The sequence below is a fragment of the Arvicola amphibius genome, chromosome 15 (genome assembly GCF_903992535.2).
Source record: "Arvicola amphibius chromosome 15, mArvAmp1.2, whole genome shotgun sequence".
In the NCBI taxonomy this organism is placed as follows: domain Eukaryota; kingdom Metazoa; phylum Chordata; class Mammalia; order Rodentia; family Cricetidae; genus Arvicola; species Arvicola amphibius.
Genome location: NC_052061.1, coordinates 6,605,221 through 6,658,185, shown reverse-complemented (window position 1 = coordinate 6,658,185; position 52,965 = coordinate 6,605,221). Strand labels below are relative to the sequence as shown.

General features: G+C 48.0%; 1 protein-coding gene across 1 annotated transcript; it reads left to right on the top strand.

Annotated features, from left to right (window-relative positions):
• Positions 1-5,404: 5,404 nt before the first annotated feature.
• Slc6a2 (solute carrier family 6 member 2) lies at positions 5,405-41,785 on the top strand. The gene is made up of 14 exons (XM_038313003.1): positions 5,405-5,678; positions 14,982-15,113; positions 16,518-16,755; positions 25,633-25,771; positions 32,591-32,725; positions 33,852-33,955; positions 35,093-35,217; positions 36,779-36,891; positions 38,042-38,170; positions 38,579-38,678; positions 39,813-39,913; positions 40,333-40,500; positions 41,163-41,234; positions 41,762-41,785. Exons 1-14 carry the CDS (start codon positions 5,405-5,407, stop codon positions 41,783-41,785), a joined length of 1,854 nt encoding a protein of 617 aa, XP_038168931.1.
• Positions 41,786-52,965: the final 11,180 nt, after the last annotated feature.

The following is a 52,965-nucleotide window of genomic DNA, read 5'->3' as shown; positions in this document are numbered from 1 at the left end:
AAGCAGGGAGGTCACCTGGAGACTGTCATAGACATCCGTCATGAGATGATATGACTTGGGACTGGGAAGTTACCTCCGAGGTGCAGAGATGTCACATGATCTAGAGTTCCCAGGCGCTGTGCAGGGTTAGAGATGAGAGCAAGAAGAGCTAAGGCCGACTCCAAGCTCAGTGGTTCAGGAGCCAGAAAGAGGGAGCCCTTGTAACTGAGACTGAGGGCAACTGTGGAGGGGGCAGCTTATGTGTTAAGTCAGGGAGGCAGTATCAGGGCATCTGATTTGCTCATGACCAGTTCCACGCTTCTGGTTTTCCAGGTAGGAGCTGCATAGACTGTAGTTGAACCCAGAGTGTTAGAACCCAGAGCAGAGGCCTAGGCAGAGGGTATAAATGTGGAGGTCAACAGGGGTCAGTTGCTCTCTGATGGCAGTAACTATAGGGGGTCAGCTGGGCTTACTACCTGACAGAGAAGACACCAAAAACTGAGACATAACTTTCTAGATAAGAAGCTTCAGAAACCTCAAGGGGTTTTTAGTGGGAAGTACCCTGGTGGAGATGGATTTCAGCTCCTGTGGGTTTTGTATTGAGGGGACTTGTTATGCTATTTATATTTAGAACAGAACTTAGACCAATGACCAATAACCTTGGGCAGACCAGCTTCAGTGAGAGGGATTTAATATCCTAATGGGAGAAAGGGGAGAGGGGAGAGATGGGTGAGGGAGGGAAAGGGAAAAAAGTGGGGAGGGAGGGAAAGACGTAGAGGCAGAGAAGCAGGAAGGGAGGAAGGGAGCAAGGAGAGAAAACAGACAGGTAGACTTCCCTTTCTCTTTTGCCTTAATTACCCATATGGAGCCTTGGAGGTAAAGACTGTGAAAGAGCCCTCAGGACTCAGCTTCTTGGATTCTAGATACACTCCAGCCCAACCTCTGTTTGTCAAGGCCTGGTGTCTGCAGGGAGATGACCAAAGATGGACTAACAGCACCAGCCATCATTTTCCTTCCCATGGCCTGTGTCACCAAGTGCCATGGTAAGTGGAAGTGACGCCTCCCCTGAGACCATGCTAGCTCTGATAATATTCCAGCCTCCTACCCACCACTTGCCCTCAGGCCAACTGGTGGGGCAGGATGCAGAGCGAGAGAGAAGCCACATGGCCCCAATGGCCCTTAGAACCATAAGCAGAGAGTCTGGGCCGGAGATGAGGGAGACGCCTTCTCCTTCAGGCCAGCTGTGTCCCCCAGATGTCTTGGAAGCCACAGGGGGAACTCTGAGAACTCGCCAATTAGCCTTCTGATAATGTCTGTGTAGTCAGGGGAATGCTTCTCTCCACCCTGGCGACAGACACCTCCAGGGTCCTGCCTATCCTCTTCGTCATTCATTGTGTTCTCAGTGCAGACCCCGCCCCGATGCTCTCTGTTGCCAGGACCTGGGGCTCTGCTGAGACCCTTCTTTGGCAGCAGAGACATGCTTGTCTTAGGCTAGACTGGAAGCACTGGAGGAGTCAATACTTGGGAGCAGTTTCCATGGGTAAACCTAGCTTTCTTCTTGCGGGGACAGCTCCAAGGCACAGTAGTGCCTCTGAAGTCCCAGCAGGATGACACCAGCAGTCAGTCCATGCCTTGAGCTACTCTTTAACCCACCTTCTCTTGGCCTTACATCCTTTCCTGTCTTGCTTGCTCAATTCTCTAAAGTGTTCCCAGAAGTTCCCTCCCTCACTTATTCTGACCTTTGTTTCAAATTCGGCTTCTGGATGACTCCAACATAAATTAATCCCAAACCAAGGAACAAATTAGTTCTCTTCCACTTCTGTCGGTATGAGTTTTTCCAGTGCTAGCTAGCTATGTAGCAGGTTATGTTAGATACCGTTCTCAGCCTGGATAGGGGAGTTACACAAATAACTAGACCAGACAAATGTGGAAAGCCCTATAAAAAGGAGATCTGACTTTCGTGAGCACTGCTTGTCAGGGAAGGTATCGATCCGTTGGCCTTGGAGGTTTTGGAGGGTGAACAGGAATTCCTCCAATAGACAAAAAGGATAGAAAGAGCATATTAAAAATTTGGCAGGCAGGACATAAAACCATAATATTAGTTCTTGAGTATCACCTGTGTTGCTAGAGAAGAAAATATATTTTGAAGATTTTTTTATTTTTACTGTTTGTGTATGAGTGTTTTGCCTGCATGTATGTCTAAACATCATATACACACCCAGTTTCTGTGGAGCCTGGAAGGCGGTTGCAGATAGTTGTGAGCTGTCTTGTGGGTGCTGGGAACTGAATCTTGGTTCCCTCCAGGAATGGCAAGTACTTATAACTACCGAGCAACCTCTCCTGGTCCCGCAAGGATGTCTTGAAGGAGGGAGAAAGGCTTAGGGAAAAAGAGGAGAGGATTAATGGCAGAAAGCACGGTTAAATGGACAAGTGGGATTTTGTTTGCACCGCTGATGGTGTTTATGCATTATCTTGGAGAGAAAGGAAGATCTTTGGAAATTGTGAGTTATCTTTTTCCGATTGTCCAAGTATCAGATACTCACTGTAGAAAAGTGGGCAGATAGATACCAAGTGGCGTAAAAGGAGAAAATGAGATTAATTTAAATCTATGGTTCATTCAGTCGTTCTGGTATGTCTCCGTGGGATTTCAGGTGAGGTGCTGGGCTTGAGTTTCAAGGATTTATCTGGGAGCTGGGTATGATTATGTGACTAGAAAGACAGGGGCTTAAGGTGAGCGGGAGGGGGTGATGAGAATCCCCCCCCCCCCGGCTGCAGGAGGATTGGCAGGGCTTCATTGGCAGTCAGAGAGGAGAGTATCAGGGCTTGATGAGCAGCTGGACAGGCATGGAGCAGAAGGGAGCATGACAGGCCAGCTAGAGGGATTCAGGTGTCGTCATCCACCATAGGTGAAGAAACCAGAAATGAGGACCGGGAGACCTGGGTTTCCCTTCCAGCTCTGACACCTCTGACATGTGGGACCTCAGACCGGTCTCTTGAACCTTGGAGTATGTGCATTCTCCATGACTCTCCATACATGCATGACTGGCTTGTCACAGAGGACCTTCAATGACTCTTGATGACAGGGAACCTGTACTCTCCGGTTTTCATTCTGAAGCCTCAGGTCCACCCTTTGCCTAATCTCCTGCTTCCTGTCTTCAGTCCCCAAGGGATCAAAGTGAACCTAGCACCCTCTGGGCAGCTCTTCCTCTCCTCGCTGCATCCTCTCCACAGGATACCTGCATTGCTGGCCCTGTGTGTGAAAATTATCTGAAAAGTCCCGTGTATCGGCAGTACATTTACTTACTCGTTCACTCATGGTATGTGCCATGGGGTGCTTAGTGAGTTACAGGTGCCAGAGACACAGAGGTGGGCAGGGCAGACGATGCCTCTGCTCTTCTGGAGCTCAACTGCCATTCAAAGGGAGATGAAATTAATTTTTTAGTTAAGTCAGTGATCTGATGGAGAATGGGGGGCGAATTTTTAGATGCAAGAGTTTAATAAGGAATTTCTGCGCTTGGACCTGAATAACTCAGATGGAAGCAAGAGCAATTGCAAAGGCCCTGGGGTAGCTTTAAGCCTGGAATGTTGGGAGTATGGAAGGATAGGTGTGACTAAGCTTATCTAAATTTCTTCCGGTGTTGTTTAAGTGTCATCTCTACATTCCTGCCAGCTGCCCTTACTGATTTGGCTTCACCAAATTCCTGTTCTCCAATGACCACAGCCAGTCCCGGACTCTTTACACATTCGACTGGGAACTCCTGGGTATCAGTGACTGTCTCCATGACTCTCTTAGCTGGGTCTATTTAGACGCAGGCAGAAGTTGGATAAATAAACTCTGCGGTCCAAGTTACCCACGCTTAATCGCGACAGAAGATGCTGTTGAAATCGCAGCCCTGCTCTTTCCACCCACCCCCTTCCTTTGCTTTACCCGCACCAGCCCCTACCACACCAGTCTTCTCCCTCATCTTATGTGTTTATTTATTGTGTTTCCTGTTTTCCTCTTGCCTCTGGGACTGAACAAACAGCTCTTTGAAGGTGTTGTCCACTTGTGGGAGACTAAAAAGGCTCGCTTGGGCACTTGGGAGGAGGCATTTATAAGGACGAGTATCAGGGCTCAGCCTTACAGAACAGGGTCGCAGACTCCAAGGAGAACAGGGTCACAACCTCCAAAGCCTGCTAGCCTGCTGGTCACAAAGACAGTCAAGAGTAAAATTCTGGGCCATGACCTTTCAACAAGCTGAGCTGGCCAAAGAAAACTGCCCAAGGGCCGGGCCCTGCCCAGCCTGTGAGCCACCAGTCACAGCACTCATCTTGGAGCCCCAAGTTCCAATTTTGCTGGTAGAGAAAACTCTCACCGAGTAGATGAAGTGGGTCTGGGTGAATGACTGCGCTGGTGTCGCTGGGGTGGTGGCTGCTCTCCCTATTCTTTCCAGCCCCCCATTTGAAGACATAGATTCCAGTTCTGGGAGTTTGTTGCCCTCTTCCTTTGCTCACAGGCCAGAGCCAGGTGTCTTTGGGAACCGCGTGCACTACTCCTGCTGAAGAGAGACACACGGAAAGAGTGTGAAGCCAGGTCCCCACAAGTCCTCTAGAGTCCGGCTCCCGCCACCCCGGAGCCCGTGGGAGCTGCGCCCCCGCCTCTGCCAGTCCGGGCCACGCTGTCAGTCTGCATTAGTGCTAACAGGCTCCAGACCGAGCGGGCTGGGCGCGGGACTAATGCAATAGGCGCGTTACCTGGGGCACAAGCTACATTACCAGGTCGGCCTCCTCCGGGCACGGCCAGAGCCAGCCAGCCCGCGTCCTGCCGGCTGCCCCGCGCCCGCAGCGCTCCCGGGGCCCCGCCTGAGTGCCACGCGGCGGAGCTCAGCCTGGGCTGGCGCCTGGGATCCCCGTGCCGCCCACCACGTGAGTGCGCCCTGAGCGCGAGACCGGTAAGTGTGGAGCCATCTCCGAAGCACCTCGCGAGCGGCTGCACCCACCACTGTCCCGAAGGCTCCCAGGGCTGTTGGGTTCCGCCTCCCCGGAGCAGGACGGGACCACGAGTAGACACCAGCCCTGCCTGCAGGGCCCGCAAGAAACTTGCCATTTAGGGATTGGGGTGGGGGTGGGGAGCGGGTAGAGGCGGAGAGTGACCCAGGTAGAGTCGACAGGGTCTTTAGCCCGACCCACAGGGCGGCCCGAGAAGGTTCCCACCTATGAGTTCTGTCCCAGTCGGACGCGCGTCACAACCTCTGTCTCCAAATTTTTCCAACACATGTGCTCCCTTTTCTAGAGGAAGCCGGAGTCCGATCAGCCTACGTTCTGGGTTCCCCTGGGTGGTCTCAGTTGGAGCAAACAGACTGCAAGCCCTGGTGACCACTTTTTTCCCCTTTTATACAAGCAGAACTTTGGTGTGCCTCCGAAGTCCCTCTCTACAGCCGCACCCATGCTTCTGGCGCGAATGAACCCGCAGGTGCAGCCGGAGCTCGGCGGGGCGGACCCGCTGCCTGAGCAGCCCCTACGCCCCTGCAAAACCGCGGATCTGCTGGTGGTGAAGGAGCGTAACGGCGTCCAGTGCCTCCTGGCGTCCCGGGACGGTGACGCGCAGCCCCGGGAGACTTGGGGCAAGAAGATCGATTTCCTGCTGTCTGTGGTCGGCTTCGCAGTGGACCTGGCCAACGTGTGGCGCTTCCCCTATCTCTGCTACAAGAATGGTGGTGGTGAGCGCAGGGTTGACTGAGGCTTTGGAGTTGGGAGGCTGCTTGCTCTTGTAGCGGAGGGAGGGGAGCAGGGATACCCATGGAGAAGAGGAGATGCACGCACGAACAAATTTAGCGTTTGGGAAAGAACTCTTTAGGGCGCCGGGAAATAGGATCAGAATACTCTCCATTGGGGAAATTGAGGCAGGATCTTGGAGAGTGGTAGGCACAGAGGCTCAAGGATAGACTCGGGGCACCTGGTCGGGTGAGGAACACGAGTCAAAGCTGACCCCGCAGGAAAAGGGGTATAGATCTTGAAAGGAATCCCCAAGAGTTTGGGATGTTCCAGCCAGACACAAGATGATAAAACCTCAAGCACTCTTAGCTTTGGGGCTGGAACACTAGGCCGGGTAAAATTAGAGCCCTTGGATCACGGGAGGGCTACAGAGGTAAGTGCACATAGCTTTTTGTGAGATTAGGCCACTCGATGCCAGTGATTGAGCTGGGCCTTGAGACGGGAGGCCTGGGAGCCTGGAGTGTCCTCTTCAGCTTTGTAGACTCTGACTACATTATGGAGTGGGGGTACAGGTGAACCTGGAGAAGACACCCAGCAGCTGAGCTCTTTTGCCCTCTTCTTGATTAGCTGTCATTTTCCCATCTGCCCTGGAATGAGAGCACAGAGGTAACATACAATCCTGTGAAAGCGGCCTTGAGCTCCTTCCTGAAGGGCTTGGAGCCTAAGATGCCCACGTTACCCTGGTCCCCATCATCTTTACTGAGATGGAAGTTCAGGAGGTCTGTGCCCTGCACAGAACCCAGGGACACCAGCGTCTAGAAGAAGACATTGGGCCATCCCTGGTACTGCAAGACAAGGCCACACCTTGCCTTGTAGTAGTTCCGACTTGGAATTTAAGGGAAGTCAGTTGGAGGCAGGCTGACAATTTACAGGGTTTGGGAGGAGTGTGTGACTCCCAGAGTCCAAGATGCACAGCTCTATGTTTCTGTGTGCTCTCTGGACACTTGCTTTGGGATAAGCAATACCCAGTATTTGTAAAAAGGGTGTGGTCACCAAAACAAGCAGGTGGCTCTGAGTTGATCCTGTTGCACATAGAAGCATCAACTCTCACTGAGAAAGCAGATCAAAGCTAGAACCAATTTGGAGAGCAGCCACGTGTTCCCTTCCTGACATGGGTCTGTCATCACTAGATACTCCAGATAAGGAAGCTGGGACAAAAGTCCCAAGTGTCAGGAGATGCTTCCTGGTCTCTGGTGGCCCTTGTTACTCTTCTGGCTCAGTACTCTGACCCATAGATGCTGGGCAGAGAGGGAAAGCTAAGGAAGAGAAATACAACCTGAAGGTGAAACTTTTCCACACTTTGTGGCTGACGACCTTCCAGGGACTCTCAGCAGATTTGAGCATTTGAGAATTCTGGCCCTTGGGGGGGGGGGGGCAATGGTAGCAACAACATAAAAAGGTAGATTTTCTATATTTGTAGCAAACAGAGAGATGATGAATAAATGACAAATTGGAAGCCCTTAGGACAGTTGCATGTCCTTCGTGACCGTCTGAGACGGCCTGTCCCCTAGACACCAGACACCCTGTCATTAATCAACAATATTTCTCTGGGTTAGCTCAGTGTAAGGCATAATGCTAGTCTCTGCAGGGGTCACCCGGATGTGTAAGCCACCACTCTGCCTGCTGGGAGCATTGATTTCCGGAAGTCCTCATTGACATGCTGTGATACATCCTTTCTATTGCTATATGCCATTGCAACTAAAGCAGCACAGATGGCCAACTTGACACATGTGCCGAATAGATAGATATTCCAGAGCTCTCGCTGACGCTGTGTCCACATGGCCACTGCCATGTTGCAGGGCGAGAGAGAGCGAGTGAGCGAGCGAGCGAGAGAGAGAGAGACAGACAGAGAGAGAGAGAGAGAGAGAGAGAGAGAGAGAGAGATAGAGAGAGCAAAGTATAGCAAATTTATCACAGATACAAAGTTTTCATTGAAATTGACTAAATTTTCCTTTCTCCGGTATCCTGGTCCTGGAGTGGCCTATCCTGAGTTGTTCCATAATCTGTCTTTTGTGGCCCTGTTTCCAACACAGACTGAAGAAAACTGAGGGAACAGGCTTAGTTCAGAATCTCCAATAAGGGTTCAAATCCTAGGAATGTGGTTGAGGCTTCCTACACACTTGCAATTGAACAAATATATTAATAAAATAGCCCAAGCTCTCAGAGACTCATTGCTAGTTTCACAAACCATGGCAGTAACATGGCAGGAACTAACATAGTGATGTGTTAGAGATGATGATGATGATGATGATGATGGTGGTGGTGTGTGTGTATGCATGCGTGCATGTGTGTGTGTGTGTGTGTGTGTGTGTGTGTGTGTGGTGCAGCTTAGACATTAGGATGTGAAGTTATAGATTCCAGTTTCTACCATGTATGACTCTGGGCAACTCTCTAGGCCTTCGTTTCCTTACTTGTCCAATAATGTTGCTCAGCTAAGGGGAGGGCCAGGGACCAAATGCCCCCTCCCCGTGCGTATGGAGAGTTAGCGCGGCATAGGCCTTAGCATGCCTGCCTGCTACTCTTTATCGTTATCACTAGGATCCCTTAGGAAAGGGATGGGAGAATGACTGGTGCTGTAGAGGTTTCAGGAGGAGCTGTTGAGCAGTGACTCAGGGCAAATGAGTTCTGCTTGGAACTCAGCTTCGTTGGGCAGGGAGGGCTCAGCAAAACAGTATTTTAGCATCCACCTGGGACAGGCTTCGCAGAAGAGGAACTTAGGCTGGCTGGAGGGCAAGCCAGCAGAGATAAGGGTAAGATGCAAGTCGGGGCTGGGCTGGGGAAGTCTTGGGTGCTAGGCTGAGCGGGAAGAGCTACACCAGTGAATTTTCATGGCTGGTGAGGAGGTTGGCAATTGGTCCGGAGAAGGTATAACCCTTCATCCAGGAGAGCAGAGCCGTCTGATTTTCAGTACGCCCATCCCTGCTCCAAGGGATGCTCAGCTGCCCCCCTGCAGGCCTTGATCTCCCCGGAGACCTTATACTGTTTTTTTTTTTTTTTGTTTTTTTTTTTTTTTGTTTTTTTTTTTTTTTTTTTTTTTTTTTTTTTTTTTTTTTTGTGAGTCCCTTCTCCTTCAGTAATTCTGAATTCAGCTCCAGAAAAGGTCGAGCATACAGGTATTTCTTGAATCCCAGAAGAAGCCAAAGAGCTGAGTTTGAATTCCAACCCTGCCACTCATTGCAACCGCAGACATCAAAATTCCTGCTATAAAGTGACCCGATCTTAGATGATCTCCACAGTTCCTTGTTCCCCAAGAACCCTGACTACAGCTGGACACAAGCCAGGCTTCATCATCCTGCCCTTTAGCAGCCTGGCCCTGGGTCTTTGTGTTCTTCGGTGCCAGTGTTAACATAGAACTCTCCAAGTCTGAGTGTTTATACTGGCCCAGACGGGAGAATGTTTTGAACTGACGAAAGTGCCAATAGTTTATGCCCTTGGCTAATATTTTATGAATGAATTACTGTCAAAATCAGCCTGCCTGAACACCTTCCTGAAGACCAGCTGCTGGGATGACAGGCTGTAAGTTCCAGAGGGTTCCCTTGGAACCCAAGATTGGGTCTGTGCTGGCCTCTGGGAAGGAACAAATACGTAGGTGACTGAGTACTTCTTCCTGGAGGTGGTGCCTGTGGATTGTCCTCTGTGCATGACGCTCTGCATTGGATCCTGTGGCGACTGTGTATTTTTGGGTTTGAGCATACCTAGCTCTGAATCAGAGTCTGATATTTGCTTAGAGAAGTGGCCTTGGACAAGCCATATGGTGTCTCTAACCCTCAGTTTTCTTGTGCAGAAAATAAAGTGTTTAATTTTTAGCCCTTTCTATAGGGCCAGATAACATCAGACAATATAAAGTACTTGGGATAATGTCATATACTATGGGCTCAATAGAAATGCTACCATTTTGATGTGTTTGATGACACTGGTTATGTGCTGAACATAGGAGTAAGATGAGGTCCTGATTCTGAAACAAGCAGACTTTATTCTGGAAAGAAATTGACGGAGGAGATAAGGTGAAAGAGAGCTCCTTAAGCCTGGGTCCATAGCATAGCAGCTTTAGGAGGCAAAAGCTGAGCTTTGCCCATGTCCAGACAGTCTGTAGTACACCACTGTAGATGCATGAGATGCTATGGTTCTGAGTTTCCAGTATATTTCCCTCACCACCCAAATGCGTGGGATCTGCAACACCACTAATAAGGGTAGTGCTTATATAGATACCAGGGGTTTCTCAGCTTGATACTTTCATGTCTAGCTAGGACACAGGGACATCCACATATGGATCTTGTTTGGCTGACATTATTTAGCTCAGATGTACAAGGAGCCAAGCAGCATGGTGCTCAAGCTATGGAGTAAGAACCATAGCTATTGGCACCCCATCTCCCAATTGGAGGTACTGCTCTGGGCTTGTTATCATCTAGTGGCCCAGTACTGTGAGCTAGCCAAAAGGAGCTGAAGGGCTGCTCCCAAACAAGAGGGCCCTAATGGAGAAAAAAATGCCATATCTTGCCCTGCAGTCTCAAGTCCCATTGCCTACATGAGGATTAAATTCTAGGACCAGTGGAGAAGGCCCAGGGCTTCCATGGTGGCACCCTCCATGTGAGTCACTACAGAGACCCGTTTATTTAACAGAAACTCATTGGCTAATGCCAACCCCTAGTACAGAAATGTGTGGAAGAAAATCCCTACCTCTAGAGAGTTGTAGTCCACTGTAGATATTCTAAAAGTTCATGATGTATTATACTATATTTCAAATGGGGAAGGTGAGGTCCTACTCGGTTCTTTGTGGGTCACATTTCTTGTAATGATATCATTCTGAGCATCCCAAACACTTTCAGGTTTATTTCTCTCGAGGAGACTAGAATGGGGGAGATGGGAACCAGATTCCACAAGGACAAGTCAAATTCGGGCGTGACAGTGCAAGGAGAGGGACTACAGAAGGAGACGTAGCCCCCAAACTCACTTTCCCAAATTCTACCCCCGCTGACCTCTGAAAGGGGAAGACCCATTGGGCCAGAGCGGTGTCAGTCTTGTCAGAAGCTGTCCCTGGGTACCAAAGCTCAGGCAAAAGGTCATCTTAAGTCAAAATGAAAGTGAGGGAGGGATTGTCCCTCCACCCAGCCATGCCCCAGATACCTGGCTCTGGGTTTTCCTAGGGAAATTATCCCAAAGGACCTGTTAAATAATGTGCAAGGCCTTGTTGCTCGTAGGGGCCAGGGAACAGAACTTAGACACAGGACAGAAGAACCCACCGGTATATGCCAGAGGCCCCTTATGTGGCCGATGGAGCCGAGGATGAACAGAGCTCAAGGCCTTGGCCAGCAGGGTTCAGTCTAGAGCTCTAAGAGCGGAGAATTCCAAACTGGAGTTTTTCACAGAACTATTGCAAAGGTTTCCTGTCAAAGAAAAAAGGAGGTGTGTTTTAATTAATGGTGTGGCTAGAGTTGTTAGTTTGAACTATGTCTACAAGAGGACTGTGGCCCAGCCCTGTAAGAGTTTGGGTAGCTTGTTGAACTTAGATATTAGCCCCTGAGATGTCACAGGGGGCCAAGGCTGGCTATTTTAGGTATTGACCTAGGTATCGCTGGCCTGCTGGGAGCCTCAGGCAGTGACAGCCCACAGCCAAGCTGCAGGCCCAGAAAGCTGCTCTGTGCATTTTCACCTCTTCAACACAGCAGAGCTGGGCAAGAATGCTGAAGGAAGTCTGTCCTCGGGAGACTGGTCTAGATTTCCGGCTGTAGGTTCCAGTGACCACACCCCTCCACCTCATCCCAGTCCCTCAGCCTTGGGCCATCATATTCCTCTAGGTGCCCCTTCCTACCCTACCCCCAATCACCTTTCCTCAGACCCCCTCCCCTTCCTAGGTGGGTGTCTAGTGATCTCAGTGGCTGCTGGCTTCTCTTCCTGATGACCCAGCATTTACATGGAAAATTCTCCAGACCCTCCTGTGCCAATGGAGCTCCACTATAATGATGGGCTATCTGGCAGTTTAAATCTATCCAAAGACCTTTGGCCAGAGTCTCTTTCTCAATAGATACTTCTTGTAAGGTGATGTGAACACGTGAGTGTGTGTGTGTGTGTGTGTGTGTGTGTGTGTGTGTGATATGTTTTGGGGGGGGGCTTCCTCAGGGAGGTACATACACCTATGGTTTTTCCAGGTCTCTTTGCATGAGCCCTGCACTTTTACAACAAGGGCATTCCAGAGATGTGACAGGATTTTGGACGTTCAAGGACTGTGTGAGGCTTGTGGCAATGCATGGCCACATGAGAGACATATAGGGACACAAGGACAGACATTACAGTGATGGCCCTTGCAGACTAGTGCATTTACAAGCAAGCAGCTTTTAACTCCACGATGCTGCCACAGGGCTGCTTAGGGAGTGATGTCCTTGGCCCACCACCCCTACCTTGACCTCTTCCTAACCCTTCAGCCACACTGCCATCTTTTTTCTTTTCTAAGAGAGTTCACGCCAGTGTGCTACCTAATGTCTGTTCTCTTTTTAGCAGAGACAGTGGACCATTGGATGTTTCCCATTTTTCCTTCATACTCTTCATATAACCGTTAAGACTTTTTAAATTAAAATATAATTGCATCATACACACCTCTATTCTCCCCCCACACACACACTGTCCATGTCCCCTGTGTCACCATTCTCGAGTCCGCTGGCATTTGCGGTCCATGAAACTTCTGAGTCACCCACCGTGGAGAGCTGCGGCTCGCGCAGACCCATGGGTGTTTGTGCTTCCTCACTCTGTTGGGACCGTCCATCAGCAGCAGGGGAGATGGGCTTCACAATGAGTGAGTTTCTGGGTTGGAGGTACCATCTAGAAGTTCAGAGTTAAAGCACTGCCTAAAATAGACCTGTGATGGGTTGGCTGGGTCCTCTACCTTGGCCCAGGTGGCAGAGAATGCGGACTCTCTGATGGCGAAGCTTTAGAACCAACATCCAAGCACTGATACCTGGCTCTTCCCTTCCCCCTTCCCACTTTGGGTGCTAACTTCAGTCTTCAGGTCTACTCAACTGTTTAGGACCTGACCTCCTACTCCGGTCCAAGCTCCAGGTGCCCCTGGGATGTAGCAAGTGACAGCCGAGTGGGCCCCCAGGCACACCAAGCTTTGAACCTAGGTTGTAAATATTCACTAGCGTGGATAAGCTACTTGATTTTTCTAAGCCTCAATGTCCTTGCCTGTAAAGCAGGAGTAGTGCTGATTATCTCTGGGGTGGTTCTAAATGAATACTGTGTACAGCCTGTGTGGCCTGGCACAGACTGGATCCCCATTGAAAGGCACATGTTATTTCCACTAACCTATGGCCTCACCCACATCAGCACCATCCTTATCCACACTACCCCTGTCAGCTATGTGAGCAAATGCCAGAAGGGCCCTTCCTGGGAAAGATGGGATTAGGCAGAAGTTCAATGGAAGAAAGGAGACCTTGACACGTGACATTTCAAAGAATTCCAGCCTGGAGCAGACTTTGGAATACTGGGTTAGCCTGTGATACACAGACTAGATAGCTTGGCGTGTTCCAGATCCACAAACACTCCCCTTCCCACATTTTATTCAGACTCATACCCCTTATCTGTACTAGAACATTCTAGAATCTGCAGGGTAACAAGCCTAGAACTCAGAAGCCAGGCACAACTTACCAGATACATAAGCCTGAGATGCTCGCTTGATTTGACTCTAAGTCCCAGTCCCCTCCTCTGGAGAGCAGTCATAGCACTTGTTTCTCCCAGAGGGTTCTGGGTAGTATCTGAACTGGGATACTTAGTGCTTGCATGATATGCATGATGCGGATATGCAGTAGTTGTTGCTACTCTCCACCCTGGCCCTGGGTCTTGCTGCACACGATCCAGGTCTTATAACAACAGGACTGGCACTACGTGCTTTATCCTTAAAAGCCCCAGGTTTTCCATGCGGGAGGCAGACACTGAGTCACTGGGTGAGCGTGACCGTAGCTACCATGCACCTGCCTCTGCTCCAGCTCTTTTGTAGCGAGGAGCTTTAGTTTGCACCCGTCAAATGGAGTTAGCAATGATCTTAGCTCGGTAGCAAGTCCGTAAGGCTATAATGAGGTTGCATGGAAAGCACCTGTACCACACTAGGAGCTTGGCCAGAGCGAGCTACTGAGCTATGTGTTAAAATCATCAGCATTGCCATCATCTTCATGCACCCCCAACTTGGCTCATGTTCCTGGTGTGGATGGGTCAGAGATTGCCACGGTTAGAGCATCTTGGTCAGATGTCTAGGGGGAGTTTGGTTTTGCACTGGCTGTGCCAGGAAAGGAGTGACTGTTTTGGTTTGATCTTGCTGACATGTCATACATACATACATACATACATACATACATACATACATACATATACATACATACATCCCTGAGTCATGGCACCAGAGCTTAGTCCCAGTAGTTCACCCATGCTGTCAGGTCACACAGAGACTTGGCCCTGGCACTGAGACTTGCCTCATTCTACCAGGAATGTCTCCTGCGGCCTAGGACCTACTTCAGGTTCTGCTCTGCCTCAGTAGATGGGCTTCTTATGGCCTCTTTGTAGCAGCTTTTCCTTTAGCAGCCTGCAGCAGGATGAGCCCCATGGACAGGAAGGAAGTCTGAAGGAGAATCCTTCTGCCACTTATCAACAGTGCCATCAGGAAGCGCTGACTTCTCTCTCTGCCTAGCAATGTCCCCCAGGGGTCACAATAACCCTGATTACATCATTTTCTCATGGGTTGCTGTGGCACTCACAGGGAATGCAATAAAATCAGGTTTGGGGAAGCCTGGTGAGACCTCCGATGATATCAGTCACGCCATCTCTCCCTGCCTGGTCTCGTTCATCTTGCTTGTGGAAGGAAAGGCTGGCCTCACCAGGGAGGGTCCAGAGTGTGGCTTCATGAAGGGAAAGGTTCTGCATTTAGACATGTTTGGTAGAGGCTGGGTCTTGTAGCGCTTCGTGGCAGGCACCGTGCACCGAGGGCTCTGAGAAGCTGTGGAAACACAGTTCTTTAGCTTCGTTTCGCTTGGCTTTTATTTGTGTGACTGCAGACTGCATTTTTATGGTTATGAACACTATGGCCATCTTGCTTGCTGATGTATACATTTCAAGTATTCTTTGTAAATCTATTGACAGAAGACACCCCCAGGAAAGTGCCAGGTGAAGCAGATGAACAAGACCCTCACGGCTATTGCAGAGGCTTGACTGTAGCCCTTTAAGGGGCAGCTGTCCTGTAGGTCTAATGCTGTGTTCATGGTTTGCAGGTGCCTTTCTGATCCCATACACGCTGTTCCTCATCATAGCTGGGATGCCATTGTTCTACATGGAGCTGGCTCTGGGGCAGTACAACCGGGAAGGGGCAGCCACGGTGTGGAAGATCTGTCCTTTCTTCAAAGGTAGGAGTGATCTGAGGGAAGTCAAATATTTTCTCCAAAGTCTTACTTAGTGTCTTATGAAGAATCTGCTCCCAAGGTGAGACTTAATGTCTCACATGGGGCTCACAGGCATGGACAAGGTCAAGATCGTCCACTATTCAAATTTACACAAAGAAACTAGGTTACATCAAGTGTAGCCTTAAACTTGGACTCCAGGCTGTGCCCCACTAGTTGCGTGAATGACTAGAGAGTATTTTCATAGATGGGAAATACGAGGATAGCAGGGATCTCAGCACACATACCTCTGCTCTCATTTCTTGCTCACGTGGAAGGCATGAAAAGTTGATCACAGATGCCATCAAGCTCCAGCAGAAAGCTTCCTTGGAAAGCTAATACAACAGCCATGGCGGCTGTAAGATGAACTTGTACTTGACTTTAGAACAAGTCTGTGGGAAGTAACCATGACAACTGCCATTCTCCATCCCCTAGACCTCTTAACAGTTGAAAACAATAATCATGAGCAAACAACAACAAGAAGCCCTTATGTACTCATGACATCACTAAGGACCCAGAGGACTTGAGTCATATGGCTATCTGCTGACCAATCATTGTAGTTACCGGGAAACAACAGTCTGATTGGCCAGGCCTGTATCATAAGGCCTTGGCTACGTCAAAGAAGCTGGGATTACTCTCTGTCAAATCTCACCACTAAGAATTACTGAGGATCGAAGGGTGTAGTGGCTCACACCTTTAATTCAAGCCCTTTGGAGGTAGAGGCAGGTGGATCTCTGTGAGTTTGAGGCCAACCTGGTCTGCAAAGTGAATTCCAAGATAGCTCTAGGGCCATTAAAGAGAGAAATCCTGTCTCCAGAAAAAAAAAAAAAAAAGAATAACCACAGCTATAACCCTCCTGGAGCTTCCTAATCATTCGGTCAGCATGCTGGTGCAGGACATAGTTGATTGGGGCTAAGACCCCGTGGGCAGGCACACTGTGCTGAGAACCAGTCAGGGAATGCTTGGCGGGAGCTTCACCTGGAAGCAGTTCTGAGGAAGGATTTAAGTATAAGGTGTTACCAGGGAAGGTGAGATGGTCTTAGAAGCATCTGTTGGAGAAGGGAAGCCTAGTCTGTCACTGGCCAGTTCCATTGCAGGAAGGGAGAGAGGTGTGAGACACAGCCCTGTGTTGTCCTGTTTGAGTGACAAGGGAGCTTATATCCAACACTTGATGTAACATTAAGGCCCTGGCACTTCTATTTCCCTGATAAATGGACCAAGAAAGCTACAGTGGCAAAAGATTGTGGGTGAGGCTGTGATCCAGAAAAAGAAGGTGCAGGAGTGCGCAGTGGCTGGAGCCCACTTCCAGGAGTGAGGGAAGAGCTATGGGACTGGATGGACCAAAAGCCTGACCTCTTTGTCCCTACACAGGAGTAGGCTACGCTGTGATCCTCATTGCCCTCTATGTTGGCTTTTACTACAACGTCATCATTGCCTGGTCACTCTACTACCTCTTTGCGTCCTTCACCTTGAACCTGCCCTGGACCAACTGTGGCCATGCCTGGAACAGCCCCAACTGCACTGACCCGAAACTCCTCAATGCCTCGGTGCTGGGAGACCATACCAAATACTCCAAATACAAGTTCACGCCGGCTGCAGAGTTTTATGAGTAAGTCATGGGTGCCTCTCCTCACCTGTATGCTCAGGTCTGGGCAGGAGCTGAGCCAGGCACTCAGGAAAACCACAGATCAGCCAGGGACATGGCAGTCAACATTTGAAGGGTGCAGGCTTGATGCCAAGTTAAGAACAGAGGAGACAGGAGTATATAGGGTACCCGGTGGAGCCTCTACTATAGAACAGGAAAGAGGAGGTTGGGAGCCAGAGAGCCAGCATGTGGACAGGAAGCAAGATGCAAAAGGCACTTTGGAGACAATAATTGCCCTTATGAACCACATCTAAGTATGTGGGAGAATGGGAGCTTGTGGGAAGGGCAGCTGCTCAGAGAAAGTGGCTGTAGAAACTGACGATATCAGCCAAGAGAACACCCAGAAAGAAGTTAGGTGGTAGATGATGGCTCCGTAGCTGGAATCTACATCTGTCTGGTTCTGAAGCTGTCCTTCTATATACCCCGTGCTGGGAGCTCCCACATGGAGGAAGCAAACCAGTTGTATGCATCTTGAAGACAGTGTATTTACATTGTGTGTGTGTGTGTGTGTGTGTGTGGTGGAGTGGACAGAACATTGTTAAAAATAAACACAACATTTCAGTTGGAGTAATTTCAGAAGTAGAAAAGTTGTAAAAAACAATAGTACATGGGGCCTTTCCTCCCCAGCATCTAACGTTGACATCTTGGGTAGCCGCTTTGTACTAAGGAAATCAGAAAATTAATGTTCACGTTATTAGCTAGTCTACTGAAGACCTCATGTGAATTTCACACTCCCCCACTGATATCATGTTATAATATTTAGCTGTCACATCTACTTAGTCCCCTCCAATATGGATGAGTTCTTTGAGCTTTCCTTGGGTTTTATGACCTTGACACTTCTGGAGGGTATTGACAGTGCGTCTATGAAATATTTGTCAGGATGGATTTGTTTGTTGTTTCTCACATTCTGATTGAGAGTATACACCTTAGTCAAGGGCACCAAAGAGGCACAGTGGCGCTTTTCTCAGTGAGCCTTGTCTGGAGAGCATGATGCCAATCTGTCTTGTTACCTGTGATATCAATCTTGAGTGTGGCAAAGGTGGCGGTGCCAGCTCCTTTCCGGATAGAGATATTTTTACTTTGGTAATGTTTGCCTTTCAAAGAGATACTTTAAGGTTATGCAAGGATATTGCTTCTCATACTTTTTTAGTGCCTATTATTAATTTTTGCAGGTAAGGATTTCTGTCATAGCATTTAATTGTCCCTTGCTAGTCATCATTCCTTCTAGAATAACTCAGTAGAGTTCTCCTGTAAATGCCAGCTTTCTCCTTCATGTATTTAACCCAATTTACATACTGAGTCCGAATGGGATCCCAAATATTTATTTTATCTGTGGTTGACTCCTGAGACATCACTATTCACTTCTGTTGGCCTCTTGGTCCCGGCTCTGTTTTCCTAGGTCTTGGTGGAGGGCATGGCTGCTTTGCTTTCAGTCACCTGGTTTAAAGTGTTTGTATGTTTTTTTTGTCCTCAAGTGATCCTTTCCACACAGGTGAGCCTCATTTGAGCGATGCCCTATACACGCTAGTGGTTGAGAACAGTCCAGACCACATCGTGGAACATGATGGGTTAACCCCACTGCACTCCACCCTCGAGGCTCATGTGATCCATTGCCGAAGCTCCGCACCTTGCTAAATGGGAACACAGATGATATATTCTGAAGCTTTGGGGTCGCTTAAGTAGATTTATCTCCCAGGTCATATACAAACCCCAACAGATGAAAGTACAGATACCACCAAGTCCAGCTTGATGAGCCATGAGTTTTATTGGGGTTATCTAGAGGGAAATGGGGTGAGGAGTTACCTACTGGAGCCGAAATGACTCAAAGACAGTTGTATCGCCAAAGTCCTCCCCAGCATGAGTGACAGCTCACAAAAGTTGGGAGTCTGGAGCAGCTCAGGAGGTTGGACAGTGTCCTTGTCCAGCGTCTCTGGTCTAAAGCTTTTCCAGGCCTATCAGCTGGCTTCTGCTTCTTCCAAGCAGCTGATCTGGTCTCAGAGTCTGAAGATTTTCTTCTGAGAGTCTTCTTGGCACCTCTCAGAGTTTATTGCTTACTCTGGCATTGAGTGGCCTAGTTAATCTGGTCAGTTTCAAGGACTTCCGGCAACTGTTTTGAGTTCTTTAACTTTCTGCTTTAATTAGGGAGCTTCCCCTTAAGTGGGAACCTGGTTAATACTATCTTTTCATTATGACCACTGGGATCTAAAATGTTGCTTGATCTATGAATGAGGAAACGAGAACGAATCAGCAAATGCCTCATCCCAGGTCCCCAGTTCCAGAGTAGCGTTAGAAGGGAGTTTGTCCCCTACATGGTCCAAGGATTAACTTCTTAGTATGGTGAAGTCAAATCCTGGCTACACATTGCAATCACCTGGGGAGTTTTAAAAGTTACTGCTGCCAGGATCTTACCAGCCTGGGTAGAGCCAGGGCACATGGACTTTGGTGATGAGTTATCTCCCCAGAGCCACCACTGAAAGCTCTTGGATTAGTCACTACAGTTCCCTGTCCTGTGGGGGATCTCATGCCATAGAAAATCTAGGGTCTCTTTCATTCTTCTCCAGAGGAGTATGGGCTCAGACCCCAGAACTGTAGCAGTTTGTGGGTGAAAGTTCTAGGCGTTTCTTCACATTTTATGAGTGTGGTTTGGACAGGGAGACAGTGTAAGATGGGGGGGATGGGGCGGTCTGGCTGATCCATGCCTCCCAGCATGCTCCTCTCACTGAGCAAACAGCATTGTCTTTCTTTAGCTCCTGGCAATCATTGTTCTTATAAATTAAAGTGGTAAATGAAAGCCCCTCATCTTGGTCTGGTTAGTATCTGATTCCTTCCCCCAGTGACCAGCCCAGCCCATCTACTCCCGCAGAGATGCACAGCAGGAGGCAGAGGAGACCTTTTGTTGCAGAGCTGAGCTTCTTCCAGGCCCAGCCACGGCAGGGTATAGCGTGGAAGAACATTCTTGTCTAAGGTTACCCAGGGGCTTGGGGGCCTGCTGGAGAGAGCATAAGGTGGGGGAGACTGTCAGAAACCTTCAGCTCTATAGATTTCTCTTTTTCCCTCATCTGTCCCCTGCTCCCACAAGCTCTCCTAGCTACCCTGAACTGTGTTCAGAGCGTTCTTTTATAACTGAATCCTACTCTATTCTCTCCATCTCTGGATGAAATGAGTTGAATTGTCAGACAGGAAAATAAAGTCCGGCTTTAGGCCTGAGACAGAGCTGGGCCTCCACTTTCTGCCCCAGGACTCCGGTCTCATAGGTCTGGCTCAGGAGTACAGGGGTTTCTGCTGGAGACAGCTTCCCAGAGCACAATATTGCCATGGCTGTCTCTGGATTTTGTATAGTACATGTCCCTGTTATTGAACCAATTCTGCTCCTAAGACAGCTCAACTCTGTCCGGAGAGCCAGCAAAAGTGACTCCCAGTGCCAGGCCTGTGGAGGTTGGGTAATTCCTTCTTTTCCTCCGGGCACTCTGGCCAAGTCTGTTGCCATCTTGTACTCATTTAGGCTGACAGACTGAACATATCCTTCAAGGGAACAAAAGTGTTGCTCTTCCCAGGCTCTGGGCCTGAAGCCACACAGTGTCACCGCGGAAAGCCACTAAAGTTCTAGCTTTATCTGTAAAAGACACCTTTGGTGACTGTGTCAGGATAGAAAATTTCTACCCATGACGCCGCTGGCGAGGAAGGGAATTCTCCCTCCTCGCTAATACTAAATCTTCACGCTTAAATGTCAAGAGAGGAATGGAATCATTTTGGCCCACGGGCTTGGAAAACCTGGATGGTGCCCCCAGTGATGACTCACTCCCATTAAGCTGCCGGAAAAGGAATACAAACCCAAGTTGCTTGTGCCAACCCCATAGCTTAGGAATTTGGCCCTCAGTTCTCTTCTCTGTTGATCAGCTCTGGAGTCTGGTTCTTCAGATGCATGCAGGGAAGCATGTTCCATGGGAACACTTCAGTCATGTGACTAGACATTAGGGCATTTCCTCAAGTTTCAAACAAGCAGGGGTGATTCCCTACAGTGTGTGTGTGTGTGTGTGTGTGTGTGTGTGTGTGGTGTGTGTGTGTGTGTGTGCGTGCTAGTGCAAGTATATGTGTGATTTTTAAGTCAGTTAGCCAAATAACAGTTGACACATTTAACCCATGAAATGATGCAGAATTAAGTAACAAGTGAGGCAATACTACTTATTCTCTTATACTATTTATTTTTGGTCATATTCAGCCATTCTTTCTGCTCCATCCTCCCGGCCCCCTTCCCCCCTCCTTTCTTCTCTTCCCTTCTCTCCTCTTTCCCTTCCACCTTTCATCATCATCTCTCTCTCTGGAAATAAAGACTATAAGTCACGGAACCACTTCTGGTCTGAGGATAGCAGGACTCAAACATTAGCCAGACTGGCAAATTGGGATGGGAAATGTATTCTAGGATACAGGAACAGAAGGTCCCAAGACCTTCCCCTAGGATCAGGGGAGCATCTCAAGATGCAATTGCAAGGAGCAAAAGAGGCAGGTGTGGCCGGTGAACTTGGCAGTGGTGGGCTCTGAGAGCTCTCTGATACCGAAAGGCTTTTATCTCCCAGAGCTAGACTTCTCCACTTGACGTGCATAATTTAGGGTAGGATGGTTCTTTCTGGGGAGTGGGGGTGGGGTAGTCACTGTCCTGTATGTTTGGCAGTGTCCTTGACCTCTGCTCAGTAGACACCAGCACCAGCCCTTTCCCTCCATGTATAGTATATGAGATCCAGACACAGGAAGTAGTTGTTTTTGACAAGGTTAGACCCGTGTACGCATGTGTTGTCTCCCATGGGTAGAGAGTGGATTTAGGAGAGCTAGTGTGAAGCAGAGAGACCAGGACTGAGGGAACTACGCATATTCAATAGTCTGGGAGAGAGAGAATAGGGGCCTGGTATGGGACAGGTTAGTGAGAACCAGAGTCAGGACTAGGAAGGGACAGATACAGGGACTGTTGTAGGAGGGTATGAGACATGGTGAGTAGTTTGAAGCCAAAAAAGGTGACCTGGGGCTCCCAGAGACTGGCTGGTTGGGGATAATGTCGGTCTTTGTGGGTCTTGGTCACTTACACAGTTTCCTTCCTCTTTCACAAATGCTTATGTCCCTGTCTGCCACCTCTGCACTCAAATACCTGCTGCCAGCTCACCTAACAGTCTTTTCAGAAGAGCCTGGTCTGCTCACACTCTGTGGAGCCTTGGGAACGCTCCTCAGCTTTCTTTGCAGACACCCACTACTACTCCCTAAAGCCTAGCCTCAGATGCAGGGACAGTTATGGCTGCTCTTTGTGGAATATTTCCTGGGCTCAAGGTATGGCCCACATTCTACAGCCCAATCCTCATGAGAGCCATTTGCTAAAGAGGAAGAAATCTCAGAGAGAGAGAGAGAGAGAGACAGAGAGAGAGAGAGAGAGAGAGACAGAGAGAGAGACAGAGAGAGACAGAGAGAGAGACAGACACACACACACACACACACACACACAGAGAGAGAGAGAGAGAGAGAGAGAGAGAGAGAGAGAGAGAGAGAGAGAGAGAGAGAGAGAGAGAGAGAGAGAGAGAGAGAGAGATTTGCCACAGCCTATTTGCACTGCTCCTATCCAGGGAGCTTCATGAATGCTAGAGTTACCAGTGCCTAACACACAGCCTGGATCAAAGCAGAGCTACAGAGAACTTGGGGCTAGGCATGGGATCGGGTCAAACAAGATCCAGGAGAGCCCGGAAAATTTCTGTGCCACATTCTTCTACTTCCTTTCATGTTCTTGCAAATACTAGACACCTGGTATGAATGAAAGAATTACTGGCTGAATGAACGCAGCACACAGCATTGTGGGGTCTTCTCACTGTCACAGGCCACTCACAGGTGGTAACTCCACTCACAGGTGGTAACTCCTCAGGGGCAGGCTGGTGGATCTCCAGACTGGGAGTAGACACTCTCAGCGGCATTGAATCAGATTTTTTGAGCTGGTCCAGTGAAGGTGGTTCAGCTCCCCGTTACCATTACCTGTGTCTTCCTCCAAGCACCCAGGTTTCTGGGAGAGTTAGAAGCCCACTTCTTAGGAGCCTCCCTGAGCCTTCCCTTCCTCAAGTACGGAAAGTCAATTGTATTTTGCCAAGAAAGGAGACAGTTTCTGAGGCTCAGTTGGTCTAGCAGAAGTCTGTCATTTGGGTAGGCCTCTGACTCAGTAGGTTCAATCTCCGGCTGCCAATCAAAGGCATTATTGCCCAAGTACCAACTCCCCAGAGGTTCTGACTTAATTGGTTAAGAGTGAATAGAGAGCAGCAATCTTTTTATGATATAAAACCTCCTTTAAAAGATTTATTTTTGTCTGTTCTAGTGGTTCACGGGAGACCAAAGCAGGAAGGTTGCCATGGGTTCCAGGCCAGCCTGGGCTACATAGTGAAGCAGAACATCTGACAGCCACAGCAAAGAGAAAGGTTTATCTTGACCTTAGACAATTAATACTAATGTGTGAGTTGAGAATCCTGTTCCCGAAGGGGAAGCGTGCTCAGAGATGGGGCTGCATGCACAGCTGGTGTTCCTGGCAGGTTCCGAATTATATTCAAATTAAAACCCTTATTTCATAATTCTCTTTAAGTGGAGGTGGAAGAAGGGAAAGAAAACTGGGGGAAAAAAGAGGAAAGGAGGATGAGAAAGGATTGAGAGGATGTAGAGGAGGAGGGGCAGGTAAGGCAGATATACATGTATACATAAGTATTAGATACATAGATAAACAGTTACATATATTAGGCAATTAACTGTCTTTCAATCAAAGATGTTTAAGTTTTTGTCATCAGTGAGTTCTTTGGAATTAGAATTTATTTTAAGGAAGGATAGTGTGTGGACCTGTTGCCTGCTCATATCACTTCAGCATTATTGATAACTAGCTTCTCTCTGAAACGGAACACAGATATTTGCAGAATGACACCCAGGGAAGTGAAGTCCCTGTGTGGGAGACGGGAGGTTGCAGTACGAAGGATCTGGAGAGCTGGGACTTTACCCCAAGTTGAAGGAGGACTTAAGGAGAAGCAAAACCATGTTGGGGACTCACCCTTTCCTCCCTTGCTCTCCCTGGAGTGGCTCTGGGTTCTCATTTTCTGTTAAGGAGAAGCTAGACTGTGGGTTTAGCTACAAGAGTTGAGGATGTTTGTCTGTTTTGAACCTAAGCTGCCAGGCCTGGACTGAGCCCTAATGATCCAGGAGTGATTTATCGGCCTCTCTTTCCCGGAAGACCTTTGTGCAGTGAACCTCTGTACCACACTGTGAGAGATGTGTCTATTCTGAACAGGTACAGACAGAAGTTTGTGGCTTGCCATTATCTCTGCGGTGATACAGAGCAACACTTGTACTGAGACTAGGTTGTTAAAGTAATCTAAAGATGATCTAGAATGTACAGAGGGCCTGTGTAAGAAATATCTAACACAATGACATTTTTATCTAAGGGCCTTGAACATTTCCAGATTTCAGTATCCATGGAAGGTCGTGCCATCAATTCCCCAGGGACAGCTATGCAGCCAGCCTGGGTGTCCCAAGTAGACGCTCTTCTGGCCAATGAGTCAGCCATGGGAACTACAAGGGTTAAATATTTATGACAATGGTTACTGGTGAACCCTTCTGGAGGAAGACTATAACAGCTTCTAGTCCACTATGGCCTTTGAGTGTGGTGCTCAGAGGCAGGTAGATGGGGGCCATCTGGGGAGCTTCCTGCAGCTCCCTGACTACTCACAACATATACCCCTCTTTTTTGTGATTTCACACTTAAGGCTACTGCCCATGTTGGATATAACTCCACCAAGGCCAGGACTGTATATATGCAGCAGCTTCCCAAGCTTGTCTAAGGCCCAGATGAGCTAATCTGTAGTCAACCTTTCAAGAGGAATGCTTGACATAGGTGTGGTCAAAGGCCCCACTAAGGTACTCCCAGTCCTCTTTGCTTGACTTCCTAGGATGTGGAATTGTTGGTGAACCTCTGCACCCTGTGGGACACCCCAGTTCCTGGGACCTGATCTACCATTTTATCCATTTGTCTATATTGACCATATCACCGAGTGACTTTGAGTTCTAATTAGCAAGTAGTCATTTTGTTCACTGTTCTGCTTTTCATTCCCTCACCGTACATGGTATGTGGGGATCTCGATGGCCTCAGAATGCTTATTCTCTTTGTTTTCAATTGCTTAAAAATGCCTTTTGTTGAAGAATAACCTAGCACAAAGGAATGCATATCCCAAAGGGCCAGCTCAGTGACTGTCACAAACTGAATGTAGCCGTGTGACCAGCATGTAGCCCAGGAGGCAGGGTCCCTAGAAGTGCCCATAGGTCCCTCCCTAGTTGTCAACCCTCACTTCCAACCAAAGTGACCTCTAACCATCTAGATTAATTTTCCATGTTTCGCACAGAACTTCATATGATTGGAGTCAGACAGAAAATGCTCGTTTGAATGTCTGCCATTGCCATAAGGTGTGAAAGGTCTCCATGGCTACAGATGCTGCATAGTGTTCCACACTGTCCTTTCCACCAATGGCGGATTTTTTGTTGTTTTGTGTGTATGAACACTAATTCTGCTAATGGTAGTTTTTACCACTTAGGGGTTGCTGTGTGTGTGAACTCTGTTCTTTCTCCTATCGAGAACTGCTAGTTTAGAAAGGGAACTCTGGGAAACAGGGGCCTTCCCTAATCCCTGAGTCAGTAAGTGGTGCTTCAGCAGGCCATCCTGGGTGCGGGCCATAGCTGTCCAGAACTGGCCCACGCAATAGCTCTAGAGTTTGGGGCAGTAGCGGTTCCTGTCGACATCCCTAGGCACCTGGTCATCCTCCCTGACGCTGTCCTCTTTCCTGCTCACAGGCGTGGTGTCCTTCACCTGCATGAGAGCAGTGGGATTCATGACATCGGCCTGCCCCAGTGGCAGCTGCTGCTCTGTCTGATGGTCGTCATCATCGTCTTGTATTTCAGCCTCTGGAAGGGAGTGAAGACGTCGGGAAAGGTGAAGTCTCTCTGCTTCTTCAGCTGGGAGGTTGGCCTTGGAAATATACATGTCTGGTTTTGTGTTCTCCGAGCTGCAACCATGTGGTTGGCGCAGATAGGGAGATCTAGGACCACAAGTTCAGGGCGTACCCTCAGCTCTGCCACTATGTGGACAAATCTGCTACCTAAACCTGACTCTGCCAAGCAGCAAGGTAAAGGGGTGTAAGTAGATCAGACCTCCTCGTATTTTCCCTTGAAAGCTTCCATAACAGCAAAGACTGGGGGCTTGGAGCATCACCTAAAGTTTGGGACCAAGGCTAAAGATCTTTGACTTCGAATTCTCATCTAAATCTGCATATAAGCATCACATCCCACTTGGGAAATTGAAAATTTGCTTTATTATAAAATCGATAAACCCATGCTGAATTTTTTTGGAGAAAAATGTTTTGAAAGATAATTAGATGTGTGTTTTGGTTCTAATGCAGTTGGGCACCCCCAAGTGTCTGGATACTTTGGAGAAGAACACAGGTTAGCTAGACAGTGAGGACAGCATTCTGAACTTGAGGATGCTGCCTCCTGTGGTCAGCTCTAAGGGATGGCATGTATTTAGGGAATGGCTCCAATTGATCCTCAGCTTGGGGAGTAACTTGAAGATAACAACCCAACTAGGACTCCATGTGGTCTAGAACTCAGCTGTAATTAATGATGACAGATCTAGGAGGTGCCCTTTCTCGTGTTTTACTTAGGTAGGGCATTGGAACAAGCCACACCAAAATACAGTGAGCTAAAATAGTAAATACTTTATCATGTCTCACAGTTCTAGGAGTAGACTGGATCAGGTAGTTGGTTCTTCTTCTCTGTGTAATGTTACCTGGGCCATGTCTAGAGACCTGACTGGGACATCCTAGGTGGCTGGGTCTGGCTGGGGGCTGGAGTTGGAGCTGTCAGTCAAGTCAGAGGGCTTAGGATCATTTCCATGTAGATTTTCTGTGTTTCCTGGACATCTCGCATTATGACAACTGACTTCCCAGACACGCTCCAAGCAGGAGAGACCCCCACACGCAGTAGCTCTTCCTGTCTTTGCTTGCATCCTGCTTGCTCTTTGTCCCAGTGACAAAGCCAGTCTAGGATCACTATCGTCCTGATGCGTGGCACATAGTAGGTCTCCGGTAAATGCTTAGTAATAGGTTGAAGGATGGGTGGGTAAGTTTAGGGGAGCTTTATTAAGCTCGACTTATTAAGCCTTTATGGGCCTCTACTATGTGCTATCCTAGATGCCAGGAATTAGCAGGACACAGATAGAAGACAGATTATTTCCTTAGTGGCTTTCATCAGTTTGTGTTCCTGATGGGCTTGGGGTCAGCAGAGGTGTCCAGTACTTTCAGTCTCTATCCAAAGGTATCTGTGCGCAGCCTCCTTCAAATAAACACCTCTCATCACAAACTACATTTAGATTATTATTAATTTTATCTTAGAATAATTTCATATTAGGTAGTCCAGTTGTATCTTGATAAAAATGTAAACTGTAGTTTTTTTTAAACTGTTACTAAGCCAGCTTATCAGGTAGCCATATTTGACAGACAGATGTAGCTGCCTGTATATTTGTTTGCCTGTACTTTGACAAGGCGGGTAGTAGTTTTCCTACCAGGTGCCAGGGTCAAAAAGTCTAAGATGCCACATTGGTGGACAACAGATGCTTTTCTCAGCCAAGAAAGTCTGCAAAGCCATGGGGAAGGTGATATTTGTGCTGTACCTGTTAGGATAGGCATGGGTGGAAGTGAGGAGGAAGGAGACATTTCTCACTGGAAAAAATGGGGTGAGCAAAGTCACCAAGGTGTGGAAGCCCTAGACAAGCCCTGCTTGGGGTTCTCTATGTGCACCTGGTACCAGGAACAGGCCTCTTAGTCCATCCAGAGAGCTGCAGTAGATGGCTGTGGGGCCATTAGTATTCTAACATGGCATCCCAAGCTGATTCCTCACGATCATGAGCAGACCATAAGCTGCCTGGAAGGAAACAGCAGGAGAAGGAATGGCTGAGCATGCTCAATTCCTTTGGCCCAATGCGCTTTCTGAGGTGAGGAGGAATGTTTCCCCAGGAAAGCACCCTCCATGTGGATACGTGATGAGGGATGTGAGAGGCTCTGCAGGGTCAGCTGAAGCCAGGGCCCATTTGCCTACGTCTCCCAGAGTGCAGAAGTTGGAGTACACAGAGGCCCCAGGTGGTCCTCAGCGAAGGGCATTTCTGGACTTGGCCTCACTTGGGACATTCCAGTGACGGTGGCTTTAATTGTCTTTGTAAACCGACTGATGAGGACTCCAAGAGCATTGCTTATTTCTTTCCAGAGCAGCACACTCGCTTTTCTTAGTCCGCCTCTGAGGGGCCTGGGATGAGTCAAACGAGCAAGTGGTGAAGGCTTGGAAAGATACCAACTGCTTGGCTCTTGGGAGGGTGGGAGCCTAGTCCGAACCAGGGGAAGAGGATACCCCAGACCACACACTCAGTGACAGCTGTGTTGGCCCAGGGAGCGCCTCAGAATAGAAGGGAGTCAGAAGCAGGGCTCACCTCCTCCTCGCCTGAGTTCCTGCCCAATCTGTTTGCACATTGCCCTGAGTTTGAGACACTTCAGAGGCCTTTCTCTCTTCCAGGGACATGAGATGAGATGTCAGAGCTGTCCAGGGCCAGCCAGTCGTTACCCACCTCACTGCCGGCCTTTGGGCTGATTGGATGGTGGGAACATACAGACTGTGTCCTGATTTCTATCAAGAGGTGGTGGAATTGGGAAGAGAGAGAAAGTCCAAAAAATTTAGGGGTTTAGTTTTAGAATATTTAATAGATGAAAAGCTTTTTGTTTGCATTTTCGTTTACAGTCAAGTCCTACTTCTAGGCTTCTTCCCACTACTAAGTCAATAGACAGGCTGGTCTGGCTTACCTTCATGTCTTTACTAAGTTATGAACTGAGTGACCCAGGACAGAGTCATTTGCATATGATCCAGGCTTATACCAAACTTTGTGTAGCGTGCTGTTTTCTTAAGCAACATTAGTGTTATGCCATATCCTATACCTTCTTCTGTATAGAAGATTATCTTCATTGTTAGGAAAATGACCTTGGAACTCAAGGCAAAGACCACAAATCCTAAGTCTGGAAAAGTTAATGAAATTTCACAGAGATACAGTGTGGATATTTACTTTATTATTTAATTCTTTTTTGTGTGCACATGTGTGTTTATATGTGTGTGGAGTGCACATATGTATTTGGGTGTGTGTGTGTACATGTGCAGGCCAGAGGGAAGACTATAGATTGTCATTCCTGTGCACTGTTTTTTTTTGTTATTATTTGTTTGTTTAAGAGAGGGTTTTTCACTGACCTGGCAATTGGCAAGTAGACTAGGCTAACTGGCCACAAACTGTAGGGAGTTTCCTCCCAGTGGTGTGGGACCAGGGAGATGCTGAGGTACCATTACTGAAAGTATGCAAGCCTTGCTATGTGTCCAGACATCAGGCCAAGAACGGTCTTAGTCAAGGTGAGGTCCATGGGCTATTAGCATTGATGTCACCCATGGACTACTAGCATTGAGGATGTCACCCAGAAACTCATCAAAAATGGGAGCCTCTGCCCCATCCACACCAAATTAGAATCTCTTTAGGAAGGACAAGAAATCTGAGATTTACTACGATGCCCTTCTGGGTACTCTTAGACCTGCAGTTGGAGAAGCTCTGGTGGGTGTTATTCTCTAACACTGAGAATATAAATAACCACACCACTGGGAGGAAGCTCTGCCATCTGAGGGTCTTCCTTTTATGAGCCACGGTTGTCTTTATTTTTATGCTCAGCCATTGGTTTGGAATTTGTTACTGTGGAACTTCACAAATTATTCACAGACACACCCAAGGGGGTAAGAATTTATGTTTAAGCGTGGACAAGGTGGAACATGCCTTTAACCCCAGCATTCAGGGAACAGAGTCTGAGGTCAACCTGATCTATTACAGCAGGTTAGCCAGGGCAACCTAGTGAGACTCTGTCCCAAAACAAAAACAAACAAAACAAAAAGCAAAAATAGTAACAGCAGTGGCAGCAGCAGCAACAAAAACCCCAAACCAAAAGCTACGCTTTAAGAACAAAGAAAAAAAGTGTTGCTCATTTTGTGCTTTATCTCATGTTTAAAATGAGGCCTGGGATGGAGATGACAGAGTTCAGAGGGCTCTTCCTTGGTTAGGGGCACAGGGGCACATATGGGTGCGAGGGAGCTGTCCTCCAGCTTTTGACAAAAGGTTCCAGATGGCTGAAAATGCATTTGCCCCCAAAAGCTTTAACTCTGAATGTAAGGTCAAGGGGGAAAGGCAGATCTTCCTCGATGCTTGACGCTCTCACAGTGGGCTCGGTCATACCCTGATGCCTTCTGTGGGTAAACCAAAGCCGTGTTGGAGCCTCACTCACAGCCAGTGCAGGACCACCTCTGGGCCCCGTGGGAGACTTCTTGGAGTCAGAACACTGGGTGCTGTTTCCACGGGAGGAGTGTGGTCACACCCAGCCTGCAGGGCAGGACAGTGCAGCTGGGCCGCAGCTGTTGACAAGAGTCGTAGGAGACTATTAGAATCAGGATGGATGACGACTCTTCTTTGTTCCAACTGCCAAGGGTTGAGATCCGTTTGTCCCAGCTGGACAGACTGAGTCATCCGAGACCAATGCGAGGCCACCCAGATGCAGTGGCTTCGTGTTCAAGGGCATGTTTCTCTCCCCGTTTGTTATCAAGTGTGCACTCCGTGTTTCTGCACCCACAGCCTCTCAAAGAACACAGAAGCCAAAGCCCATGTTCTAAGACATTCATAGAACTGGATGGCATCAAACAGGGGAGCCTTGTCTGGTTCCTCCTGGACCAGATGTGCCCGCCAGTGATGGGCCTACTCACTTTGTTTCCTCATCCGTTCATTTGCTCTTCCTTTGACTGACTCTGCCATTCACTAACCCTCTGGCTTATAACTCACCTGCTCTTGAGTCCATCCACCCCTCCACTCAACTATCTGCCTACTTAGCTACCCATCCTTTCATTTAACAAAAACAAAAACAAAAACCAGTTCTATAACTATTCATTCTTTTGTTTTGTTTTGTTTTGTTTTTGGTTTTTCGAGACAAGGTTTCTCTAACTTTGGAGCCTGTCCTGGTACTCGCTCTGTAGACCAGGCTGGCCTTAACTCACAGAGATTCATCTGCCTCTGCCTCCCAAGTGCTGGGATTAAAGGCATGTGCCACCACCTCCTGGCTCATTCCATCTTTTACCTCAATCTTTCATCTATATGACAGTTATTTCATTCACCTACCAAATATTTTAAGGACCAATATATCAGGAATAAGGAAATAAGGGAGATCAGTTCCAGTTTCTAAACACAGGTGTGAAAAATGTGTGAGTTTGTCACCAATATATTAATCTTTGCTTTGAGCCCATATCTTTCTAGGTTGACAAAGAACATTACCCCCAGTCATGTCTTCAGTCTTGTATGTTCTCTCTGGGGTTGTGTATGGACCCTTTAGGGGGCAGAGTGCTTGAGCTATAAGGGGAACCCACCTGGTCTTTAAACTATGTATTTCCTCACATCCCAGCAGTGCCTTCCTTGGCTCTGACTACTTAGCCCTGGCTCACTGTTCTGTTTTGGGCCCAACTCTTCCATCTAGAAAATGCTACAGCCCATAGCCGCATCAAGAATGAAGACATTTAACCTTGGTTATACTTTAACATCAACCAAGAAAAAATACTGGAGTTGAGGCTGTACCTTAGATCATTTGAACCAGAAATCCCAAGACTGGGACCTCTCTTCCACATTCTCGTGTATAGCTTCCCTGGAGTACTGTAGTGTATAGCCAAGAGCATGAAGGATCAGAGAAGATGGCAGGCCTCCTAGTCACCTCTTTCTCTGTCCCTCCAAGCTAGGCAGGGATATCTGTTCTGATTCTCAAGGTAATCTCTTTCCTTTCTGTTTCTGCAAAGAGAGTTTGTCTTGTTCTCCATCTGCTCCTACTGAGATGGAGATTTTTTTCTAGTTTCTGTCCAGTGATGTATACCACACACTTGAGAGAATGCACCTAAATGTGGATAAAGAAAAAAGAAGCTAAGTATTTTGCACACATCTCTAATCCCAGCGCTTGGTAGACTGAGACAGGAGGATCATGAGTTCGAGGGATTGTGGGCTACAAGTGAGCCAGTGTCACATAAAATCAAAGCTATATCTCTGTGGGATAGTGCTTGCTTGATGTATGAAAGGCTCTGGGTTCTATCCTCTACACTGAAGGAAATAAAAGCACATATACAAAAAGAGAAAGTGTTAAAGAGGAAGGAGAGATAGCAAAAGAGGGGCAGGAAGATGGAGAGAGAAAAGAGGGAGAAAGACTGGAAATTTTAAGTAGCCTGCCTATAAAGTTGAGAGCAACAACCAATCCCTGTAGTGTGACGGAAGCACGACCACCAGGGGAAGGGCGAGTGTGCTCAGTTCTGTACCAAGTAGACTAAAGAGGTCGGGAAAGGCAGTTGTTGGAAAAGGCATCAGGGGCTTTGAGAACCTAGTTCTTGCCCTTGGTGATTGCCTTTTCTGTCTGAGTCCTGTTTTCTAAGTGACTGACTATGAGTTTTGAGCTTTTTCAGGGAGCCCTGCATCTGTTCATTGTTCTGTCCCCAGGGTCTGACCAAGAGACTGGCCTTGAGATGAAGATGGTGCCTTATACGCTAGGAGAAGAAAGCTGAGGAAGGGCATGTTTGGCTTCTGGGGAAAGACCGTGTGTCATGGCCTTAGTACGTCCCCAGGTCACAGGCAGAGCAAGAGTCTCACAGGCGTTTGTCTGTTGTTCAGGTTGTGTGGATCACAGCTACCCTGCCTTACTTTGTGCTCTTTGTGCTCCTGGTCCATGGTGTCACACTGCCTGGTGCCTCCAATGGCATCAATGCCTACCTGCACATCGACTTCTACCGCCTCAAAGAGGCCACGGTGAGTGCCCGGTGGTCACCTAGCTTCGGGCTGGGTGGAGGGAGGCTTCTTAGGGTCACATGGTAATGAGTGCAGTAACAGGATTAAGAGGGGGTACATTTCAATATGTTTCTTTCTTAGACGAGTGTCCAGCCTACCACTATGCTATAGAGCAAAGACCAAGAAGCAACCTCTTTCTTGTGTAACTCTGAGAGAGATGAGCCTTGTGAAGCAGAACCGGCTTCCACGTGTTCTGCACCAGTGCAGCTACTCTCATTCACCCAGACATGTAGATACTGAGTCTTTAGTGACATTTCAGGGAGTGGATCTGCCTTCCCCCATTGTAGCAGAAGGTTGGGGAAATCCAGAAGAATACAAGGAGAGAAGTGGCAGGCAGCATCACACTCAAGTACCTTAGTTTAGGTCCACTGGATATCACATACATATATACACATGTATGGATGGATATTATATGTATATACATACATATGTACACATGCATGCACACATATAATATATAATATATAATATACACACATTTACTATAATATGCATATGTGTATATTATATTAAATAATATATGTATGTGTATATGTGTATGTGTGTGTGTGTGTGTGTGTGTGTATGTATGGCTAGCGTGGGTGCTGGAGAAGCAAGACTGACTAGGGCTAAACCATAACACAGAGATTGGAGAAGGGCTCAAATCTTTAGCCCAAGAGCTATATGTACTCTTGTCACCAGGGAGAGGGGATTGGAAAGTAAACTCCGTTGTCTTCAAAGGTCCCCATTGGTTACCAGTGTCCGCAGCTTGAAGTGCAGGAGAAATCCTTATCTTCTCAAGATGTCATCTTCATAACTCCTGAGATGACCAGGACCCTTCGGTCTTGCCCTGACAGCCTAGAATTTGTAGTTTATCAACTTTCTTGAAAATCTGGATGTTAAATGGATTCACTGACACCCCCCCCCCCCCCCCAGGACGTGATTGCTCTGTTACCCAAGGCCAGGAGACGCTAGGGAGATTCCCACCTGTTATTGTTCAGTCCACATCTGCTTTAGACCGCATCTGCTGGTCTCTGGCATGCTCAGGGAGACAGTGCCGTTCTGTCGGAAGCAGAGATGGCCATGACTTTGTGTTCACTGGTTTCAGGTATGGATTGATGCCGCAACTCAGATATTTTTTTCCTTGGGGGCTGGATTTGGAGTCTTGATTGCATTTGCCAGTTACAATAAATTCGACAACAACTGTTACAGGTAAGCACCCTTTTAGAGCTCGCTAATGCTTTGAATCCCCGGGGTTGGTCCTTAGAGGAATGGAGAGAGGGCTTTATCTAGACAGGAAACCACCTGTCCTCTGTGGACCATCCTGGCCATTCTGGAAACCTCAAAGTGATCAGTCTATGGGGTCCAAGGAGCATATTCATTAGATGACATCTCTTGGGAAAGTTGAGGCCAGCAGCTATGGGAGCCTATGGGGAGGATTACTGGGACAGAGGAGCAAGACATGGCTTCCAGAGAAGATGGAGCTACACGACTGTTTGTTAGGTACTCTGTGAGGCAGGGGCACAATGAACAGGCTGGTGAAAGCTGGCTGGGTCAGAAGTTAGATGTCAGGGCAGATGGGGCACAGAAGAGATCATCTCCAGTTTGGATCAGTGAGCACCTAATGCCACCTCCTGCAGGACCTCAAAAGTGGGACAGATTTCGCCCCACCTCTCTCACCCTATTTAACAATCAAGGTAGAATTACTTCCTTTGAGTCAAGAAAGAACAGGATGGATGTGTCACCAGGAGATATTTTAGAGAGGTCAGGAAGTGGGATGGCAATCTTAGTATGGTGCTGCCATTAAGAGTCTGGAGGTGAACTTGAGGCAAGCCGGGGAGGACAGTTGAGGTTATGGTAGGCAGGTGTGGAATAGACGGCCTGTGTCCTAAGGAAGGGCATGGACAAAGACAGAGAGGTGGTGTGTCAGGGGATCAGCGAGTTGCTTGTTCTGATTGTTTCAAGAGTATATACTGGAGGTCATGAGAAAAAAAAAGCCAAGAAGGAAGGGTGGATCATCTTAACAACGCCCTGAAATGACAACACAAGGAGCTAGGGGACAGAGTATGCCACGGGGAGTTTACTTAAGGGGAGAGGAACTCTCAGCCCCAAGAGTCTACCCGTGCCTGTGGTTGGCTCTTGGCTTACACACTGCTGTAGCAGGCACTAACCTAGTGGTGGTGAGGCCCTGGGGTTCATGTGACAGCAGGGCAATGGAAAGAAGGGGTGGCTCTTGAGACTGGGTGTGACTGAAGATTCCACAGGTGGCCAGTGGTTCATGAGCAGAGTGGGGGTACAGTCAGGGGAACCTGCATTGTCAACAGCAGCCTCTCTCTCTCTCTCTACCAGGGATGCCCTGCTGACCAGCACCATCAACTGTGTTACCAGTTTTATTTCCGGGTTTGCCATCTTCTCCATCCTTGGATACATGGCCCATGAACATAAGGTCAAGATAGAGGATGTTGCCACTGAAGGTAGGTGGCCAGACCCCTTGTCTCCAGCTAAAGAAAAAAGGACCAAGTTAGCCTCAAAATGCCTCTCAGGTTGGAAGCCTGTGAGGGCTGGCAGTGGAGGTTTTTGGGTGTCCATCTGTTGGGCTTTCCCTTGAGGCCATCAGTGAGCATTCCTGGCAACTGTGGCCCTTAAGTATATAGCAAAACTTTCCTCTTAACAGCCTAAGAGGAGCACCTTTTGGGCTGCCCCTTCTGCACCAGTCTCTGAGCTAATTAACTAATAACCAGTACCAAATCTGTTTCAGTCCTGAAGTCCTCATAGTGCTGGGTCTGCGGGAGGCAGCATGAGGTGCTCATACTGGGCAATTTATGCACAGAAGGTCTTCAGTTAGCTTACCACTCTAGAAGCCCAGAGCGTGGAGATTGGCTGTCCAGCAGGCTTCTAGTACAGGTCATACGCTGTTCATCTTATTACAGAGAAGACGAAGTAGAAATGCCTGTGTGTCAAAAGAGCCATGCTTGTAGGACAGCCTTGATTTATGACAACCCTTTCCATGAGAGTCCCCAATTTTTAGAGAGTAAGAATTCCTGGAAAATGGGGTTAGTCTCACTAATGTCTAACTGTAGCTTCAAGGCTCTCAACCTTTTCACAGTACTATATTGTGGAGCAAGCCTGAGCATGCATTTCAGTGGGGTCAAACTATGTTCCAGACATCGCAGCGTCACCTCCACTGAGTTCTCATAAAGCTGCAAGGCAAGGGTCAGGAGATCCTCTTTGAAGAGGAGTGATTTGGGATGTAAGCTCAGTATGGGCTAGTGAACAGCCATGTCAGCATTTGGCCCCAGTCAGAGTCTGGAATCTCTGGCCTTCTCTATGGCCTTCTGTGTTCTTCAGGCTGCAAGGAGATTGAGACAGGGGAAGGGCAGCCTTGGATGGACTCTGAGGATCATGAGTTTTCAAGAATCAGAGGAGAATCCCACAGAGTAGAAAGTGGGTTTCCCACATGTGGCTCGTAGCTGTTTGGGCAAGCTGCTGCTCTTTCTGCCTGGTTGTTCCATGCACGGGCTGTGTTCATCTGCTTTGTATCACTATGGACAAAACACACAAGAGAACTGACTTATGCAGAGGACGGGTTTGTTGCCTCTCAGTTTTGGAGGTTTTAGTGAATGACGACTTGGCATTCTTGCTTTGGGGCCTGCGTTGAGCCCACATAGTGGAACAACCTATTTACCTAATGGCCAAGGTGCAAAAGGGATAGAGGGAAGAGGAGCTTGGGTCCCCATATCTCCTATAAGGGATATTGATATTCTCAATAAATGGAAGACTACATTGTTTTGAAGTTCCCATGACTTGGAAACTGCACCAACTGGGAATCAAGACTTTGACACAGGGCCTCTTGGGGGACTTACGGATCTCAACAACAGCACAGCAAAGCTGTGGCTCCATCTCCTATGCCCAGTTCCTGAGTCTGCTGCCCACACATGACTGACCAAGGATCCTGAGGCTGGACTGGAGCTCCCCTGCCCTGTGCAGCCCCAATTGAACATTCCATCATTGATCAAGCCCTAATATTTCTTACAGGGGCTGGCCTTGTGTTTATCCTGTATCCAGAAGCCATCTCCACTCTGTCAGGATCCACGTTCTGGGCTGTCCTGTTCTTCTTGATGCTTCTGGCTCTGGGTCTGGACAGCTCAGTGAGTCCACCTCTCAGAACACCCTTCTCCACTACTATGATCCATACCAGTCCTCAGCCTGCAGGGCTGCTGCCGTCTGGGGTCTGTTTCCAAGGGTCCTATTTTAATCCGAACAATGAAGTGAGCCTTCCTTCAAAATGATAGCCTAGGTCAAAGCCAGAAACCTACAGGAACTCCAATTGTGCTGGGCCTCAGACAAGCCAGCCTAACACTCTGCTTTTGTGGACGGGGAGCCAGAAGTCAGAAAGGACATGAATAGAATGTTCTGTGACCCAGTGCTTTCCCATTCATTATATTTTATTACTAACAACCAACCCAAACATTTCGGACCCTATTATTACTAGATTCCTGGTTTTTACTATTATTTAGTTATGTGCAAAATTAAGTTCCTTCCATCTTTTTGTGTCTGCTTCCACCGCTTCATTCTCCCATGCCTAGGGGAGGGGCTGGCCAGGCCAGCAGATCTCGCTGTCTTTGGGTTTACTTAATGGGTCTGCCAGAGCAGTATGCTGGAAAGAGTTCTGAGGCTGATTCCAGACCCCAGATTGAGGTTGATTAACAATGTCTGCCAAGAGCAGTGGAGAGGAGCAAGGGACATGTGTGATTATCGTCTGTCACAGCCGTGGTTCGCGAGGCGTAGACTCAGAGTCCGTACTTAAAGTGACCACTTTGCTTGGTGATTAGAAAAGCGGGTAAGGCTAGGAGACTGGAGAAGGGGAGGGGAGTGGAAAAACATATGTAGCTCAATAAAAACTATAATAAGAAAAAAAGGGCTGTAAGGAACCCTTGTCATATACTATGGTATGAAACTCCCATTCTGGAGAAGTTCTTTGGTTGTTGTTTCCAGAAGGTTCTATTTGCTTGTAGCTATATCGTCTGGGCAATAGATCCCTTTGTTCTCTATGTCTCATCAGTACGCACTCAGACTGAGTGAGTCAAGGGCTAGGGACGTGTTGTGGAGGCAGGCAAGAGTTAACTCTTCCCCATCCCCTATAACTTGAGCGTGGTTGAGATTGGGGCAGAAAAGGGGGAAAGGACACTTGGGAGGAAGTCGGGGCCTGCCAGTTTCCCGAGAGCCTGATGTATCTGAGGCTGATCCTGAACTATGGGAAGCCTTTCATTCCTGCCCCTCCCTCCTGGTTCTCCACAGATGGGAGGCATGGAAGCAGTCATCACAGGACTGGCGGACGACTTCCAGGTCCTGAAGCGACACCGAAAACTCTTCACCTTTGGTGTCACCATAGGGACCTTCCTTCTGGCCATGTTTTGCATAACCAAGGTGAGTCTGGGCTTGGGGGCCATCTGGGTCTTCGTACATTCTCAGCCTTGTTACTGGGCTGGGCTCGGTGGGGCTGAGCACAGGGGTTCTACTATCCCAAACCCTGTGTTCTAACATGGTTGCCTCCCGCTACATCTGGGGCTGATGGCTTCCAGGCACTGTTATTTACTATGGATTGACTTGGGGCCTGCCAAGGTCCTCTGGAAGCTTACCATGCTTTTTATCAGTCATGAGTCTTTAAGCCAGCAGCTCCTAGAGCCCTTAGTTAGAATGCAAACCCATTTAGTTGTGCAGCCCTAACACCCGTGTTTGTAAACGGGCTCGACAGGTAGGATTTATGAGCTAGGAAGGACAGTCAGTAACTGTTTATAACAGGACTGGCTCAAGCCCTTTTTCTCTGTGCCCCAGGGAGGGATTTATGTCGTGACTCTGCTGGATACCTTCGCGGCAGGCACCTCCATTCTGTTTGCTGTGCTTATGGAAGCTATTGGAGTTTCCTGGTTTTATGGTAAGTGAGGATGCTCCAAGCTTTGGTCCTCAGAGCTCCTGGAGTCTGTCTTCCTGGAGAAGGAAAGGGGCTTTTCATGTCCGGGACAGACAGACACCCGGATCTCCAGAAGGGAGCAGCTCATGTAATAGGTATTAAGTCTCTCCAGTCTTTAGCTCACTGGGGGCTGCAAGGCCTGGGAGACAGCTGGGGCCAGCATCTGAAAGAGAACCAATAGTGAACTGCAAACCACTGTCACCAAGCCTGACAGTGCAGTTACCAGACTGAGCAAACAGACCACTGTCACCAAGCCTGACAGTGCAGTTACCAGACTGAGCAAACAGACCACTGTCACCAAGCCTGACAGTGCAGTTATCAGACTGAGCAAACAGACCACTGTCACCAAGCCTGACAGTGCAGTTACCAGACTGAGCAAACAGACCACTGTCACCAAGCCTGACAGTGCAGTTATCAGGCTGAGCAAACAAAACAGGATGCCCAGTTAGTTCACCTTGAACTTCAGATAAATGATGAACTCACTTTAGATCAGCACACGACCCAAATACTGCAGAGATTCTCTGGATACTGATTTTTTTCATTACAGGTCTGAAATTCAAACGTAAATAGATTCCTTGTATTTTATTCCCTGAACTCTTCTGCAGCTGGACTGTGACATCAATTGTCAAATGTGTCACAATTGTTCACGTCCCCTTATGTGACAGTAGTAGGTTAATCCTGTTCTTATTCTTCCTGGAAGAGGTTGCTGTGTGAGCGTCCAATGGTCTCTTTCAGATTATAGTTGTGGGGTGTCATGTGTGTGCATGTATGGATAGACTGACTGTTTTCACAGGAAGGCTATGCAAGGGGACAGAGGGGTCAAGGCACCTGGCTCCTCAGCCTGGGTCAAGTCCTCCCTTCTCCGAGCTCTGGCTTCCCTCTTGTAAGATGATCAGATGAACAGGGATTCTGTCCCAGAATTTGTCCTGTCTCGTGTTTGCCATTAGCAAGGTGCCCACCAGGTCTCCTGCCTTCCAAGGTGTCAGTCTCTTGTCACCTGCCATACCCTCTGCCAGAATGTTGTGTAATGGCTTCAGGGGAGGCCCCCGTCCTACATCCGTGGGCCCTCGGTGACAGGCTTGCCCTCTGTGCCCACAGGTGTGGACAGGTTCAGCAATGACATCCAACAGATGATGGGCTTTAAGCCAGGCCTGTACTGGAGACTGTGTTGGAAGTTCGTCAGCCCCGCCTTCCTTCTGGTGGGTAGGGTGTGGCACGGTACCTGTAGAAGGGTTGCTGAGTCCAGGTTGGGGGTGGGGTGGGCAAATTTATTCCCTAGGGGAGGAGGTTCTGGAATCTAGAAGCCCGGTCACGCGGGCAGGACCCTTAGTAGGGGTGGGGGATAATCTACCTTAGTGAGTCTTCAGCCAGGAACGCCCTCACCCCATACTGTTGTGGTGGCTCCAAAATCACTTATGTTTCTTCTTCTTTGTCTTCTTTCCCTATTGTCTTCTCCATGTTGAATCTTCGCTGTCTCTTGCCTCTTGATTGTTTCTTTCCCATTTCCTCCAATGATCATCTCATTTTGTTTCTCTCTCTTCCACTCTCTTCCCTCCTCTCTCTCTCCTCTGTTTCTCCCGCATCCATCTTTCCTCCCTGCCCCCATCCTTCCCTCTAGTTTGTGGTGGTGGTCAGTATCATCAACTTCAAGCCGCTCACCTATGACGACTACGTCTATCCTCCCTGGGCCAACTGGGTTGGGTGGGGCATTGCCCTCTCATCCATGATCCTGGTACCCGCCTATGTCATCTACAAGTTCTTCAGCATTCGGGGATCCCTTTGGGAGGTGAGCTCTGGGATGGCTACTGTGGGATGACGGGGGAGGTGGTGTGCTTGTTGGGGTGAGAGAGATAAGAGAATACTTAGGGTCAGCATACCCATCTCATTTTCCGAGTGGTGATCCATCCTGAGCCTCAGTTTCCACATCTGTAACCTGAGAATAATACTGTGTACCTTGGAAGAGAAAGACACTTGGGTGCTAAGCCCGTGGGAGATGCTTCCTGTGTACTGCTGGTCAGTACTATGGCTGTTTCAGCCACTCCCAGGAGAAGGCAAAGCTCAGCCATGCCCGTCCCCTTTTAACATGTGTTATGTCCCCAGGTATTCCGTCCCGTCTCTCCTTGTCTGAACCCACTGCTATTTTTCTAATCATAATAATATGGTGAGCCTAAACCAGGGCTTTCTGAAATGATTCCTTTTCCTTTACACGTATGCATCGTACACACACACATGCACGCACGCACGCACCCACACACGCACACAAGTAACAGAAATACCTTTTACCCTGAAGTTACATCATAACTTTTATTTTGCCGTACAAACTGGTGGTGATAGTCTTTCCAAGAGTTCTTACTTTGTAAGGCGAAGACCTTACATCTGAGCTCTTCGGTCACATCTGAGATTGAGGTTCGGGCCACTGAGACTCACTCCTGTCCCCCTTCTTCACAGAGAGTGGCCTATGGCATCACGCCGGAGAATGAGCACCACCTGGTGGCCCAGAGAGACGTGAGGCAGTTCCAGGTAGATGATGAACTGACCTGGGGGGTGGCGGGGCAGGACAGGGTGGGTTCTGGTTGTTCTCTGTGGAGTGCCCAAGCAGGATCAGAGTTGGGAAGAGCTGGGTGTTTGGCCAGCTTCTGCCTAGGGGCTAAGGTGGTGGGTGCCCAGTCAGCCTGCTGTGGCTGCTGCTTCCTGGTCCTGGGATACCTGTGCTGGGGTGTTCTTATTCCAGTCTCCCTCTGAGTTGTCGCGTTAGCGTCCCCAAACTAAGCTGAGCATTTTCTAATCTTGAAGGCACAGCTGCAGGGCATTAGTTAAAGCTGCTGGCCCCATGGATGTGGTGGTGCCTGCTGAGTCCCCTCTTTTGGGGGGTTCATTTGCATCCAGTCTCAGTACCAGCTAAGGACGATGTTCTGAGTTTGTGCTGGGAAGGAGGCTGTTTGTTTTGTCTTCTCTTTGCTCCTTGTTGCTCCAACCAGCTGGCTCCTGTCCCCCAAGTCCCCGCTGGCTGTCTTCAACCATATTGGTCCTGCTGTCTATCATTGCAGCTGCGGCACTGGCTGGCTATCTGAGCCTGACCCCGAGGAGGAGGAACCCATGGGTCAACATCCGGGTCAAGGGCATCTTCTTCACCCCCGTGTGGACGCTGCCGTGGGATTCCTCTCCGGGAAGAACCCTTCCCATCCCTCTCGTTTTCCCAGTTACCAATGATTCCATGTGACTCTGGTTTTGTTCACCTTTTGTTCATCGGGCCTGGAGGCAGCGAGTGTGGAGAACTCCAGTTAGCCTCGAGGAGGAGGATGAAAGGAGGGATGGGGCATGGTTTCTGGAACTCTGGCTGGAGGGCAGTCTCAGTGTATGCCTGAACTGAGGTCCATGGCTCTGGCAGAACCCCTTCCTGAATTTGTTTGTACTTCAGAGCATAGAAGAAACCTTCGGTTCATCGAGACCAAGAGAAGATTGGCTTTTGGCTAGATACCAAAAGCCCAACCAAAGCCTGATGGAGACGGGGAGCTAAGGTTACCCCTCTCTTTCTACCTAGCACCACTCTGGTATCTGAGCCTCTGTGCAGGAGGAGCTGGGTTTATTTGGCACCTAAAATGTGACTGGTAGATGTTGCAGGTCTTTTCAGCAGAAAACCTCCGACTTCGTTTCCTAGCTAATCTGAGGTTGGTTTAGGTATGTTCCAGAATATTACTCTAGCTTCTGCTGTTTGGATCGTCCCAAACTGTGCTGTGATGGGAAGAATGTAGCCAGACCACCAAGTGAGATACTCCGGAAAGGTGGTAGAGGCAGCTAGATGAATCACCCTTGACAGGGCCACACACAGGTCATGCTCTGTGTGACACATGGATGATTCCAGAGACTGTCCTGGGTATTGAGGCATAGCAGAGATCTCTGTCCTGAGGGGTCAGGTGGGTGCCTGAGGGCAGCATGATAGGCGGCCATGGTTCTTTATGGTTCATGGACACTTCCTAAGCCTCCTCCTGGGAACCCAGCAGACAGGAGGGGTCCTGAGCAGGGCTTTGAAAAGGACCGGTTTCTTCATTGACTAGACTTGGCGCCCTGAGGGGCACGATGGGACCTATCACATCACAGCACAGCTCCTCATGTTCTGGGAGGATAGACTGAAGGGAAAGGACAGGTTGGTGGGGGTCAGGAAATTTCTAGGTTCACTTAGTGCCCTCTGGTGGTTAGTTTTGGTTCATTGGGGGGGAAAGGATGGCTTGATAAATCATCAATGGCACTTCTTTGGGATTTGTGTTTATGGTTTGAGTCTCCTATGCCCCATTTGAAATTTAGAACCATAGCTTGCCATTGTGATAGTGTTATGCTGTGCTGCAGGTGTGTGTGTGTGTGTGTGTGTGTGTGTGTGTGTGTGTGTGTGTGTGTGTGTGGTGAAAAGGAAAAACGAAGTCACTGAGCTCACTGGGGTCGTGTAGGAGGCACACGGAAAAACTAGCATGTCCCAATGGAGTATGCAAGAGGTTGGTTGACGCCAGCGGGGGATGGGAAGATGTTTTACTCTGAAGACACAATATTCTGTGCTGAGTCAGGGTCCTTGAGTCATTCCTTAGAGGAAATCCAAGGACTTTTGATTCTTCCATGTTAGAAGGCCAGCTCAGCTCGAGGCATCCCCCACTAGCAAATGTCTTGGAGCGCTGGACAGGAGGAGGCTCTCCCATGCCCCTGAGTTATAGGTGCAAGTCAGAGCCCTGTTAGCAGACAGCCTCAACATCTCTGGAAAGCAGCAAATTCCTTTCCACTTGTTACCTTTAAGAACATTTTACCATCATTTAAACAAAACACTTTCACCCACACTGCCTCCCCGCTGCCCCATGGGAAAGGGGGGCTGCTTCCTATCTCCCATCTCCCCATCACCCTGCTGAGAAAACAGAGTCTCTCTTGCTCAAGGTATCAACACCCGAGGGACCAGGGTGGACCCTCTATTCCCATACAGTGCACCAGGAAACTGCCTGTTCACCCCACACCCTGGGCTGTCCCCAAACACTGAGTACACAGAGTCCCTATTAAGGAGGGAAAAGGGCAGAAGAACGTTACTCATCTTGCCCTCCTGGCTCCCTGAGAGCTATTGTCCTTTTCTTTGATGACCTTTGTCAGCCTTTGAGCAGTGGTCCTGAGAAGCCAGTCCACCTAGCTGTCACAAGTGCGCACACTCAGAAAGCCAGGGTTCCCGAAGTTAGCCTTGGCCCACCACCCTCTCATTGCCATCGGTGTGGTCCCTCCTCCTGCAGGCATTGTCCCTGGGGTGAAGTTGAAACGTGGTGCTAGCTGAACGAACCCCAAACTAAAGCAAAGGTGCTGTTCTGTGGCAAAGCTGGCTCGTGAGACTGGGACAAGGGGTTCTTGGTTTCAAGTCCAGGTGCTCTGATGTGGGAGGTAGAGTGGAGCACCCCGAAAGCCCCTGGAGGTTCTCATGGAGGTGCTAGGAGGTCACTGCACCCACCTTTCCACTTAACAGAAGGGGGTTAATGCTTTATCATAAGTAATGCTTGGCTTCTTTTTGTGACTTTTTTTTTTAAATAGTGGGGTTCACCCAGGACCAGTGTGCTCCTGAGTACTGTATATGACCCTTGACACTTTTGATATTTCATCGTATTTTTAGAGAATTATTTCCTACGAGCCGTGAGACGTTTAAAAACACTGGTGTTATTTAACCTATTTCTGTCAGTCTTCACTCCAGAGTCAAGTGAGACAGCAGAGAAAAGGGGATACCAACTCACACCAGATACCCTGCTCAGCAAAGGACCCTACACTGCCTTAATTTTCAGAGGGTGCTCCTGCCCAGGCAGGAGGCAGTCCCTTGCCGTACAATCATCCAGTCTAGACTTTCTAGATCTGGGAATGTAAGACTGACATGTTCTTACCAAAGAAATCATTGCTGCCCCATTTAAGCTCACTTCACACGTTTGTTTATTTCCTTTGAAAACGACAGAAGGGAAGTGATCAGAGTGGGTGTTTTGTGTGGCAGAAGCAGCACAGCATTTAGAGTTGATAGCCATGGGTCTGCAGCAGGTTTGCTGTGGTTTGAGAGAGGAGCTTGACGTCTTTGGGTTTCTGGGGGAGGGGTTGTCTATAAGATCAGGAACTTGATCAGGTGACCAATCGAAGGACACATTCTATTAAAAGCGTAAACCACAATGAAGCACAACAACATGCTTGTGCTGAAGTTACAATGGAGAAAGCGTGTTGCTTATGGCAGAAGCTTCCCAAAGTGACCCCATAACTGACCATCTAGCTTAGAAACAGAGAATTCTGGCCTACAGAGCTTTGATATTTCTGTATGTCTGGTAGCTCCTCTTTCTCAGGTATTTTTTTTTCTGATAATGCCAGAAAGACTTGGTATCTGAAAAGAAGTCGAGTCCAGGCCTCTCAATCTGACACTTGGGTGGTATCGAGAAGGCAAAGGGCATCACTCTGCCCCGTGTTTGCAAGTCGCTTGGCCCTGGCTGGTGAATGTGAAGTCATGGGGGTCCCTGTCCTCGCCCCACTGACTACTTCTGTGTAAATAGTTGTTTCTATCACATTTTCTCCACGTCACGGACTGTTCAAGTATCGGGCACAAATGCTCAAGCTTTGGATTTATTTTGAATGTTGTTCTCTTCATGGAAAAAAAAAATAAGTGTACAGTATAATAAAGGACATTGCCTGTGCTGTGCTTTCTGTTTGGTCGTGGGGTTCTAACTGCTGTTCCGTGTGTGAAAACCGTGAGTTATGAAGGCCAGGTGATGCTGTCTTTGATGAGCCAGCAGCTAGTAAGGAAGAGATTCAGGATGCAGGAGCCCACCTTTCATCAGGATGCTCTGAGAATCTATGGAAGAGACAGGAACAGAGGGGGCTGAGTGTGTGATGTTAGTTCAAAGACTGGTTCTCCCCTCCCCTCCCCTCTCCTCCCCTTCCCTCCTCCCCTCCCCTCCTCCTCCCCTCCCCTTCCCTCTCCTCTCCTCTACTCTCCTCTCCTCCCCTCCACTCCTCTATTCCCTCCCCTCCTCAATCCCCTCCCCTCCCCTCCCCTATCCGCTCCCCTCCCCTATCCCCTCCCGTCCCCTATCCCCTCCCCTCCCCTCCTTTCTCCTCTTCTCCCCTCTCCCTTCCCCTCCCGTCCTCTCCTGTCCCCTCCTCTCCCCTCCCTGTTTTAGTCCTTTCCTTCTATTTTATGTTCTGGTCTCTGGTACTTGGAATCAAACCCAAGTCCCAGAGAGCACTGAACACACACTCCCCTGCTGAGTTACACCCCTGGCCAAGCACACATTTTTGTTTAAATGCAAAGTAGACGCCATGGGACAACATGCCTGGTGTTTAATTTTGTTTTGTTTGTTATTCCGAGGCCTGGGTTTCTTTAAAGGAATCAGAACCTCTGCTGGATTGAAATGGATGCACAATTTAGTGCAGATGTGGACTTTTCTGTGCAGAGGTTACAAGTCACATTCAGGCCCTTGGAGCCCACGTTGCTTTGTTTGGGGAAAGCTGTGAGCTCAATATGTTCTCCCATTTTTATTGAAAATAGATTTTTGTCACATAATATATCCAGATTATGGTTTCCCCTGCCTCTACTCTTCCAGTTCCTCCCCACCTCCCCTCCATCCACACCAACCCCCTAAGGTCTCTACAGGATAATAACAAAATGAAATAAAATATGATAATATAGAAAAAAACTAACACATTGGAATAGGACAAAACAGTCAAATGAAAGGAAAAGAGCCCAAGGGAAGGCCCAAGAAACAGGTATAGGGGCAGAGGCCCAATCATTTGCACACTCAGGTATCGCATAAAAACATTAACTTGGAAACTGTAATATATACCCAAAGGACCTATAGGGTAAAAAGAGAGGAAAAATACACAAACAAAATAGAAAAATAAGATAAAAAGCAAAATCCTGACATGCCATCATGAGATAAGGGGCCCTCGATAATGCTGTTGAGTTTGGTTTCTGTTGGCCATCTACTTCTGGGTACGCAGCTTACCCTTAAGAATATCCCCAGTGAAACACCTTTGGAGGAACCTACATTTTCATTTGCAAATGATTATCAAATGGAGATTGCATCTGGGTTAGGGATGGGGCATATGTCCACTTCTTCCCACTCTAGGACCCCCCACTGGTGCAGACCCATGCAGGCCCAGTGCATGCTGCCTCAGTCTCTGTGAATTAATATGCTTTGATCATGTCGATTTAGAAGACCTTGTTTTCTTGGTATCCTCTGGCTCATACACTCTTTTTCTGCCTCCTCTTCAGTGGGGCCCCCTGAACCCTGAGAAGAGGAATTGGTCAGAGACATCCCCTTCAGGGTCAAATGTGTCAAGGTCTCTCCGTCTCTGCACAATGTCTGGCCGGGGGTCTCTATTTGTTCCCAGTGCTGCAGGAGGAAGCTTCCCTGCAGATGGCTGAGCAAGGCGATTATCTATGAGTATGCAGAATGTCATCAGGGGCCATTTTATTGCTATATTTTATATCTATATTTATGTATCTATGTCTCTGTATGTATATATGCATGCTTGCATCTATCTATCTGTCTGTCTGTCTATCTATCTGTCTATCTATCTATCTATCTATCTATCTATCTATCTATCTATCTATCTAGAATAGAAATATTTAGTTTTATCATGGCTTCATGAACTGTCTAGTCTCAGATTCTTGGTAACCCAAGCATTGTCAGATATGGGTTCCATCTCATGGAGTGTCTTACTAATTTGCCTTCAGATCAACTGGATATTGGGTAGTTACTCCCACAGTGGTGGAGTGCTACCATGGCACTAGTATATCTTACAGGCAGGACACCATTGTAGACCAAAGGCTTTATGGCTGACTTGGTGTTTATGTTACTTCTTTGGTAGTGTGTTACTACCTTCCTGCACAAAAGACAGTAGCCAGTAGAGGTAAAGGCTCTCTGTGGGGATCAGTTTGACTTCATGGTCCATGAGTTGTGTAGTGACGTCTTCATCAATGGGTCCTTGCCATCAGTCTATAGAGAGCAACCTATAATCTCAGCAATAGCCTCAATTATGCTTGGGTTCCCACGGGACCCATTTGGTCAGCATCTCAATTAGATGTAACCTAATCCTAGTGCTGGAAACGTCATTTCGTGACAAGTATGACCAGTTGGGGCTCTGTCTTTCCAATTCTGGTTCTGGGTCACCTCACTAAGGATGATTTTTATTCTCGTTCAGTCCATTGGCCTATGAATTTCTTGATTTCATTTTTTTCTCTTTATGGTTGAGTAATATTCCATTGTGTAAATGTTCCACATTTTCTTTATCCATTCATCTGTTGAAGGACGTCTAGTTTCCCACTGTCTGGCTGTCAGGAACAGAGCAGAGATGAATATGGCTGAAAAAGAATCTCTGTGGTAGAAAGAAGTGCCCTTTGCGTATATGCCCAGGAGTGGCATAGCTGGATCTTGAGGTAGATCAATCCCTGTATTCTTGAGAAACTGTAATATTTATTTCCGTGGTGGCTATTCAAGTTTGCGCTCCCACCAACAATGGATGAGTGTTTCCTTTACTTCTCATCCTCGCCAGCATGAGCTTTCATTTGTGTTATTAATCCTTGTCATTCCTGTGAACTCAAATGGATCTCAAACTATTTTGATTTTCACATCCCTGATGACTAAGGATATTGAACATTTATTTGTCTCTCAGCCATTTAAGCTTCCTCTTTTGAGAAGTCTCTGTTTAGATCTGTACCTTATTTTTAAATTGGGTTGTTTTCTTGATATATAGTTTTTTTTGAGTCCTTTATTTATTTGGATACTGACCCTCTATCAGATGTGCAGTTGATAAAAATTTTCTCCCATTCTGTAGACTGCCGCTTTGTCCAAATGAAGTGTCCTTTGCTATACAGAAGCTTCTCAGTCTCATGAGATCCCATTTATTAATTGTTAATGTTAGTGCCTGTACTAACGATGTTCTGTTCAGAAAAATCTTTGCCTGTACCAATGAATTCCAGGTGATTCCCTATTGTCCTTTTATCAGGCAATATGTTTGTTCTTAATGCAAATCATCCAGTAGCTGATCTAGAGGATATGGTGTCAAATGAGGATTTAGTCAGTAACCCACCTTCCCCGTTCTGTGAAGGCTGATAGGAAATGAGCACTAGGCCCAGGGAGCTGAGTGGAGTTTAGTAGTATGAAGACAAGAAGATTACTTACAAGGTTAGCACCTTCATGACCCAACTACCCCTCAACAGCACCACTTTCTGGGGAACAAGACTTTTGGGGGGGGGCATTTCATACCAAATATTCTGTCCCTGGCAGCTTAACGTTCATGATCGTATCATAATTCAAAAATATTTTCAGTCCATCTCCAAGAGTTACCATTGCCTTAACAAGTCTAGCACTTCTCCAAAGCTCGAGTCTGGGTTGTTGAGATAGCTTATTAAGTTTTGGATGCCTGGCGCCATGCCTGATGTCTGGATTCAATTCCCAGCATCCATATGGGAGGAGGGAACTAACTCTTGAAAGCTGTTATCTAGCCTTCTCACATGTGTATACACACACACACACACACACACACACACACACACAGAGTAAATAAAAAAAATGTCCAAAATCTCTACTGACACTCAAAGCAACTTCTAGCTGATCACTAAAAAAGAAGTATATTACATAGTCACAGTTTAAAATAGTGGGGCAAGGCAAACATTTCTATCCCCAGGAGCAGCATCGGGCCCACAATGCAAGACCAAACTCAGCAGAGCAAACAGTAAATCCTCCATTCAGTACCTGGCAACGCTGTCAGGAAGTGGGTTTCAGAGACCCTGGGCATCCCAGTCCCGGTGACGTCACCAGCTGGAACTCGCATGGCCTCTCTCCTGGGTACCTATGGTTTTCTCAGGCAGTTACTCCATTTGGCTGGCAACTGTACTTCCTACTTCCTGGGGGGTCTCTACTTCATCGATGGCCTCCTTCCCACAACTTCACTTCTAGCCCTCTCACAGGGATTCTGAGCTTGGTACACAACGCCTGGTTTCCTAGTCCTTTTGTTGAAATTTTAGTGGAATCTCCCCGGAAGTCTTGGCTTTTAAAGGATGCAAGTCTGTAAGACCAGTCTCATGTGGACAACGCCAAAGTGTGCTAATATTTCAAGGGGCAGCGGCATTTTCTGGACATAGTTCAGACGTCCTCCAAGTGTCTGCATGGCCGAATGTGAGAAGCTGTTTCCTCAGTAGCTCTATGTCAGCATGGCACCCTCAAACTTTTCACAAGGCAAGCAAAGTTAATCGTTCCCCCATCTCATCCCGCGATAGGGTATCGCTATGCCGCCTAGGCTGGGTGTGGCTTTTCTTCTTCTCTCTCCTCCTCTCTGCCTTCTCATTTTTCCTCATCTTTGTTTTGAGATGGCCTCATCCCGGGCTGGCTTTGAATTCAAAGACTCACATACTTCCTATCCCAGTCCTCTAAATGCTGGGATTACAGGTATGTGTTGCTTCTCCCAGAAGCAAAGTCTTTACAATGAGTTTTCACCTTTACATGCTTGGACACACAATGGGTAGGTAGGTATCCATCTATTTCTTGAGACTCCCCAAAGATATCTTTCTCCTCCCCTTTCTCTAAGCTTTCCCTCATTCTTCCCCTCCTTATTTTCCCTTTTTCTTCTCAAAGATTTTCGAGAGGCTCTGGCATATAGCTCAGGGTGGCTTAGAACTTGCAAGACAAGACTCAGACTTTCAAACACTGAGATTGCTGGAACGAACGACCAAGTTTAACTGTGGTCTCTCTTTATGGGCACTAATATATTTAGAAACCACATTTCCCTTGGCCTAAGTTTTGACAAGTCTCTTCTCTGGGGACGCTGTAAGCTTTTCAAATCCTCCCGCTCTGCTTTCGACTCCCTGTTCACACTGCAAATCTGGCTAAAGGCAGCCAGTAATACGCATGATAGCTGTGTTGTCTGAAAATTAATTTAGATTGTCACCTTTAAATTCATGCTTCCACAATTCTTGGGTCGTGGAACTAATGTGGGCGGTGCCTTGTCAAAATGCAGCGTGAGTGGATTCTAGTTCAGTTCCTGAGGGACTCTGATTTCTATCTGAATTGTGCTCATAGCAACAACCCCATTTCTGGTCTCAGCTATCTGTGTCAGTTTTCCACAGCTATGACAGAATACCCGAGGAAAGCAAACCAGAAAAGGAAGGTTTATTCTGCCTTATAGTTGTAGACAATGGCCACTGTTTTGAGGCCAGCGGAAAGGCTGATGCATCCTCGTAGTGGAAAGAAATGATGGAGGGAACCTGCTTTCCTCATGGCAGCTGCCAAGCATGCAGAGGTGGGAAGGATCAAAGAACAAGATGTATCAGGTATGCATGCCTGATAAAGAAGCTGGCACTGGACTGATGCAATTTACGCAACCTGGTGCTGCAGGCATGCAAAGTATGCTCTTCACCCAGCAGCTAGCTGCCTTCTGAGGAAGACTCCATATATCTGTGCTCCTGTTAGTTCCAGGCCATAGCATCGTTGGTACCTTTTCTGGGGGCAGGGGTGGCCTTATTGCGTTTCCCGCAGCCCCGCCTTTACTTACCCTCATGTCCTGATGCTCTTGCCCAGCCCACAATTTCTCGGGCTGGAAGCTGACAAAGCTGGCAGCTGATAATAGCACTCTAGATCCCAGCTGGCTGCGTGAGTAATCTCTAGGTACAGGCTTCTTTTCTCCCTCGCTTTTGGTAGCAGTGGGCATCAGCGCTGGCACAGAAAGTATCTCCCTTACCAGCAAGGCTAGCGGGCTGGTAGTGGAGACCTTGTGAGATAACAGGGTCCAAGAGGGAGGCAAGGCCCAGGTATACCTTGAAGCTTAACCTCATGCCCAACCTGGGGAGTCCCCTCTATGTGCTGTGATTACCATTAATGAATAAAGAAACTGTCTTGGCCCATTGATAGGGCAGAACTTAGGCAGGTGGGGAAAACTGGACTGAATGCTGGCAGGAAGAAGGCGGAGTCAGAGAGAGATGCCATGAGCTGCCAGAGATACAGGCTGGGAATTTTACCTGGTAAGCCACTGCTATGTGGTGATACACAGATTAATGGAGATGGGTTAAAAATTAGTATGTAAGCGTTAGCTATTAAGAAGTTAAAGCTAAAGGGCCAAGTAGTGATTTCGTTAATATGTGGTTATTTCGGTTCTGGGCAGCTGGGACAAACAAGCAGCCCCTCCCCCAACACCCAGGTAGTCACATGCTTGTGGATCCAGAAAACCTAGGATTTAGTTACCCAAGCAAAGGCACCATTCAAAAGAGAACTTAAAGGACATGAGAACAGACCATGTTATAGCCAGATGAAACCCAACAATCCAAATAATTCAGCTGGGATGCCTTTGAAATGAGGTGGAGAGTCAGATCAAGGTCTACCAGAGACCAGAGAGACCCACTGCTCCACAGTGACCAGGTTTCGTGCTGTGGCATTGATGAAACAGGGTATAGATCCAGGGACTGACTTGGGTCTGAAATGTCCCCAGAAAAAGCTGGCTTGTTGAAGGCTTGGTCCCCAGGTTTTGGTGCTATCAAAAGGTGATTGGATCCTAAGAGCGCTAACCTTGTGAGAGGATTATTCCATTGGCACGTTCATAGCTGAATGGTGCAGGAGATGGGAACCAGTTTAAAGAAGTGATTCAACTAACACACTGGCCATGGTCAATTCAGCAACAACTTCCTGCCTGGTGCCCACTCTGTGTTTGTTCCTAGGACCCCACTGGATTTCTCATGTTGTACCACGCCCACTTTTTCTTGCAATTGCTACTGAATTTCAGTCCATCTCTACAGCCACTCAATTGTCCCTTGTCCCTGGAGAGGACACCTCAGGTGTGCTCTTTCAGAGTCTGCAGCTTTGGCATATCAAGTAGGCTGCAGAGTTAGATCAAGGTGTACTGGGGACCCAACAAGAGACCCACAGCTTCACAAGTACAATTATAGAGCCCAGCTTCTTATGCTTTGGAACTGGAGGGGGAGCATGACACAAGGATGCTGGAGTTCATTTTACACCTCAGTTAAGAGAAGGAGCTTAAGTCTAATCAGAGGGACCCAGGAGGACAGATAGGTCGGGAACATCTGCTTTCTCTAATCTACCCCAATTACATGTTCGGTGGGTCTTTATTCAGATGGGTATTCTGTCTGGGTTCATTGCCAGAAAGCAATGTCTGTCTCTCTGTCTCTGTCTCTGTCTCTCTACACACACACACACACACACACACACGGATATGTACATAGTTGTATATAGCACACACACATACATATTAGAGCAGAAAG

What these genes read in the sequence shown, in the direction of transcription:
- Slc6a2 (XM_038313003.1), top strand. Translation starts at nt 5,405, where the DNA reads ATGCTTCTGGCGCGAATGAACCCGCAGGTGCAGCCGGAGCTCGGCGGG. An exon ending in CTCTGGGTCTGGACAGCTCA is followed by an intron (nt 36,892 to 38,041) that starts GTGAGTCCACCT and finishes GGTTCTCCACAG; the next exon opens with ATGGGAGGCATGGAAGCAGT. An exon ending in CCATGTTTTGCATAACCAAG is followed by an intron (nt 38,171 to 38,578) that starts GTGAGTCTGGGC and finishes TCTGTGCCCCAG; the next exon opens with GGAGGGATTTATGTCGTGAC.